Genomic DNA, 72,089 nt, shown 5'->3' with positions numbered 1-72,089 from the left:
GATGATTCGTGGATGACAGCTATGAGCCAGTCATAAAGATATATTTTTTAATTCAGTTGCTTTATTCATTAAAAAAATATGTACTGTAGACCACAAATCCCCACAGATTAGTGTTCAATCATAGAATGATACAGCTCAGAAAGAGGCCATTTTGACCCATTGTACCTGTGCTGCACTTCAATGACAATTGCCATTTTCAACTATCAGACGTATTGAGGAAAAGAACTATTTGAACATATCGAACAATTGGACACAAACCTTTTGGCACTGGAAGATAAAGACTGAAGGCTGCGAAAACCAAAGCAAAATACTGCAGATGGTGGAAAAGTGAAGTTAAAACAGAAAATGCCACGAATACTCAGCAGGTTTGGCAGCATCATCTGTGGGGAGAGAGACAGAGTTAACGTTCAGGTCAACAAACTTTCTTCAGAACTGTCCTGAGCCACCTTCTTGAACCGCTGCAGTTCTTGTGGGTTAAGCACACCCAGACTGCTCTTAGGAAAGGAATTCCAGGATTTTTACACGGCGACAGTGAAAGAACAACGATATATTTCCAAGTGAGGATAGTGTGCAATTTGGAGGGGAACCTGCAGGTGGTGTTTCCATGCATCTGCTGCCCTTGTTCTTCTAGGTGATAGGAACTTGCTGTCAAAGGAGCCTTGGTGAGTTGCACAGTGCATCTTGCAGGTGGTGCACACTGCTGACACTGTGCGTCGGTGGTGGAGGAAGTGAACGCTGGATGGGCTGAATGGCCTGTTCCTGTTCCTATGGTTTGACATTACAACTGAAGGATGGCACCTCTGACAGTGCAGCGCCCCTTCAACACTGCACTGAAATGTCAGCCTAGATTTGCACACATTCAGTGCAGCTCTTGGACCTGCAATGTGGTGACTCAAACAGAAATGAGACACAATTTTACATACAGCCGAAAGTGAAAAGCATCAAGAATCCAAACCACATCAAAATCTAGACTAACATTGTTTCTGAATCAAAGAATGTGATTCAATATTAAGTTCATATTTCTGCTTATTACAAAGACTAACTCTTTTGAGACACACCAAGGAAATTATGTTGAACAAATGATTATCTATCTCTTTCAGAAATATGCAATGCTCAGTGATACACTTATTCTCAGCAATTAAATTAGAAATGATGATTTATTGCAGTGAATCACTTAGAGGAGAGAAGAGGGAAGGCTTTTCCACCTAATTTTCATGTGATATTCTGGAGCTTGAAGGGCAGAATATGGGAGAGGGACCCATTGCAATAAATCTCTGCCCATTCTTATAAGCATACGATTTCCTGGTGGAACTATCAGCTTGAGTATAGACGGGCAAATGAGACCCATCCTGAGACGCATTATTCCCAAGATGCACTGCAGCAACTCACCAAGGCTCCTCCGACAGCATCTTCCAAACTCACGACCACTACCATCTAGAAGGACAAGGGCAGCAGACACATGGGAACACCATCACCTGCAAGTTCCCCTCCAAGGCACACGCCATCCTGACTTGGAAATATATTGCCGTTCCTTCACTGTCGCTGGGTCAAAATCCTGGAACTCCCTCTCTAACAGCGCTGAGGGTGTACCTACACCACAGGGACCGCAGCGGTTCAAGAAGGCAGCTCACCACCAACTTCTCAAGGAAAATTAGCCAGCGACGCCCACATCCCATGAACGAATAAAATAAAATATCTGATACGTCCCCTACCTTGGGGGCCAAATATTAAATTGATTTTTTGGGACAGGGAGATGGAACATGGGCCTGCCCATTCCACTCAAGCATCAACCTGGCATTGCAGTGTCTCCTGGAAAAAGAAAAAACAAGTCATGCCAACGAGGCAGGATGTGTCAATGTACTATCACCCTCTGCAATCAAATTGCAGTGTCCTCATAAAATGTGAGTGTACCCTTTTGAGAATTCAATGAAAACAAGAGTGTTACATTGATATTCCACATGCTATTTTACGACACCATTTATTTTTGTGAACCACATTTCCCTTAACATTTGTTTTAATCAAAGTCATAATTCATAGAGAAACATTAAACAAAGATACATGAATATTACAATTTGAAAATGCTGGCCATGCCAAATCTGCAACAGATTATTTATGACCTTTCCATCTTTACATGTTGGTTTTCTTCCACTACTTCAAGCACAGCTTGCATGGGCTAATTAGCACCATGTTCACATTAAGCAAGGAGTCTATTAAGTCTCCTGGTTCTGTTATTACACCGTGAGTGCTAAACAAAGAAATCTTGATCAATTTTTCTATTAACTACATTTATTTACTGTTCTGAATGATTTTTTCCTTGGCACGAGCTCCATACTTCAGTTAAAGTGCATCATCTATCAAACTGACACAGATGGATTTGACTGATGTGGTGGAACTGATGGAACATTACATTGCTAGAATGAAAAAAAATGCTGCAGAAGGAAAAAAAACACCTAAAACAGTGCAGCATTTTGCAATTTTAGTAAGCCTATGCCACTCATGGGCCCCAGCAGCTGCACGACAACTGTTGGGTCAAACAGAAACACAATGTTATACTTTATTGTAGTTGTCCCGAGACCACAGGGCTGAATCAGTCCCAGCGATCACTACACAATGAATAGGGAATGTGGAATGAACACCCAACATCATCAGCAGTTACCAGACGAACTTGACACCATTTGAGAACTGGTGCAAGGCTTTTCCAATGCAGCCTGGCACTAAAATAACACTGATTACGTCTGTCACCTTCAGTTACCGCCAAGGGCATCAATCTTTCGAGGTGATTTGTCTGTTCTCCATCGCCTGAGCAGAGCCCTAAAGGAACACCTAGTTTTTCATTGCTCACCCACTCCATCCCCCTGGGCAAACCATGTCATTTTTCACAGAATCATAAGGCACAGAAGACGGCCATTTGGTCCATCAGGTCTGTGCTGGTTTGAAACCCAATGTGTCTAACATGCTTGAGAAGGAGACATTTACAGGGCTACAGAGAAAGAGAAGGGGAGTGGAAGTAATTGGATCGCTCTTGGAACCAGCTAAATTGTTCTTGAAGAAAACCGGCACAGGCTCGACAAGCCATGGCCTCCTCCTGTGCTGTAACCATTATATGATTCTAAAGAGCTGGCACAGGCAAGATGGGCTGAATGTTCTTTTTCTGGGCCCAACGATTACGTTGTCAAGGCTTTCAGGGATGCAATGATAGGGCTCAGGGAGCTTCATGTGATTGCGGGCCCCAGTCTGGACACTCCTACCTTACCTGGTGTTCCATTCTGCACTTTCTTTCAGACTGAACTAACATTCACACCCTTAATGAAGGCAAAGGATAACTAAATTTACTTGGATTACACCTCCCGCTGACTTGGAGATAGTAGCAAGTGAACCCGACTGAATACATTTCGAAACAGAAGGCACAAATGGTGAATGCAGCGCACGCTTACCCTGATGTGATGCCTTCCACTGCAAGCTTTCTGCTGAATGAGCGGAAAGTTTTTCAGAATGCTTGCACATGTTCTTTGCTGCCTCTTTTCCAACAATGGCTCAGTGTGTCCCCTCACTGGGAAGCAGCGTGGTAAGGCATTACATTCTTGTCATAAACATGAGTAATAAATGCAAAAGAAGCGAGCTGATAATATATCAGATCCTGTCAGTTTAGGGCAGGAGCTTGCAACAGTCCCATGCAGTTATTTGAAAAAGAGCAGGGGTTGTCAAAGCATCTTGACAAACAAGTTATCCTCAACCAACACCCCAAAAGCAAATCAACAGGTTAATCGTCTCATTATGGGATCTCACGGTGAACAAAAAACTGTTGCTGTGGCTGTCCATACAACAGCAGTCACTTCACAGTAAGTCAGGGCACTTTGGGACATCCTGTGATAAGGACATAAGTACAGGCAGCAATAGGCCATTCAGTCCTTCGAGGCTGCTCTGTTATCGAATAAAATCATGGCTGATCTTCTATCTCAATTCCACCTCCCTACGCATCTTGGATATGCTCAATGACTGAGAATCCATAACCCTCTGGGGCAGTTAATTCAAAAGATCCACAGCCCTTTGAGTGAAGGAATTTCTCAACTCAGTCCCAAATGGCCTATTGAGCTTCTCAATGCCCATTCCGAGAGTGTGACCCCTAGTCCTCCATTCCCCAGTCAGGGGAAACATCAGCCCAGCATCTACCCTGTCAAGTCCCTTATGAATTTTATATGTTTCAATGAGATCACCTCCCATTCTTCTAAACACTCCAGAATGTAGCTGAGTCAACTCAATCTCTCTTCGGAGGACAATCCTCTCATCCCAGCCCAGTGAATCTTCTTTATAAATGACTATACAAGTCCCAGCCTTTCACAGAAAATGGTTACAGCACAGGAGGTCATTCAACCCATCTTCTCCAACTCTCTGCAAAAGCAACTCAGTTAGTCGACACTAAGATTGGAGGAGTTGCAGATAGTGAAGAGAATTGTCAAAGGATACAACGGGATATAGATCGGTTGGAGACTTGGGCGGAGAAATGGCAGATGGGAGTTTAATCCGGACAAATGCGAGGTAATGCATTTTGGAAGGTCTAATACAGGCAGGAATTATACAGTAAATAGCAGAACCCTTAAGTGCATCAACGGGCAGAGGGATCTGGGTGTACAGGTCCACAGGTCACTGAAAGTGGCAACGCAGGTGGATAAGGTAGTCAGGAAGGCATATGGCATGCTTGCCTTCATCGGCAGGGGTATTGAGTATAAAAGCTGGGAAGTCATGCTGCAGCTGTATAGAACCTTGGTTAGGACACACTTGGAATATTGTGTGCAATTCTGGTCACCACATTACCAGAAGGATATGGAGGCGTTGGAGAGGGTGCAGAGGAAGTTTACCAGGATGCTGCCTGGTCTGGAGATTATTAGCTATGAGGAGTGGTTGGAGAAACTCGGATTGTTCTCACTAAAGCGACGGAGATTGAGGGACGACTTGATAGAAGTTTACAAAATTATGAGTGGCATGGACAGAGTAGATAGTCAGAAGCTTTTTCCCAGAGTGGAAGAGTCAATTACTAGGGGACATAGATTTAAGGTGAGAGGAGAAAACTATAGAGGAGATGTGTGGGGAAAGTTTTTTTACGCAGAGGGTAGTGAGTGTGTGGAATTTGCTGTCAGAGGAGGTGGTGGAAGCAGGTATGATAGTGGTGTTTAAGAGGCAGCTTGACAAATACATGAATAGGATGGGAATAGAGGGATACGGACCCCGGAAGTGCAAAATGTTTTAGTTGATGGGCAATACGATTGGCGCAGGCTTGGAGGGCTGAAGGGCCTGTTCCTGTGCTGTACTTTTCTTTGTTCTTTGTAGTCCCACCTTCCTGCCCTTTCCCGAGTCCTGCAAATTACCTGTCCACCCTTCATTCTCATTAGTCAACAGCGCTGCTGCCAATCCTTTCCATTGCTGCAACTTTTCGATGCAATTTTATCAATGCCAGCGCAGGTAGCGCTCAGCGCTACCGTTCGCGATCCATGCAGGACGGGTCCGTGTGAAATCGCAGTGCGGAGCCGATCGTGGGCAGTGGTCAGCTCGGTGACCTCCCGTCGAGCCTGTCCAACGACTGGAAAATCCTGGCCCAGGTCTGTCCAAGGCTGAAATACAGCTCCCGTATCTGGGGACATTGCACTAATTTGTCGTGATATCGTAGCTTGATAACTCTTTTCAACTTTGCCGGTTATGGAGGTGGTGACACACTGGATGAGTAATCCAGAGACCCCAAACTAACACTCCAGAGAGGTGATTTCCAATCCAACCACGGCAGATTTTAAATTTAATTAATTAATTAATTAATCTCCAATAAAATGCTAGTCACATTAATAATGATATTCGCTAATGCCCTTCAGAGCATTTTACCCATTTGGCCTCCATGTGACTCCAGACCCACGCAATGTGGTTGAGTCTTTAACTGCCCTCCGAAAAGGCCTAGCAAGCCAGTTGTTATCAGGGTGCTACAGAAACAAAGCACGGAGAGCAGCGGTGCAAGGACACAGAGGCGGTGGCGCAGTGGTAATGTCACTGGAGCAGTAATAGAGAGGCCCAGACTAATGCTCTGGAGACACAGGTTGAGATTTAAAATTCAATTCATTAATAAAGCTGGAATCGAAAGCTAGTCTCAGTCAAGGTGACCATAACTATTGTCGATTGTCGTAAAAAAATCACCTGGCTCACTAATGTCCTTTAGGGATGGAAATCTGCCTCCTTTAGCTGGTCTGGCCTACATGTAGCTCCAGATGGTTGACTCTAAACCACCAGTCAGTTCAAGGGCAATTAAGAATGGGCAACACATGCTGACCCTAGGCTGGATTTTACAGGGGGGGGGGATCTACTATCTGTGCCTCCCTCCCTCCCCCCGCCACCCCCAAACTAAAAAGTCAATGGGAAAAATATCCAACCCTGCAGCAGTAACACGTCATCGGCTTCAACGAGGACAGCGTGGGGCTTCCTCCCCTCCCTCGGTGGGGTGGGGGCAGAGCTCAGTAGTGGGCGCTACCAGGGTTGCAAACAGGCCCAAGCTGAAGGCCCCTAGTGGATCAGGGACTTGGGTAAGTCAGGGATATCGGGCAGGGAGGGATTGGGGCAACTTGAGAAGGTGGGGGGGGGAAGGTGCTGGCTGGGTGGGTTTTGCAGAGCAGGTGAGAAGGGGTGACCCCCACCCAAAGATAGATACACCCACCCCCTCCCCCCATCCCCCCCAACCTTCCTGCCCTTTAAAAAATGTATTTTTTTGATGGAACGTGCTGCCTGCTCCCGCCTGTCTGCCCACGCCAACCGTGTAATGGCAGAGTCAGCGTAATATTAGGACCAACTGGCCTGTAAACCAGCTCAATTCACCCGGATTTATTTATTTACCTGTGCCAGGTGAGCTGCTGATCACCCACATCCCCGTCTCCCGTTTTGTGGGGGGAAACAGCTCAGAGCTGAGAAAGGTGGTGACTCGCCACCCCTCGTATTTTACATGCACCCCCTCCCCACCCCTACCACCACCAAAATCACGCGGCAGGGGACATAAAATTCAGCTCCCCACCCCGCCCCCCCCCACCATTAACAAATTAAAAAATCCTCCACTCGGGGGGGTCTTTGCCCTTTTACATTGGGTTTCGCAATTGCAAAGAAACCTCAAATGATGATACATGGATTCAGCACCACCTGCTGAAGAGGAAGTAGATGACATCGTATTTCCCAACACAAACTCAAACATTCACAGGTCAATGCTGGTGTTTATACCAGGCAGCTTTAAATAGAGGATTAATACTTGCTTCTGATTTCATTCTCAATTATGCACCACTGTTTTTGCATTGATTTTTTTTTTAAAAACTAAATTAAGTTTTATTTCTACTTGTGCTGCTGTGTGCCAGAACTGATTGTACAAACTCTTACTGCCTCTTAGAAATGAGGATTTGCTCTGATATCTGGACTCCGTGCATTTCTGACGTCACTTTTCGTTATAAAATGAAACAGAATCCACTGGGTCTGCTAACTCTTTGGAACAGTAGCAATTTGCCACCAATAATAAGGTCGGTGCCAATAAATCCAACGGAATTAATTAAGGAGAGATGTCTTTACTCACGAGCTTTCTCTCATCCTCCTTCACCAGGTCCTTCGCACCCCCCCACCCCCCCCTCTCTCTCTCTCTCTCATCCAGCTTCACCTCAAATGCATCGATGTCACTCGCCTCCTCCTCGGTGACAGCTAATTCCAAATTCTAACCGGCCATTGAGTAAAGACATCTCTCCTTAATTAATTCCGTTGGATTTATTGGCACCGACCTTATTATTGGTGGCAAATTGCTACTGTTCCAAAGAGTTAGCAGACCCAGTGGATTCTGTTTCATTTTATAACGAAAAGTGACGTCAGAAATGCACGGAGTCCAGATATCGGAGCAAATCCTCATTTCTAATAGGCATGGTAACCCAATAAGAGTTTGTACAATCAGTTCTGGCACACAGCAGCACAAGTAGAAATAAAACATAATTTAGTTTTTAAAAAAATCAATGCAACAAAATGCTGCATAATTCAGAATGAAATCAGAAGCAAGTATTAATCCTCTATTTAAAGTTGCATGATCGCCGGACACATACACGGTCACTGGTGTTGCACTAATCACAGCATTCGGGGTATAAGCAACAAGTACAATAAGTACAGCCTCAAACAGCAACCACAAGGAGCCAATAGGTGTCACAGGATGGGGCACAACCACCTTGATGGGAATGGGAAGCAGAATTCGACGCATTACCAGCTGTGGTCGGCAGTTGTGGTCAGGGGCGAATCCGTTCCTTCAGCAGTTGGCAATGTCCAGACCACCTCCTGCCACTTTTGCTCGAGGGCAGATCAACAGGATGGATTTTATTTTGAGATTATTTTTCCTACACAAAAAAAAATCTCCGGGCTCCAAAACAGGAACAAGTGTGTGCTTTGGTCAACATGGAGGTAGTTGGTAGGGTTAGAATCCCCACAGGGACATGCACACACATACACATGTACGCGCACACACACACACACACATACACAGAGACACATACATACATACACACAGAGACAGACATATACACAGACACATACATATACACACACAGACATACATACGCATACACACGCACACACAGACGTATATACGCATACACACGCATATACATATGCACACACACACACGCACACATACACACACACACGCACATACATACACACACATGCACACATACACACACACATACATACATACATACACACGCATACGCGCACACACGCACGCATACACACACGCATACACACACACGCATACACACACACACGCATACATACACACACGCATACATACACACACGCATACATATACACACGCATACATACACACACGCATACATACACACACGCATACATACACACACGCATACATACACACACACACGCAGATGGACACAAATACACATTACATGCAGACACATATATACACATTACATCCATATATACAGACAGACAGATGACCACACACACACAAATACAACAAAGGGGCACTGACAGAAAGAGTTCAGTTTACATATAAAAACAGAAAATACTGGAAAACATTCACCAGATTTGGCAGCATCAGTGGGGTGAGAGAGTTGCTGTTGTACGTCAATGACCTTTCACACATTCCAGTTCTGATGGAAAATCATCGACCTGCACCGTTAGCTCGGTTTCTCTCTCCACAGATACTGCCTGGCCTGTTAAGTGTTTCCAGCATTTTCTGTTTTCGTTTCACATTTCCAGCATCCACAGGATTTTCCTTTTGTTCCTAGTTTCTGAACATAATTTTTTAGCTGAAACTGGAGTTGATGGGGATGCAAGATTGTAAAACTATCGGCCAGTGATAGGCTGTATTCAGTTATAAGTCTTGCAATTAGGTTCCTAAATTTGGCTGCAATACAACACGAATAAAAACTTTTTTTTAAAAAAAAGACATTTCATTTCAAGCATCATCATTGTTTTTTTTCTCCCTGTCGGTCAGTTAGTTCATTGGTACACGTCAACTCTGTGAGCTTTGAACACAGATTGTCCCTCTCATTGTCACGTTAAGGGTCAACCAACATTACAACAGTGACTACACTTCAGAAGTACTTCATCGGTTGTAGAGCACTTTGGGACGTCCTGAGGTTGTGAAAGGTGTCAAATAAATGCAGCACCTTTCTTTCGTTACTCCAGAAAAAAATAGTGAACACCTTCAACTCTTTAGGAGAGAAAATTCAGGGAGGGTGTTTGGATCGGTCTGCAGCTCAGACCACAGGATTAGGTTGAAGACAGGTAAGTAATTAGCTGCCATTTAAGCAACTCCAAGTGCTCAGATTTGTTTTTAACAGTTCTGTCAGTGTCTTTTCCCAGGCGTTAACCCGCGGCACGATAGCGCCGTGTCTTTGAAGGTGGCCGAGGGCCAGTGTACGAGAGCAACGGAAAATAAAAGATCCGTCTGCACATTGAGAACCGGCCTGGGCCCTTCGACAGGCTTGACAAGCCCCCGCCTCAATGGCGGAGCTGACGTCAGTGTTCTCGCAGTGTCACTGCGGCGTTACAGCAACAGGAAACCTGGGGCGCCGGGGTAGCCCGAGTTCACGTTCTAGCAGGAGGTCGATGGCGGCCGTTCCCCGCTCCCGATACCGCCCTCCGTGCCCCCCCGGGGAGGGGGTGCAATGGGTTCCTCTGCCGACCTCACTTTTTCTCTTTGGCACTGGCAGGTTTCCCAGGGGTCTCCGGGGCGGGGTCGTCTTCCTTCACCTTCCGCAGCTTGGCTTTCGCTTTGACGGCCGAGAAGGTGAGCGAGGCCTTCTTGAATTCCAGCGGGAAGGTGCCCAGGTCTCCGTCGAAGCGATTCTTCGCCACCTGCAGGTAGCGCTTGCCCTGGCCCGAGACCAGCTTCCTGTCCTGGAGAATGAGCACGTTGTCAGCTTCCTGACTGGCCTGGAAGAGGGGGGAAACAGCGTGAAGTGAGCAAAGGTTTCAGCATCTTCCGTCCCCCCCCTCCCACAAACCAAAGCTTCCAGGCTCTGAATACTCAATAAGGGGAACATTTAACCCCAGTGGAATTAAACGTCAAGGACACCTTCAGAACATCAACCCAGAGTGAAAAGAAAGGCCTCAGGATTCGGAAAATCCTGAGGGGAGGGGGTAGTAAAACCCCCGAGGGGAGGAGGTAGTAAAACCCCCGAGGGGAGGGGGTAGTAAAACCCCCGAGGGGAGGGGGTAGTAAAACCCCCGAGGGGAGGGGGGTAGTAAAACCCCCGAGGGGAGGGGGGTAGTAAAACCCCCGAGGGGAGGGGGGTAGTAAAACCCCCGAGGGGAGGGGGGTAGTAAAACCCCCGAGGGGAGGGGGGTAGTAAAACCCCCGAGGGGAGGGGGGTAGTAAAACCCCCGAGGGGAGGGGGGTAGTAAAACCCCCGAGGGGAGGGGGGTAGTAAAACCCCCGAGGGGAGGGGGTAGTAAAACCCCCGAGGGGAGGGGGTAGTAAAACCCCCGAGGGGAGGGGGTAGTAAAACCCCCGAGGGGAGGGGGTAGTAAAACCCCCGAGGGGAGGGGGGTAGTAAAACCCCCGAGGGGAGGGGGGTAGTAAAACCCCCGAGGGGAGGGGGGTAGTAAAACCCCGAGGGGAGGGGGTAGTAAAACCCCCGAGGGGAGGGGGTAGTAAAACCCCCGAGGGGAGGGGGTAGTAAAACCCCCGAGGGGAGGGGGGTGGTGGTTTTGATGAGGTCAATGGGTGGGGCGATTATTTTCCACTGGCCGGTGATCTGGTAACTAAAGGGCATCGATTTAAGGTCCCATGACCAGAAAAACGAAGGAAGTGTCAGGGAGAATATTTTGTGGTGTTGTTGTTAGGATATGGAATGCCCAACCGGAAATACATTGGCAATAAGAATCCAGAAGAGCTTTTAATGGGGATTAATATCGGACAAAGAAGCATCTTAAAGGCTTCGGGTCAAGAGAAGAGAAATGGGATTATGCGAAATGATCTTTCAAAGGTACGGCACAGATATAACAAACATGTAGGTCAGTGTCAGGAAGAGTACAGAATTTTCTTTGGAAGTGTGAAGAACCCGGTGAAAACCGTGTCTCTTAAACTCCTTTCCAAATTGCAGTGGTATTTTAATCATCTCCACCTTGAGGTTGGCACGGTTGGCACATGAGGAGGCCTCTTTTTCACCTCACCCAGTCGTGATATTAGCTTTGATCAGTCCGAGAGTGGATCGTGGAGCCGGACTGGCAGGTTTGGGGAGACCGCGTTCAGGACGGGAAGTAGCAGCTGCCCAGTCTGAGCAGGTGTCAGCCATTGGGGGTTGCCGGGGAAACGGAGGCCCAGGATGGGCCAGGGGGTGTAAAGGGCTGACCGGAAGCTCTGGCGGGCAAAGTGTGAAAAGGGAGCAGCGGTTTCACAAAGGTAGGGGGAGGGGTCTGAGAAGTGGGGGAGGGGCAGGAGTGGCAGCGGTGAGAGCAGGAGGATCGATCGGAACAGCAACCTGCAAGCACTTTCACACATGAACGGCAGCAAGAGGGCCATTAAGGGCACGGTAGCAGAGCGGTTATGTTACTGGAGTAGTAATCCAAAGGCCTGAACTAATAATCTAGAGGCATGAGTTCAAATCCCACCAGGGGGAGCTGTGGAACTTAGATTGGATTCAATTAAATAAATCTGGGATTAAAAAGCTAGAATCAGTCATGGTGGCCATGGCTGGGAGGGAAATCTGCCATTCTTACCCAGTCTGTCCGACATGTGGCTCCAGATCCCCAGCAATGTGGTCAACCCTTAACTTCTCTCTGAAACGGCCTAGCAAGACTTTCACTTGAATCAAAACATTGTGGAAAAAGCCCAATAAAAATGAAACTGGACAGAGCACTTGATGCTCTGACCCTAAGCAGCAGCGCTGTGGGTGAGCCTGCACCCTACAGACTGCAGCGGTTCAAGAAGGCGGCTCACCATCGCCTTCCCAAGGGCCATTAGGGATGGGCAATAAATGCTGGCCTAGCCAGCAAAGCCCACATCTTACGAACGAAAAACACTGAGATGAAAGTAAAAGGAGGTAGCACTAAATGGGAATATTAGATAGGATTTCGATCAGAGGGTGCATCACACTGTCAGAGTCAGGGCAGTGAGGTGTCACGTAGCAGTTCAACGTGGACAAAAAAATCAGCTACTCACCTGAGGGCCATGTGTGAAACGTTTCAAATTATCTCGCGTGTTATATTAAATATATCAAATTCAAGAACTGCACTGCACAGGGACTGTCCTTTTTACAGTCACTATTCAGGGGTCCCGCTGAGACAAGTTTCATTCTTTTCTTCCTGAACGTGGATCGCCCAGAATTCGTCTAAGGAAGGACTCACAAGCAAAACGTTGACCTATATAATCTCTCTCCCAGACTTCCTACACATGTCCCATGTTGTGTCTCACTTTGCCACCCGCTAAGGAAATTACTGCACAAAGTGCAATTCTTAAAAAAGTAGAACATACAAATCCAGAGACCTATGATGAGAGCAGTGAGACAACCATTGGTCGGACACCACAATCCCCAATAAGGGCCAGGATTGGGAACGCTCCAACATTAGGGCTCCAAGCAGATGCAAGGGATCTGCTCCCCACTTTCCCTCTACCCAGCTCCCCACTTCAATTCTCCTGTAGCAGCAAGCTAAAACAGTTGACCTTTTAATTTTCTCCAGAGTGCTGGGTCAACAATAACCTGCATTTATGTAGCACCTTTCGGACAATAAAACATTAACAGGAGCATAATCAGACAAAGGGTTTGACACCGAGCCAGATTATAGAGCGGCTGATCAATAGTCTAGTCAAAGAGGTTGACTATAAAGAGTGTTTTAAAAGGAGCAGAGAGGGGTGCAGAGTTTTTAGGGAAGGACATTACAGAGCTTTGGGCCCAGGCAGCTGAAGCACAGCTTCCAATGGTGGCCGGGGAGGGGGGTGGGAGGGGAAGGTGGGGGGAGCTAAGTTGTGGGGGGTGGGATGATGGAAGTGGGGGATGAACAGAGTCGGAGGAGCGCAGAGATCTCGGAGTTGCGGGGCTACAGGAGGTTGCGGAGATAGTGGGGCAGGGAGGGAACTGGACACGAGAATGAAAATGTTAAATATTGTGGCACTGCCAGGCCAGGAGCCAGTTTTGGTCAGCGAGTTCGGGGGGGTGGGGTCAGGTAAATGGGACTTGGTGCAAGTCAGAGTAAGGAGAACCACAAGTGATTCACAGCAAATCATCACTGACCTGGCTCATGGCTCTTTTGTAAAATTAAATGACATCCGACTTGCCTTGGCTGTTCCAAAGATAGAAGCTGTCTGCAGCTCCTTAGCATCCTCCTCCTTCCTGGGATGGATGACAAGAGTCACATGGCAATTGTTGTCTGTAGCAAACTTCCTAAACGTTCCAACAACATAATCCTGGGCGGAAAACCTGAGGTGCGGAGATAGCATTTTAGTGTTTTTAAAAGTGGAGCAAAGGGAAACAAAGTCTTCACTTTTCCAATCAGACAGGAAGTCCCCCTCCTCCCTTGGGTATCTGCTTCCACCTGTTGGGGAGGTGGGGGCAGAGTCCAGAACAAGGGGACATGACTTTAAAATAGAGCTAGGGGGTCAAGTCAGGAAGCACTTCTTCACACAAATGCTATTGGATATCTGGAACTCTCTGTCACCACCCCCACCAAAGCTAGGCTGAGGGTCAATTGAAAAATTCAAGGCTGAGATCGATAGCTCCATATTTCTTACCTAAAAAATTAAGACTAAGGAAGTAAAATGGACCTGAGGTACAGGTCAGCTATGATCTAACTGAATGGTAGAACAGGTTTGAGGGGCTGAATGAAGTTCTCCTCTTCCTTTGTTCTTGGGAACGCAGGAAAGGAGGAGTAGGCCATTCGGCCCCTCAAGCCTGCTCTGCCATTCAGCTAGACAATGGATAATGTTCTACCTCAAAATGCCATTTTCCCTCACTATCCCCATATCCCTTGATGTCTTTAATATCTAGAAATCTATCGATCTCAGTCTTGAACATACGCAGTGACTGAGCCTCCACAGCCCTCTGGGGTGGAGAATTCCAAGGATTCACCACCATCTGAGTGAAGAAATTCCTCCTCATCTCAGTCCTAAATGGCCCTTTATTCTGAGACTGTGCCCCCTGGTTCTACACCCCACCCCCAACCAGGGGAAACACCCACCCTACATTAAGCTTCAATTAGATCACCTCTCATTTTCCTGAACTCGAGAGAATATAGGCCCAGTCTCCTGAATCTCTCCTCATTGGACAGTCATGCCATCCCAGGAATCAGTCTGGTCAACCTTCGTTGCCCTCCCTATATGTCAAGTATATCCTTCCTTAGGTAAGGAGACCAAAACCGCACACATTACACTAGGGGCGGTCTCACCAAGGCTCTACGCAATTGCAGCAAGACTTCTTTACCCCTCTATACTCAAATCCTCTTGTGACGAAGGCCAACATACCATTTGCCTTCCTAATTTCTCACTGCACCTGCATGTTAGCTTTCAGTGACTGATCCCAGGACCCTTTCAACATCAACACTTCCCAATCTCTCAATTTAAGAAACACTCTGCCTTTCTGTCTTTCCTTCCAAAGTGGACAACTTCACATTTTCTACATCATATTCCATCTGCCATGTTCTTGCCCATTCACTTGGCCTGTCCAAATCTCCTTGAAGCCTCTTTGCATCCTCCTCACAACTCACATTCCCACCTAGTTTTACATCATCAGCAAACTTGGAAATATTACATTTGGTCCCCATCATCCAAATCGTTGATATAGGTTGTGAACTGCTGGGGCCCCGAGTATTGATCTTTGCGGTACCCCACTAGTCACAGCCTGCCAACCTGACAATGATCTGTTTATCCGTACTCTCTGATTTCTGTCTGTTAACCAATTCTCAATCCATACTAGTATATTACCCCCAATCCCTTGTGCCCTAATTTTGTTTACTAACCTCCTGTGTGGGACCTTATCAAAAGGCTTCTGAAGATCCAAATACACCACATCCACTAGTTGCCCCTTAACTATTTCTGCTAGTTACATCCTCAAAAGACTCTAACAGTTATGTCAAACATGATTCCCCTTTCATAAATCTCTGCCGAATCCTACCATTATTTTCTAAGTGTCCAGTTATCACATCCTTTACTATAGGTTCCAGCATTTTTCCTCTTACCAATGTCAGACTAACAAGTTTGTAGTTCCCCTATTTCTCTATTCCTCCTTTCTAAAGCAGTGGGGTTACATTTGCCACCTTCCAAGCTACAGGAAGCATTCCAATATCTATAGAATTCTGAAAGGTGATCACCGATGCATCCACTATTTCTACAGTTACCTCTTTCAACAGTCTGGGACATAGGTCATCAAGTCCAGAGGATTTATCCACTTTCAATCCCATTAGTTTCTCCAGTACTATATTTTTTTACCAATACTCATTTCTTTCGGTTCCTCATTCTCGTTAGCCCCTTGGTTCTCTAGTGTCCTTGGGTTGTGGGGGAGGTGGGAGGCTGCGGCGGAGAACGACGTGGAGGGTGTTGGACAAATGGGGAGAATGTCAAAGTGGGAAGATGGTGATGTAGTGGCAATGTCACTGGGCCTAGTAATCCAGAGACCAAGGCTAATGCTTTGGGAACATGGGCTCAAATCCCACCACGGCAGCTGGTGGAGTATCAATTCCAGTCCCGGGGATGGTAGCCATGAAGCCATCAGCGATTGTCATAACCAGGGAAGGGAAGCTGCCGCCCTTACCCAGTCTGGCCTACACGTGACTCCAGACCCACAGCAATGCCCTCTGGAATGGCCTAGCGAGCCACTTACTTTAAGGGTAATTAGGTATGGGCAGCAAATGCTGGCCTTGCCAGTGATACCCACATCTTATGAAAAGGATTCATAGGAGCAGCCCTATATTGGGGGGGGTAAGGTGGAAATACAAGAATAAAACAAAGTGAAGGATGCAAGGATTTGGAGGGAGTCTCAGTGATTCAATGGACCAGAGAGGCCAGAGAAAGAGCCTCATGTACCAGGCAACTCCTCCTGATCTCAGTCAGGCTGTGTGTTCTTGATCTGTGGGGGGTGCGACAGGATATAAAGGAAATCAGTGAATTGACCCAGGTCTCTTCCCCCAAAGAGCTGCGGATGCTCAGCTGTTCAGCTTATTCTAGACAGAGATCGGTCCCCTCTTAGGCACTAAGGGAATCAAGGGATATGGGGATCGGGAGATTAAATGGAGGATCAGCCACGATCTGTTTTTTTTATTTTTTCCTGTGATGTGTCACCACTTTGACATGCTCCTCACTTCAACACCACCGCCCCCCCCCTTACCCTCACCCCCACCCCCACCCTCAAGAATACCAGAGAACCGAGGGACTAACGAGAATGAGGGACTGAAAGAAATTAGTATTAGTAAAAATGAACAGACTTGCATCTTTTGCCCATGCCTAATTGCCCTTCAGAAGGTGCTCCTTGAACCGCTGCAGTCCATCTGGTGCAGACACGCCCACGGTGTAACTAGGGAGTGAGTCCCTGGATTTTGACCAGGTTTTACCGAACGGCATAGTAGGGCTGGAGGGGCCGAATGGCCGACTTCAATTTCTATGTCTAGGCTGAATAAGCCCCTCCATGGGGGGACTTGAGAAGGACCTGACTGCAGCCTGAGAATGAACCTGTTTGCTGAACCAATGACTAAGAGGGTACATTTTGAACAGTGACCGGGGGGGGGAATCTTTGGGGTCATTGAGACCCAGGGAAATCGAATAATGGAGCTCCCGCCGGTTTTAGTAGACACGGACATAAAACAGACGGCTCGGAGAATCATGTAGGGCGGGTGTTAAAAGTCCAGTGGCAAGGGCTGTAGAAAGAACAAGATATTGTGGTCACAATTTGGCCCGCGTTTTAGTTAAAAAGGGGAACAATTACTTGTCAACAGAGAGATGTTCATGCCCCATCATGAACTGCAGGTTGTCTATAACGATGTGGCTAATGTCATACATGTACACGGCATGTTGCATTGTGTCGATAACTGACCTGCACAACAAAAGAGAGACCTTGTTAAATTCACACTGATTGTCAGGTTATATAAAGCCATGCCACTTAAGAGATGCAGGCGAGGGCTGGAATGAAAACCATTATAAACGTGAAAATTCCAGTAGGCCCAACACGCTCAACCCCTTTAACTGTTCTCAACTCTGCCGGCCTGCCTTTTCATAGCCCCCATTCCCTTCTCTCAGCACAGACGTGTCTGCAGAGGCTAGAAAAGCCAGGATTGTTCTCCCTGGAGCAGAGAAGGTTAAGGAGGGATTTATTCGAGGCGTTCAAAGTCCTGAAGGGTTTTGTCGGGAGTTTTTAAAAAAAATTCATTCATCCATCCATCCACGGGATGTGGGCGTCGCTGGCTGGACCAGCATTTATTGCCCATCCTTAATCGCCCACAAGGTGGTGGTGGTGGTGAGCTGCCTTCTTGAACCGCTGCAGTCCATGTGGTGTAGGTACACCCACAGTGATGTTAGGAAGGGTGTTCCAGAATTTTGATCCAGCGACAGTGAAGGAACGGCCATATGTTTCCAAGTAAATAAGGAGGTAAGAGCGCCAGTAACCAGTGGACAACAATTTAAGGTAAATGGCAAAAGATCCAAAGGGGAGATAAAGGAGAAATCTTTTTACGCAGCGAGTTGGTGTGATCATCAATGAGCTGTGTGAAAGGGTGATTCAATAGTAACTTTCCAAAGGGAATTATAAATACTTGAAAGAGGAAAAAAATGGCCTATAGGAAGACCAGGGGAATAGGACCAATTAGATGGTTCTTTCAAAGAGCCAGCATAGGGATGAATGGCCTCCTTTTGTGCTCTATGATTCTATGACCCATTCAATTACCTCTTTAAAGTAATTACACCCAAGTATCAGTGACCTTGTTCAGAAGAGTTTGCAATCACAATAATTCTCGGTTACGGGGTTACCATACATTAACACTGCTCAACAGCTAATCCATGGATCGGAAAAGACTGATGTGTTAGTTAAAAGAAGTTTCTTTTCACTCAGGTACTAGGAGGGGATTATTATGATGGCAAGAACTGGGGAGCTGCAGGTTCCAAATCTGCTGAAGAGAGACTGAAGATTATAGGCGCATTAACTCCACATTCAAAGAAAAACTGATATTCCACTAATTCATGGGATCAACCATTGCGGTTGTAGGGGGAGGGGAGAGGGAAGGCCACAATGGAACAATCCTACAAAGACTCGGGATGGCTTGATGGGCTGAATGGCCTTTTCTTGCTCCAGCAGGCCAAGTTCCTACTCTGCCATTGTTGGGTTAGGAGGTACATGTTAGTAGCGTGCATCTCTGCAAATAAAAGCTTATAAACTGTGTAAAGATGGGCTCTAGTTTGATCCTTCACTGCCTGGCTTTCTGTAATACAGCAGCCTGGACTGGATTTAATTTCTTTTTAAAAAGACAGATTCACTCTCCTGATATCCACTCTACTGATTCTGCTCTCTTCCCTTTACTGAAGGAGCCGCAAAAGACAAGTCCAATGTCCCAATCACCAGCACTCTGGCTATCAATCACCCTCTGTGTCATCATCAGAGCTCTCGCTGGTTAAAGGAGGCACTATCGTATACACCCGTGGCAACAATCAAGCCCCTTTTTAAAAAATTAACCTTTTAAGAAAGAAAATACAGTTTTAGAATTGGTATCTCAACAATATTATTTTTGCATGAAAAACTCATTACAGTGTGATAATTTATGATGATAGTTTATTGCACATTGTGTAATCCTGCACAGTTACTGCCGCTTGCTACTCTATGACTTAAACCCCGTATATGTGATGGAGGGGGGAGAATGACAAAGAACCTGTTTGTTTAGCAATAGAATGATACAGCACAGAAGGAGGCCATTCAGCCCTCAGTGCCTGTGCCAGCTCTTTGAAAGAGCAATCCAATTAATGCCATTCCCCACTGCTCTCTCCCCATAGCCCAGTAAATATTTCCTTTTCGAGTATTTATATATTTGAAAGTTACTATTAAATCTACTTCCACCCCTTCAAGCAGTGCGTTCCAGATCACAACTTGGTGTTTTTTTTTAAAAATTGCTCCTCATTTCCCCTCTGGGTTTTTTTTGCCAATCATCTTAAACCTGTGCCTTCTGCCACTGGCAACAGTTTCTCCCTATTCACTCGATGGAAACCCCTCATCATTTTGAACACCCTTATTAATTCCTCCCAATTTCTTCCTTCCTGCTCCAATGGTGCAGGTCCCCATGCTCCATGGGCAGCAACAGCCCGCTGGTTATGCCACAAAGTGGGCCTTCAGCCATAGGCCGAGCCTGGGCAATGAGTGGCGATGGGGTAATTAGCTACGGAAGGAAGTGTGGGTGAATCTCAGGCGGGCAGGATCCTGTCCTTACCCAATGCACAAGGGTGGATACTTCTTCAGCAACTGATAACCCATCAGGAGCCAAGTAGGCCCGAGGCCTATATACACAGGCCAACTCCTTACTACTCACAGCTGGGCTGCGTGCCTCAGAGCCAGGCTGCATGCTGTGTTGAGCCGCTGAGGCAATTAACCGGGGGGGGGTTATGGCAAAAGAAAAAATCAGGAGGTTGCGTCACCCCAAGTGAGATTGACTTTTCCTCGATACGGTTTCAGTTCCACGACCCTGAGATCTGTGCACCCTTCTAATTCTGGCCTCTTGTGCATCCTCAATTTTAATCACTCCACCATCGGCAACCATGCCTTCAGCTGCCTAGGCCGTAAGCTCTGGAATTCCCTCTCCAAAAATCTCTCTACCTCACTCTCCTCTAAGTTGTAATGGTGCGTTCTGTACATAAACCTATTATCAAGAAGCCTAGTTTCACATTTCACCGATTGGCTCGGGACCAAGTTAAATGCACCTCTTTCCTATTCCTAACACCTCCTTACGTGACTCAGTGTAAAATTTTGCTTGATAAACGCTCCTGTGAAGCACCTTGGGATGTTTTACTACGTTAAAGGGGCTACATAAATATAAACTGTTGCTTATTAGGATCACCAAATGCTTTACTTGATGCTGTGCTGCCCGTGAAACGTCATGAAGAAGAGTGGCAGGTTCTCGAACTTGTCGGCCCACTCATCATAGTTCTCCAGCTGATCGTCCAAGCGCTGCATCGCAAACTGAGTCAGCATGATCTTGGCCAGCCGGACGTTGTTGATCTCAAAGCTTCCCCACAGGGTGTTGACCCCTTGGATGCAGAGGTCCAGAGTGAACTCGCTGATGAAGGTCGTCTTCCCGCTGCCTGTAGGACCTATTTGCGAGAGAAAGATGGGTGTTTATGATGAGCCCCGATCACAGCTGGTTGCCACAGGTTACCCCGATCCCCACCACACACAGCTCCCATGGACAAATGCAGCAGTGTACTGATCTCAAACTCAACTTCTAATGTGGGTCAGAAGATTGTGGATTCGAGTCGCACTCCAGAGACTTCAGCACAAAACCTAAGCCAACACTTTCAGTGCAGTACCGACTGAGTGCTGCACTGTCGGAGGTGCTGTCTTTCAGATGAGCCCTTTAGACCAAAGTTCCCAGGGGTCATGGAATCTATCTGAACAGGGAGATGGGGGGCCCTGGTTTAATGCCACATCCAAAAGACAACACCTTTGGCAATTCAGCACCCCCTCAGTCCTGCACTGAAATGTCAGCCTAGATTATGTGCTCAAGTCCCGTAGGAGGCCATGAACCCAGAATCGTCTGACCCTGTAAGGAACATATCTTTTTATTTTCTGTTGGACTGTGAATTAAAATTACAATGGCTGCAGATTGAAAGACATGTCCACTGGAACAGGATGAGATACATATAATGTTGCAATCCAGAAATAGAGTGTGACATGAAAGACAGGATGGTGCCGGAAAGGGGTCCTGGACCAAGGGGGCTGCCAGGCAACAATGTTAGAATTGGCTCCTGACCAGGTGACCAGGTTGTGTGTGAGAGCAGGGCAGCTGAATAGCTCCTAGCCTGGGAGGAACAAGCCCTAAAACCTCGTTTTCCTGTGTGTGGAAGATTCCAGTAATCCTACAGTAGTAGCTAGTTGGCTTTTTCTCCTCATATCTTTATAATCTGCTCTTTCTCTGAAAACTCCTGTCAAGAGGCAAAGGGGAAAATCACTGTTAGAGACATTGAAAGGCAAGGGCTCAACCAGTGAACCAAATAATGAAAGTGATGGAAGGTCACCTTGTATCATCAACAAGAACTGAAAGGAATTTGGAAGACATCGATCAAAATTAACCCATCAAAGCCTGTACTCTGGGGTTGTGGTGCTATCGAACTGTTTTATCCCAGCCTTAAAATCCATGTTTTTGTGTGTCTTACATGTCTTGTATGTGTGTGTATAGGGATTTAAGAAGGGGTAGAGTTTAAGTTATAGGGTTAGCAGTTCATATTTCTTTCTTTTGCCACTGGTTAACAGCAGTTCGTTCAAGAAACAGTTAGTTACTAAGTTTACAAACCTGGTGCTTGTATTCTGTTAACCTCAATTAAACAGTTAGGTAGAATAGGAGCCATCTGGTCGTTTGGTCAAACTTTTCCCATTTGTCACTGCTCTGGGAAGAGTGGGGCTTGGTATTACAGCGCACTAACCCAGTGAGTGACAACCCCAAGATAATTGTGTTAGTCACTGGGGCAAAACAGAAGCTTATGTGGTGGGGGAGGGGATGGGGAAAAGAGAAGCCGTACTATTTGCTTAGACTAACTGCTACTGAAGGTGGGGGGCTGTGAATGATTGTCGCCCGCTATTATTTAGACAATTGTTAACAGAAAAAAACAGGGATTCAACTTTAATCTTGCCCAAAATCTGAGAGAAGTTCCCAAATTTCAAAATACTTGTGCCAAACTGACTCCAACTCCAGGGTAGGCTTTTGAGGTCGTAAACTCTCTTTCAGCTAAACCCTGCTCTTGCTCCAAGACCTCCTAACTCAGCACGGGACCAGGAACAAACCTGAGCCCACCCTGGTCCACACAGCTCATTAAGATTTCCACCATGACTCAGTGGTAGCTCTCTCACACCTCGGGGTCAGAAGGCTGAAGGTTTTAGAGCAGATCGTCTAGGCTGGCACTCCAGTGCTGTACTGAGTGAGTGCCGCACTGTCAGAGGTGCCACCTTTCAGGTGAAACTTTAAACCCAGGCTCCGTCTGTCCTCTCAGGTGAACGTAAAGCATTCCCCTCCCCCAGGCACTATTTCAAAGGAGAGCAGGGGAGTCCTGGCCAATATTAATCCCTCAATCGACATCACTAAAAACAGATTATCCGGTCATTATCACTTTGCTGTTCGTGGGAGCTTGCTGTGCGCAAATTGGCTGCCCCGCTTCCTAAACGACAGCAGCGACCGCACGTCAAAATTTACTTCGTCGGCTGTAAAGTGCTTCGGGACGTCCCAAGGTTGTGACAAGTCGGCACGTTAGGGGTCGTTAAGCTCATTACCAAACTGACAGGTGCAGTTGTCCCGTTTGTGGCCACCGGAGGAGCTGTAACCGAGATCCGGGGGGGGGGGGTTGCGTCCAGGACGTTGACCAAACTTACCTGTGAAAACGGTGAGCTCCCCTTTACGATGCCCTTTGAGGAGCTTGTTCAAATCGGGAAAACGCCGCCACTTGATCCCGGAGACCTGATCGACGTTGGCCAGCTCTCCAAACACGTCGTCCCGCAGCTGGCGGAAGGAGACGATGGACTTGTGACTGGCAGGAATGGCACTCTTCACGATCTTGCCCAGGTTGAGGCCCATCGCCAGGGCCTCCCGGGGGCAGGGCTGCTGGTCGCCTGGCCGCACCAGGAAGCAGCGCTTCACGTTGAGCTTGCGGGCGAAGATCTTGGAGGCCTCCCAGGAGAGGAGGTCGCTGCCCAGCCACAGGGTGATCTTCTTGAACTGCTCCAGGTACGGGAGGAGCAGAGGGGGCAGGCAGCTCACCCCCCGGGGCAGGCAGACACAGGGCAGGCCGGTGGCAGTGGTCACCGCAAGGCAGTCCGTTTCCTTCCCAGTCAGGACCAGCGCCGTGTCTTTCCTGGTTAGCACGTGGAGGCCGAAGAGGTTGTGGTAGCCACTGGGCTTGGGCAGGGTCGTTGCCACGTAGTTGACCTGGCGGCCATCTTGCTCGGCCGAAAGCAGCTTTAACCCTTTCAAGCTCGAATCCCTCCAACTGAACCAGGGGAACACCAGACTTTTAGTGGGCTTGAAGTACTTCACACTCAGCTTCTTCAGAGTCAGGCTGGGGACCTTTGTGATCCCGAACATGGCTTTGACCAGACGCGTCTCCTCTTCCTCCACGTCTGCGAAGGCCATCGCCTTGTTCCAGATCTGCTGGACCTCCTTCAGGTCCATCTCCTGCTCACTCCGCTCCCAGTCGCTTTCCGGAACCTTCAGCAGCACGTCGGGGCCCAGGTTTTCCCGGCCTTCCTTCTGCATCACCTCCACGCAGTCTTGGAAATCCTCCCAGCTCCCCTCCAGCAGGGTCTCCTTGCACAGGAACTGGCCGGTGGTCTTGTCAATGAAGAGGGTGAAGGTCTCCTTCTCCGCCTTGCCCGTGTCGAACACCTTCCCCACAAACAAGCTGGGCACGTGGAGGCAGCTGTACCCATCGTGGAACGGAATGACCTTCGACCGGAGGTACTGCCGAATTTCCGTCACCGTGACCGGCGAGATGGTGGACAGGAGGTCGGCTTTTAAGTCCTTGCTTTTAACGCTCCCCTTGATGCAAAAGCAGAGTGAGGGTGTGGTGCTGAGGGGCGCCGAGGGTGGTGGGCCTCTCCACCATGCCAACGTTGTACTGGGCTTCCCCCTTCCGGGGTTAACTGGCGGCGCAGTCCGTCGCTTGCGGGCGAGGTCCGCGATGCTGTACCATCTTCGTGACCGGTTTGACCCCTGCAGGATCCCACTGAGCGCTCTGCAGCCACAATCAAACAAACAAAGCATGTTCTCTGTAGAGAGGGGGGGGGGGAGAAAAGAAAAACACAGCTGAAAGAATAACAGCAACAAACTGCATTTCCATAGCGCTTTTAAAAAGAAATGAAAATGCCCCCCCACCCCCCCCGGGTCGCTTCACAGGACCGTGGGTCAGGCAAGGTTTTGACATCAGGTCACATTAGCCGTGTTAAGGCAGGTATCCAAAAGCATGGTCAAAGAGGTGGGTTTTAAGGAGTGTCTTAAAGAGAGAGCGAGGTATAGGGAGAGAGTGCCAGAGCTTTAAGGTCTAGACAGCTGAAGGCGGGGCTGCCAACAGTACAGTAAAGAAAATGGGAGGTGTACAAAAGCCCATCGGGGGAGCAAAGCAGAGACCTCCGAGGTCTGACGGACTGGAGGACATTACAGAGGTCAGGTGGGTGCGGGCAAGGTCAGGGAGGAATTTGAACATGAGGCTGAGAATTTAAAAAGTGATCCTCTGCCCTCTCGCCTCAGTTCACCCGAAGCAGACCTCTTGGTCCTGGCTCCTGGGATGCAACGCTCCAGAGGATGCGCCTAACAAATGGCTGCGTTCTCTCCCTCTCTCTCTGCAGTCTGCTACAACAACGTTTGACTGCATCATCTCCCTGACTCCTTCCTTTCTCAGAGCCTCAAAAACCCAACAAAATAAACTTCCATTCAGTCTCCCTACCCTCGGACGACCTGTAAACTCTCATAGAACCAAGTCTACCGCTGCCCAACCATCCCTTGTCAAATTCTGTCATCATCCTCTGTTCCAGTGACGTCCAAACTAAGGTCAAAGTTCCTGAGAACAAAAGCAAAATACCGCAGATGCCGGAAGTCTGAAATAAGAAAAACACAAAGTGCTGGAAGATCTCAGCAGGTCTGGCACTGTCTGTGGGGAGAGAAACAGAGTTAACGTTTCGAGTCCAATATGGGCTCTGAAAGGAGAGTCATATTGGACTCGAGAATGTTGGCTCTTTTTCTCCCCCTACCCCATGGATGCGGCCAGACCTGCTGAGGTTTTCCAGCATTTTCTGTTTTTATTCCAAAGTACAACCATTCCAGATCCCAAAGCCCAGGCTGTTCAGTGCTATCTGCACCTAGATTTTTTTTATATATATATATATTGCTGGTTCGTCCTGTTTTTGACTTTACAAACCTGGAGGTTTAGTTTAGCAGTCGGAACAAGAGGAGGCTATTCAGCCCCTCAAGCCTCAACTGCCATTAAGTTAGATCACAGCTCAATACTTACTCTGGATAAACCTCAAACCAGAAATCCAAAACCTGAATTTGTGATACATGAAGATTAAGGAAAGATGGGTTTAAGCTTCTTACACATGGCCCCAGGCTCCTTGGTTTAGTCCCAGGCAGCCCATGGGGATCCCACTGTTTGGAAGGTAAGGGGTGGGGCAAGGATTCTACTCCTTGTTGACAATCAGTTTAGCGTCAAGCATCTGACTCAGAAGGTTCTGGTTTCAAGTCTCAATCTAGATCACACACAAAAAAAATCAAGGCTGACGCTCCAGTGCAGCACTGAGGGAGTGCTGCATTACTGGAGAGGCAGTCTTTCAGATGAGAAGTTAAACCAAGACCCCCAACTGCCTGCCCCAGAGATTGTAAAAGATCCCACGACACTATTAGGGGAGTTCTCCCTGGTGTCCAGGCCAATATTTACCCCTCAATCCATGGAACCATTGTCGATTGTTGTAAAAGCCCATCTAGTTCATTAATGGCCTTTAGGGAAGGAAATCTGCCGTCCTTACCTGGTCTGGCCTACATGTGACCCCAGACCCCACAGCAATGTGCTTGACTCTTAAATGCTCTTTGAAATGGCCTAGCAAGCCGCTCAGCTGTATCAAACCACTACAAAGTCAGACTGTGGGTGTACCTACACCACAGGGACTGCAGTGGTCCAAGAAGGCAGCTCAGCACCACCTTCTCAAGGGCAATTAGGCATGGGCAATAAACGCTGGCCCAGCCAGCGAAGCACACATCCCGTGAATGAATTTTTAAAAAAAAATCAACATCACACAAGCAGGCTGACTGATCATTGTCACATTACTGTTTGTGGGAGCTTGCTGTGCGCAAATTGGCTGCTGCATTTCCAACAGCGACTACACTTCAAAAAGCACTTCATTGGCTCCACAGCGCTTTGTGACGTCTGGTGGTCATGAAAGGTACTACATAAATGCAGGTCTGTTTGTCGGTGGAAATGTAAGCTTCATCCCCACTCTGGGACACCCTGGAAAGGGAGGAATGTCTCAGGGTTAAAAGCCAGAATTCTGTGTTAGGAAATGGATGCATTTAAGACTACATCTCCTCTCTACTAAAACTGCCAAATGAGACTTTTTAAATAGGCATCTGCAGTGACTAACTGTAGGAATAAAGTACCAAAAATGTACTTTCCGTCAAAGTTTACCCTGAACCGAGCCACAATCTGAATCTGTGACACATGAAGATTGATGGGAAGATGGGTTTAAGCTTTTAACTGAGGGGAGTGTAGTTTGTGCAACATTCTGGGATGTTCCCGTGCATTTTAACGGGAGGTTTTGCACCGTTTCTACATCAAACCACCCCTGCCTGTTACATCAACCTCACTGCTTAGGGCGGAATGTTGCGAATCGAATTCAATGTAAATAAAAGCAAAACACTGCGGATGTTGTAAATCACATTGGCCTCGAAATGTTAACCCTTGTTTCTCCCGCCACGGATGCTGCCGGACCCGCTGAGCTTTTCCAGCAATTCTGTTTTGGCTTCTACTTTTATGCAAATCTTTGCTAACTGCAACAAGACCTTTGCGAGATTATCGATTAAGGAGGACAAGCAGCAAACGCGCAGTCTTAATGCACGAATGCACAATTCAAACCGATCACGTTCGCATCGCTTCGCGTAGTTTGGAGCAGAGATTGGGGGGGGGGGTCGGTCCGCCCACCTTACCTAGCGGCGACCAGGTTTGCAACGCTGAGGCTATTCCTTCAAAAAGTCACTGGCCGCGATCTCCAGCTTCAAACTGAAGCATTGCAACTCCTAACATTAGGCACTGGTTTATGCAACCCGGGAACTAAGAGAGCCCCGTTATACAACTACACACACACACATACACATTCACAGCCCGCATGCATTCACAGCGGCTCTCTTCACGTGTGTAGCAAAGGACGAACCTTGTGTAACAAGGAGGAGGTCCGGCCGAGGGCGCGTGCATCGCTTTAGAATCTTGTCCCGGGCGTTTGGAACCCTGGCCCGGGGATTTAGAATCTTGTCCCGGGGTTTGGAACCCTGGCCCGGGGATTTAGAATCTTGTCCCGGGGATTTAGAATCTTGTCCCAGGGATTTGGAACCCTGGCCCGGGGATTTAGAATCTTGTCCCGGGGATTTGGAACCCTGGCCCGGGGATTAAGTTGCCTCGCGCTGCCAGGCAAGGTAACGAGTGAATGCCTTGGCCCGCTGTGTGTCTGGCAGGCCTGCTTCCCTCTCCCTCCCTCTCTCTCTGTGTGTGTGCAGCCCCACTGCAACCACCCGCTCTCCCCTCTATTATTATCTGCACTATTATCTTCCGCAATATTTACCACCCTTTTTATTTCTTTAATTTGCATTGAAAAATTTGCAGCGCGATACACTTTTTAAAAAAATATAACTTTGCTTCCAATGTGTAGCTTCCTGCACCCTGAAGGTAAAGGGGGGTGGGGTGGAGGGGAAATGCCTATCGGAGGAGTTTGAGTGCTGCACAAATAAATTGCTTCCTGTGGCACTGTGTTGTCTGTGGTGTGTGACAGGGAGGCATGACGGCCAGAGGGACTGCTAGCCGCTTCCTGCAGAGTGTCTTGCAGAATGGAGTGGGCAGGTACATCTGCCAGCTGAAGAGGCTCAGCCTGGTGTTCAGTAAAGATGCTCCCAGCAGCAGAGGGGTCAGGTTAGTACCAACCCTCCATTCCCCCCTTCCCTTCCCCTTCCCCTTCTCCTAATCCTGCAGGTACTAACCCATTAAAGGCAATGTGTCTTGGAAAATGAGCTGGAAAAGATGCAGAGCTGTGAAGATGATGAAGAGAGGCACGGGCAGTGGTTGGAGAATCCGGTGACCTGCACCTTTTCCCTTTGGGGATAAGGCTGAGGGAAAGGGGGGAATTTTTTTCCATTCGTTCCCAGGGTGCGAGCCTCACTGGCAAGGCCAGCATTTATTGCCCATCCCTTATTGCCCCTGAGACAGGTGAGCTGCCTTCTTGAATACAACGGAGGGGCTCGCTCGGCCAATTCAGAGGGCAGCTAAGAGTCAGCCACATGGCTGTGGGGTCTGGAGTCATGTGTAGGCCAGACCAGGCGAGGAGAGGCAGATTTCCTTCCCTAAAGGACATTATTGAACCAGATGGATTTTTACAACAATTGCTGATAGCTTCACAGTCGCCATTACTGAGACTAGCTTTATATTCCAGATTTAATTTTCCCCCCATCTGCCTTGATGGGATTTGAACTCCCATCTCTGGATTTTTAGTCCAAGTTTCTGGATTACCGATCTCATAACATAATCGCCGTGCTACCATACACACTAGAGCTGTGGCATTTAGATTGAGAAGGTTTAGATTAGGAGGAGCAGTCAGAAATAAAAACAGAAAGTGCCGGAAAAACTCAGCAGGTCTGGCAGCGTCCGTGGAGAGAGAAAAACAGAGTTAACGTTTCGAGTCCGATATGACTCTTCTTTGGAATTGAAGACGTTCTAAAGAAGAGTCACATTGGACTTGAAACATTAACTCTTGTTTCTCTCTCCACAGACGCTGCCAGACCTGCTGAGTTTTTCCAGCACTTTCTGTTTTTATTTCAGGCCTCCAGAATCTGCAGTATTTTGCTTTCATGTTAGGATCAGTTGGATTTTCGTATTGACTAGAGACAGCAAAACAAGGGATTGTGAGTTTTAAGGTAGATTGGGATGCGATTTAGGGATATGTTCCTTAGAATGTGGTTGGTTCTTGGGGTAGATTAACTTGCTGTGATTCAGGTACTGGGCAAACACATTGGAAGTGAAGCACAGCATCGTAGATGATTGATTTTTTAAAAAAACTTGCACTTTATATAGCACCACTAGCAGCCTCAGGGCATCCCAAACCAATAAAGTACTTTTGAATTGTAGGAAATGGAGGAGCCAATTTGTGCACAGCAAGCTCCCACAAACAGCAGTGTAATAATGACCAGGTTTGCTTTTGTGATAAAAAACAAAAACAGAATTACCTGGAAAAACTCAGCAGGTTTGGCAGCATCGGCGGAGAAGAAAAGAGTCGACGTTTCGAGTCCTCATGACCCTTCAACAGAACTGAGTAATATTAGGAGAGGGGTGAAATATAAGCTGGTTTAAGGTGGGGGGGGTGGGGGGAGAAGTGGGGGAGGGTGTGGTTGTAGGGACAAGCAAGCAGTGATAGGAGCAGATAATCAAAAGATGTCACAGACAAAGGATCAAAGAGGTGTTGAAGGTGGTGATATCTAAACGAATGTGCTAATTAAGAATGGATGGCAGGACACTCAAGGTACAGCTCTAGTGGGGGTGGGGTGGAAAGACTGACAGGGCATTACAGGTATAGATTTAAAAATAATGGAAATAGGTGGGAAAAGAAAAATCTATATAAATTATTGGAAGAACAAAAGGGAGAGGGAAGAAACAGAAAGGGGGTGAGGATGGAGGAGAGAGTTCAAGATCTAAAGTTGTTGAATTCAATATTCAGTCCGGAAGGCTGTAAAGTGCCTAGTCAGAAGATGAGGTGCTGTTCCTCCAGTTTGCGTTGAGCTTCACTGGAACAATGCAGCAAGCCAAGGACAGACATGTGGGCATGAGAGCAGGGTGGAGTGTTAAAATGGCAAGCGACAGGGAGGTTTGGGTCTTTCTTGCGGACAGACCGCAGGTGTTCTGCAAAGCGGTGGCCCAGTTTGCGTTTGGTCTCTCCAATGTAGAGGAGACCGCATTGGGAGCAACGAATGCAGTAGACTAAGTTGGGGGAAATGCAAGTGAAATGCTGCTTCACTTGAAAGGAGTGTTTGGGCCCTTGGACGGTGAGGAGAGAGGAAGTGAAGGGGCAGGTGTTGCATCTTCTGCGTGGGCATGGGGAGGTGCCGTAGGTGGGGGTTGAGGTGTAGGGGGTGATGGAGGAGTGGACCAGGGTGTCCCGGAGGGAACGATCCCTACGGAATGCCGCCAGGGGGGTGAAGGGAAGATGTGTTTGGTGGTGGCATCATGCTGGAGTTGGCGGAAATGGCGGAGGAAGATCCTTTGAATGCGGAGGCTGGTGGAGTGATAAGTGAGGACAAGGGGGACCCTATCATGTTTCTGGGAAGGAGGAGAAGGCGTGAGGGCGGATGCACGGGAGATGGGCCGGACACGGTTGAGGGCCCTGTCAACGACCGTGGGTGGAAAACCTCGGTTAAGGAAGAAGGAGGACATGTCAGAGGAGCTGTTTTTGAAGGTAGCATCATCAGAACAGATGTGACGGAGGCAAAGGAACTGAGAGAATGGGATGGAGTCCTTACAGGAAGCGGGGTGTGAGGAGCTGTAGTCGAGGTAGCTGTGGGAGTCGGTAGGCTTGTAATGGATATTGATGGATAGTCTATCACCAGAAATTGAGACAGAGAGGTCAAGGAAGGGAAGGGAAGTGTCAGAGATGGACCATGTGAAAATGATGGAGGGGTGGAGATTGGAAGCAAAATTAATAAATTTTTCCAGGTCCCGACGAGAGCATGAAGCAGCACCGAAGTAATCATCGATGTACCGGAGAAAGAGTTGTGGGAGGGGTCTGGAGTAGGACTGGAACAAGGAATGTTCCACATACCCCATAAAGAGACAGGCATAGCTGGGGCCCATGCGGGTACCCATAGCCACACCTTTTATTTGGAGGAAGTGAGAGGAGTTTAAGGAGAAATTGTTCAGTGTGAGAACAAGTTCAGCCAGATGGAGGAGAGTAGTGGTGGATGGGGATTGTTCGGGCCTCTGCTCAAGGAAGAAGCGGAGAGCCCTCAGACCATCCTGGTGGGGGATGGAGGTGTAGAGGGATTGGACGTCCATGGTGAAGAGGAGGCAGTTGGGGCCAGGGAACTGGAAATTGTTGATGTGACGTAAGGTGTCAGAGGAATCACGGATGTAGGAGGGAAGGGACTGGACAAGGGGAGAGAGAAGGGAGTCAAGATAGCGAGAAATGAGTTCCGTGGGGCAGGAATAGGCTGACACGATCGGTCTGCCGGGACAGTTCTGTTTGTGGATTTTGGGTAGGAGGTAGAAGCGGGCCGTCCGAGGTTGGGAGACTATCAGGTTGGAAGCTGTGGGAGGAAGATCTCCAGAGGAGATGAGGTCAGTGACAGTCCTGGAAACAATGGCTTGATGTTCAGTGATGGGGTCATGGTCCAGGGGGAGGTAGGAGGAAGTGTCTGTGAGTTGACGCTCAGCCTCCGCGAGGTAGAGGTCAGTACGCCAGACAACAACAGCACCACCCTTGTCAGCGAGTTTGATGACAATGTCAGGGTTGGACCTGAGAGAACGGAGTGCAGTAAGTTCAGAGAGAGACAGGTTAGAATGGGTGAGAGGAGCAGAGAAATTGAGACGACTAATGTCACGCTGACAGTTCCCAATGAAAAGATCAAGAGAAGGTAAGAATCCAGAGGGAGGGGTCCAAGTGGAGGGAGAATATTGGAGGTGGGTAAAAGGATCCGTTGAACGGGGAGAGGACTCCTGCCCAAAGAAGTGAGCACGGAGACGAAGACGGTGGAAGAAGAGTTCAGCATCGTGCCGAGCCCGAAATTCATTGAGATGAGGGCGTAAGGGTATGAAACTAAGTCCTTTGTTGAGCACTGAACATTCAGCGTCGGAGAGGGGAAGGTCAGGGGGTATAGTGAATACGCGGCTGGGGCTGGGATTGGAAAATGGGGTGGGGACGGAGGGACAAGCAGGGGTGGAGGGTCCCAGATGGGTGTTGGTGTCGATGAGTTGTTGGAGCTTGCGTTCCTTAGCACTTGAGAGAAAGAGAAAAAGTTTCTTGTTGAGGCGTCGGATGAGACGAAGAATAAAATGAAACTGGGGGCACGCGCAGCTTTGAAAAAGGGTGCGGCGGTGCTGTTGGAGGGAGAGGTCGAGTGTGTTCATATGGCGGCGCATGGCACTGAGTGTGGATCTCAGAATGCGACGGGAACAGCAGTCCGAGAAACGCTTTATGTCCCGGAGATACCTTGTTGATTGAGGGATAAATATTGGCCAGGACACTGGGGAGAACTCCCCTGTTGTCCTTCGAGATAGTGATGTTTGGCATTCATTTTGAAAGCCAAGAGCTGACAGACTGGGTGTGAAGGATAGACCAAATAACTAAAGGCCAGTCAGTCTGAATCCGATGGTGGGCAAATTTTTAGAATCAATCCTGAGACACAGGATAAACCGAAACTTAGAAAGGCAAGGATTAATCGGGGATAGTCAGCATGGTTTTGTTAGGGGAAGGTCGCGTCTCATTAATTTAAGCAAATGTTTTGAGGAAGTAACGAGGAGGATTGATGAGGGTAGTGCAGTGGACGTTGTCTATGTGGATTTTAGTAAGGCATTTGACACATGGCAGATTGGTCAGGAAAGTAAAAGCCCATGGGATACAGGGGAATGTGGTGAGTTGGATTCAAAATTGGCTCAGTGACAGGAAACTAAGGGTAATGGTTGATGGATGTTTTTGTGAATGGAAAACGGTTTCCAGTGGTGTTCCACAGGGCTCAGTGTTGGGGCTCTTGCTGTTTGTTGTATATATTAATGATTTGGATTTAAATGTGGGTGGAATGATTGGGATATTTGCAGGTGATACAAAAATTGGCCGTGTGGTTGCTAGTGAAGGGGATAACTGTTATCTCCAGAATGATATCAATGGTTTGGTTGAGTGGGTGAAAAACTGGCAAATGGAATTCAATACAGGGAAATGTGAGGTAATGCATTGGGGGAGGGCAAACAGAACTAGGGAATACACAATAAATGGGAGGATATTAGGAGGAGTGGAGGAAGTGAGAGACCTTGGGGTGCATGTCCACAGGTCCCTGGGGTGGCAGGACAGGTGGATAAGGTGGTAAATTAAGCATATGGAATCTTTCCTTTATTGGACATGGTATTGAATACAAAAACAGGGATGTAATGATGAAACTGTATAAAACGCTGGTCAGGCCACAGCTGGAATTTTGTGTATAATTCTGGTCACCAACATAATTGCTCTGGAGAGAGTACAGAGGAGATTTACAAGAATGTTGCCAGGGCTGGAAAATTGCAGCTATGAGGAAAGATTGGATAGGCTGGGGCTGTTTTCCTTGGAACCGAGGAGGCTGAGGGGTGACTTGATTGAGGTGTACGAGGCTGAGGGGCCTGGGTAGAGTAGACAGGGATGTCCTGTTTCCCCAGCGAAGAGGTCAGTAACCAGGGGGCACAGATTTAAGGTGATTGGTAGGAGGATTAGAGGGGACATGAGGAGAAACGTCTTCACCCAGAGGGTGGTGGGTGTTTGGAATTCGCTGCCTGGTTTGGTGGTGAAGGCAGAAACCCTCAACTCATTTAAAAGGTACCTGGATCTGCACCTGATCTGCTGTAACCTGTAAGGATACAGACCAGGTGCTGGAAGGTGGGATTGAAATGGTCAGCTAGTTTTCTTTTGTTCGGCTAGCGCAGACACAATGGGCTGAAGGGCCTCTTTCTGTGCTGTAACTTTTCCATGGTTTTATGGTTCTGTTGTTGACGACTGCCATCCCTGAGGTTTCATGTCTCTGCATCACTCAAACCAACATGTGCTTTTCAGCTGGGGTCTTTGAGTAGTAAACAGGGTTGGGAAGGCAGCCTGTATTTATTGCTCAGGAAAGATTGGACGGGCTGGGGAGCTTATCGCTAGAGAATAGGAGACTGAGGAGTGACCTGAGAGAGGTCAACAAGGCTACAAAGCGGTTTGGTACAGTAGACTGTGAACATGTTTTCACTTATGACTGAGACCAGGACTCGGAGCCATAAATATAAGATAGTCACTGATAAATCCAAAAGGGAATTCGGGAGAACCTTCTTTACCCAGAAAAGGGTTAGAATGTGGACCTCGCTACCACAGCCTTGAACTCATCTTTCTTTCGTTTCTCTCCACCTCCCCCCTCTCCTCATGCTCTTTCTCAGATCATCTCGTCCATGAGACCCACCTCATGTTCCCTCGAATCAATTCCCACAAAACTGCCCATCCTCAGCTCCCCTTTGCTGCCCTCGTCTTTGGTGATATAGCAAATAGGTCTCTACTCTGAGGCACTGTTTTCACACCCCGAGCCCCCACCACACCCTTTAAATCTGCTGCTATCACCCTTCCACCCACAAAATCCCCACCCTTCTGTCCTGACAAATTATCACCCTATCTCCAAACTCCCTTTTGTCTCCAAACACCTTGACTGTGGGATTGCGCCCCAGCTTTCCGGGGGAGGTGATGGCACAGTGGTATTATCACTCAACTAGTATTCCAGAGACCAGGGGTAATGCTCTAGGGACCTGGGTTCAAATCCCACCACGGCAGATTGTGAAATTTGAATTTAAAAACAAGCCTGATGATGACCACAAAACCATCTGGTTCACTAATGTCCTTTAGGGAAGGAAATTCTGCCATCCTTAAGGTAGTCAGGAAGGCATATGGCATGCTTGCCTTCATCGGCAGGGTATTGAGTATAAAAGCTGGGAAGTCATGCTGCAGCTGTATAGAACCTTGGTTAGGCCACATTTGGAATATTGTGTGCAATTCTGGTCGCCACATTACCAGAAGGATATGGAGGCGTTGGAGAGGGTGCAGAGGAGGTTTACCAGGATGCTGCCTGGTCTGGAGGTTATTAGCTATGAGGAGAGGTTGGAGAAACTCGGATTGTTCTCACTAGAGCAACGGAGATTGAGGGGCGACTTGATAGAAGTTTACAAAATTATGAGTGGCATGGACAGAGTAGATAGTCAGAAGCTTTTTCCCAGAGTGGAAGAGTCAATTACTAGGGGACATAGATTTAAGGTGAGAGGAGAAAACTATAGAGGAGATGTGCGGGGCAAGTTTTTTACACAGAGGGTAGTGAGTGTGTGGAATTTGCTGTCAGAGGAGGTGGTGGAAGCAGGTATGATAGTGGTGTTTAAGAGGCAGCTTGACAAATACATGGATAGGATGGGAATAGAGGGATACGGACCCCGGAAGTGCAAAATGTTTTAGTTGATGGGCAATATGATCGGCGCAGGCTTGGAGGGCCGAAGGGCCTGTTCCTGTGCTGTACTTTTCTTTGTTCTTTACCTGGTCTGGCCTACATGTGACTCCATGTGGTCGACTCTTAAATGCCCTCTGAATGAGGGCAATTAGGGATGGGCAATAGACACTGGCCTAGCCAGCGATGCCCACAGCCCATGAACGAATGTAGCACACAAACAGTCCTTATCAGAGTCTGTCTTAGCCGTCAGAGACATGATGGGTCGAATGGCTCCCTGTGCTGCAGATGTTGTTTCTAACATCCCTATGCGATTGTGACCCTGGCTATTCTCTGCCTCTGTCTGCACGGTTTGCCTCACCATCCTCCTCCAATGCCTCTCTTCAGTGCCCGAGTTGGGTGGGATGCCTCTCACCATTCAATATTCCAGATCCAGTCATGAACAGAAGATTCCCTACAGTTACATCTCTTGCCCCTTTGGCCCCCTCCTATCTCTCATCTTCATCTGGCAACATCAGCTGAGGGCACAGCATCAGTTCGGCGTGTATACTGGTGACACCCGAGTTTCTCTCCCCGCCACCACCACCACCATTCCCGACTCCTCCTCTGCCTCTGATTTGTCGGACCGTTTGCCTGACATCCGGTATTGGATGAGCAGAATTTTTTTTTTCTAACCAAATATTGGGAAGACTGAAGCCGTCATTTTCGATTCCTGCCACAATCTCTGTCCCTTAGCCAATTGTCTGGGGACCATTTGCAACTTTGGTATCATAATTGGCCCTTGAGATGATCAACTGATCCCATATCCTCTCCATCACCAAGACCGTCCACTTCCACCTCCTTAACATCACCCAATTGCACCCATGTCTCTGTTCATCTGCTGAATTTGGTTATTCCAATTCTTTCCTGGCCGAATCCCATTTTTTTTTCATTTATTTGTGGGAATGTGGGCGTTGTTGGCTAGGACATCCTTTATTGCCCTTGTTCAGAGGGCACTTAAGAGTCAACCACATTGCTATGGGTCTGGAGTCACATGTAGGCCAGACCAGGTAAGGACAGCAGATTTCCTTCCCTAAAGGGCATTAGTGAACCAGATGGGTTTTTATAACAATCGGCAATGGATTCATGGTCATCATTAGACTTTTAATTCATTCAAATTTCACCAGTCATGGTGGGATTTGAACCCGGATCTCTAGAGCATTACCCTGGGACTCTGGATTTCTAATCAGTGACTGTGCCACTACCTCCCTTTTCCACCCACCATAAACTTGAGCTCATCCAAAGTCCTGCTGCCCAATCCCAACTCGCACCAAGTCCCATTCACTCACACTTCCTGGCCAACCTGGACTCCCAATCCGGCAGCCTCTTAAAAAAATTCTCATCCTTATTTTCAAGTCCCTCCATGCCATCCATATCTCTATAACGTCCTCCAGCTCTACCACCCTCTCAGATTTCGGCGCTCCTCCTGTTCTGACCTCATGTGCACTCCAACTCCCCTCGCTCCACCATTGGTGGCCGTGCCTTCAGCTGCCTGGGCCCTCAGCTCTGGAATTCCTTCCCTAAACCTCTCCGCCGTCTCTCCTCCTTGAAGATGTTCCTTAAAGTCTACCGCATTGACCAAGCTTTTCTGAGCTAAAGGGCCTGACCTTCCGCGGAGTGACAATCAGAGTTAGATCGCCACTCCAGTCCTACTTTTTTTTTTACCTGTAAACCTTCTCGATCCTGCCTTCTGATTCAGGGCGGGTGAGAACTGGGCGTGGGCACTGCCCTCCTGAGGCCTTCGGTCAAGCGCTGCAGGTTCAAATGGGAGGGGAGGCCACACCCCCTTTTTTTAGGGTACTGGCTGCTGTAAATCAATGTGGGTTTAAGGGTCCCGCCCACTCCAGGCCAGAGAGAAGGTAGGTTTGTCAGGTAAGTGGTTAGAATTTTGGTAGGGTGGGGGTAGAGGTGGACGGGCAGTCGGGGGCGGGGTGGAGTCGGACAGCCTGGGGAGTGGTTGGGGGGAGGAGGCTCCAGCGGTTAGCGGGATAGGTGGGGGGGGTATTGTTGGGGGGTAGTCCCTTGGGAGGTTGGGGGGAATTCGGGTGTGGGGGCAGTGCCCTGGGGAGTCAGTGGGGTGAGGGGAGTCCCGTCGGGGTGGGGTGTCAGTGTGGCTCTGTACAATGGTTTCCCAGAAATTAGAAGTGGTTTTAATTCTTCTAACTATAGCTGTATGACAGTCACACTTGCATGCGCGCACACACATAAACACTAGCACGCACACAAATGCACACTAGCACGCACTCACACACACATGCACACTAGCAAGCACACTCATGCACCTGCACACTAGCAAGCACACTCATGCACCTGCACACTAGCAAGCACTCTCATGCACATGCACACTAGCATGCACACACACGCACATGCACACTAGCACGCACACACATGCACACTAGCACGCACACACACGCACATGCACACTAGCATGCACTCACATGCACGCACATGCACACTAGCATGCACACACATGCACATGCACACTAGCACGCGCATACTTGCACATGCACACTAGCACACACTCACATGCACACTAGCACGCACTCACACGCACATGCACATTAGCACACGCACATGCACATGCTCACTAGCACGCACTCACATGCACACACACGCACATGCACACCAGCACGCACTCACACGCGCATGCACACTAGCACGCACTCACACGCACATGCACACTAGCACGCACTCACACGCACATGTACACTAGCACGCACTCACACGCACATGCACACTAGCACGCACTCACATGCACACTAGCACGCACTCACACGCACATGCACTCACACGCACACTAGCAAGCACTCACACACACATGCACACTAGCACACGCACGCGCTCACACGCACATTCACACTAGCACGCACTCACATGCACATACACACTAGCACGCACTCACATGCACATGCACACTAGCACGCACTCTCATGCACATGCACGCTAGCATGCACTCTCATGCACATGCACACTAGCACGCACTCTCATGCACATGCACACCAGCACGCACTCTCATGCACATGCACACCAGCACGCACTCTCATGCACATGCACACCAGCACGCACTCTCATGCACACTAGCACGCACATGCACACTAGCACGCACTCACATGCACACTAGTACGCACCCACATGCATACTAGCACACACACACACGCACATGCACACTAGCACGCACATGCACACTAGCACGCACATGCACACTAGCACGCACATGCACACTAGCACATACTCACATGCACACTAGCACGCACTCACATGCACACTAGCACGCACTCACATGCACACTAGCACGCACTCACATGCACACTAGCACGCACTCACATGCACACTAGCATGCACATACATGCACATGCACACTAGCACGCACACACACGCACATGCACACTAGCACGCACTCACATGCACACTAGCACGCACTCACATGCATACTAGCACACACACACGCACATGCACACTAGCACGCAAATGCACACTAGCACGCACATGCACACTAGCACGCACTCACATGCACACTAGCACGCACTCACATACACACTAGCATGCACATACATGCACATGCACACTAGCACGCACTCACATGCACACTAGCATGCACACACACGCACATGCACACTAGCACGCACTCACATGCACACTAGCACGCACTCACATGCACACTAGCACGCACTCACATGCACACTAGCACGCACTCACATGCACACTAGCACGCACTCACATGCACACTAGCACGCACTCACATGCACACTAGCACGCACTCACATGCATACTAGCACACACACACGCACATGCACACTAGCACGCAAATGCACACTAGCACGCACATGCACACCAGCACGCACTCACATGCACACTAGCACGCACTCACATGCACACTAGCACGCACTCACATACACACTAGCATGCACATACATGCACATGCACACTAGCACGCACTCACATGCACACTAGCATGCACACACACGCACATGCACACTAGCACGCACTCACATGCACACTAGCACGCACTCACATGCACACTAGCACGCACTCACATGCACACTAGCACGCACTCACATGCACACTAGCACGCACTCACATGCACACTAGCACACACACATGCACACTAGCACACACACATGCACACTAGCACGCACTCACATGCACACTAGCACGCACTCACATGCACACTAGCACGCACTCACATGCACGCTAGCACGCCCTCACATGCACGCTAGCACGCACTCACATGCACGCTAGCACGCACTCACATGCACGCTAGCACGCACTCACATGCACGCTAGCACGCACTCACATGCACGCTAGCACGCACTCACATGCACGCTAGCACGCACTCACATGCACGCTAGCACGCACTCACATGCACGCTAGCACGCACTCACATGCACGCTAGCACGCACTCACATGCACGCTAGCACGCACTCACATGCACGCTAGCACGCACTCACATGCACACTAGCACGCACTCACATGCACACTAGCACGCACATACATGCACATGCACACTAGCACGCACTCACATGCACACTAGCATGCACACACACGCACATGCACACTAGCATGCACTCACATGCACACTAGCACGCACTCACATGCACATGCACATTAGCACACACACATGCACATGCTCACTAGCACGCACTCACATGCACACACACATGCACATTAGCACACACACACGTACATGCACATTAGCACACACACACGTACATGCACACTAGCACACACTCACACGCGCATGCACACTAGCACGCACTCACACGCACATGCACACTAGCACGCACTCACATGCACATGCACATTAGCACACACACATGCACATGCACACTAGCACGCACTCTCACGCGCATGCACACTAGCACGCACTCACACGCACATGCACACTAGCACGCACTCACACGCACATGCACACTAGCACGCACTCACATGCACACACACATGCACATTAGCACACACACACGCACATGCACACTAGCACGCACTCACACGCGCATGCACACTGGCACGCACTCACACGCGCATGCGCACTAGCACGCACTCACACGCACATGCACACTAGCACGCACTCACATGCACACTAGCATGCACATGCACACTAGCACGCACTCACATACACACTAGCACGCACTCACATGCAGACTAGCACGCACTCACATGCAGACTAGCACGCACTCACATGCAGACTAGCACGCACTCACATGCACACTAGCACGCACTCACATGCACACTAGCACGCCCTCACATGCACACTAGCACGCCCTCACATGCACACTAGCACGCCCTCACATGCACACTAGCACGCACTCACATGCACACTAGCACGCACTCACATGCACACTAGCACGCACTCACATGCACACTAGCACGCACTCACATGCACACTAGCACGCACTCACATGCACACTAGCACGCACTCACATGCACACTAGCACGCACTCACATGCACACTAGCACGCACTCACATGCACACTAGCACGCACTCACATGCACACTAGCACGCCCTCACATGCACACTAGCACGCCCTCACATGCACACTAGCACGCACTCACATGCACACTAGCACGCACTCACATGCACACTAGCACGCACTCACATGCACACTAGCACGCACTCACATGCACACTAGCACGCACTCACATGCACACTAGCACGCACTCACATGCACACTAGCACGCACTCACATGCACACTAGCACGCACTCACACGCACATGCACACTAGCACGCACTCACACGCACATGCACACTAGCACGCACTCACACGCACACGTACACTAGCACACACACACACGCACATGCACACTAGCACGCACATGCACACTAGCACGCACTCACACGCACATGCACACTAGCACGCACTCACGCACTTACACGCACACGTACACTAGCACACACACGCACATGCACACTAGCACGCACATGCACACTAGCACGCACATGCACACTAGCACGCACTCACATGCACACTAGCACGCACTCACATGCACACTAGCACGCACTCACATGCACACTAGCACGCACTCACATGCACACTAGCATGCACATACATGCACATGCATGCTAGCACGCACTCACATGCACACTAGCATGCACACACACGCACATGCACACTAGCACGCACTCACGTGCACACTAGCATGCACTCACATGCATACTAGCACACACACACACATGCACACTAGCACGCACTCACATGCACACTAGCACGCACTCACATGCACACTAGCATGCACATACATGCACACTAGCACGCACTCACATGCACACTAGCATGCACACACACGCACATGCACACTAGCACGCACTCACATGCACACTAGCACGCACTCACACGCACATGCACATTAGCACACACACATGCACATGCTCACTAGCACACTCTCACATGCACACACACGCGCATGCACACTAGCACGCACTCAGACGCGCATGCACACTAGCACGCACTCACACGCACATGCACACTAGCACGCACTCACATGCACGTGCACACTAACACGCACTCACATGCACCTGTACACTAGCACGCACTCACGCACATGCACACTAGCACGTACTCACACATACATACATTCACACGCTCGCTCGCTATCTCTCTCTCTCTCTCTGTCACACACACACAAACACAAAAGAGACACCCACTCTCATGCACACACACACCCATAGACACAGAAACACACACACACGTATACACACACACACTGTCAGCGCATCTTTTGGTACACCCCAGGTACACTGTCTTGGAGCTCGGAAGTTATGGCCCAATATCTCTTCAGTAGCGTGGTGTCAAACCTTGTTTGATAATGCTCCTGCGAAGCACCTTGGGAACATCAAAGATGCTTTTTAAATGCAAGTTGTTGTTATTCGAAATTTTGTCCTGTTTAAATTAGGAAAAGGCTATTTTTAAGTAATCGCGTCTAAATGGGTAAATCTTAAATAACAACTAAAATTAGCTAGTATAGGCCAATTAAAAAAAAAGCAATTCAAAGATTTAAACTTTACCTGGCCTCCTCAGGCGTTCTAATGTGTGCACCCACGAGGGTCACTGAAAAAAGGATCAGGCACTCCGACTATAAACATCCAATATTTCAAACCCTGCCTTGCACTGAATTGTTTGGTGATTAGCCTATTAAAGAATTTGCATTGTGCAGGAAGGTATCTATGTGTGTGTAAATTTACTGGCCTCAGCTCAGGCCTGCACCTCAATGGACTGCGCTTAGCATTGCAATCACACTGAGCTTTGGTGCAATCGCTTCACGCCAGTGCTAACCTTTGGACTGAGATGTTGGGGCCTGAGCTGTCTCCCGATTGAGACTCCCTTCCCCAGCGACTCTGCTTTCTTCTGGTGTCAGGTCAGGCCCTGGTTCTGGAGTCACCCAGCGTTTTGCTGAGGATGATTTGTAACGTGAACATAATCTGAGAGCGCTCGCTAATTAGTCCTTGGGATGTGGGTGTCGCTGGCTGGGCCCAGCATTTATTGCCCATCCCTAATTGCCCTTGAGAAGGTGGTGGTGAGCTGCCTTCTCGAACCACTGCAGTCCATGTGGTGTAGGTACACCCACAGTGCTGTTAGGGAGGGGGTTCCAGGATTTTGACCCAGCGACAGTGAAGGGACGGCCGATATATTTCCAAGTCAGGATGGTGAGTGGCTTGGAGGGGAACTTCCAGGTGGTGGTGTCCCCATGTGTCTGCTGCCCTTGTCCTTTAAGGTGGTAGAGGCTGTGGATTTGGAAGATGTTATGCGGGATCTTGTAGATGGTACACACCGCAGCCACAGCGTGCCTGTGCTGGAGGGAGTGAACGTTTAATGTGGGGGGGTGAACTGCGGTGGACGCATTAAGGAGCAGAAAAGTGACGGAATATGAAATCTTATACGTCTAATGTATCTTTTTGTGATGTTCTTCCGTCTCCAGAGAGTTCATTGAAGAAGGCGTGGTAGACTTTGCAAAGCAGAATCCTGGGATTGTGGTGTATGTCACAGCAAAGCGGTGTAACGTTCCGAAGCTGGTCGGGGAATACCGTGAGTATCAGGAGCACTGCTCGCCCTCCCGGGAAACTCGGGACAGCAAGTTTGTTCTGTCCAGGAAAATCAGGAGGAAAATCCGATTCCCGTCACAGCTCATACATTGATTATTAACCCTTCCCTTCGTTTTGCTGCCTCTTTACTCAGAGTTTCACATCCTTTTACCCTTTTAATCGGCTCTCGTGTCCGACTTAGGGCCTTTCATGGAATTATACTCGCTGAGGGAGGCCACTCAGCCCACGGTGGCTTCTGCTGGCCCCTTTGTAAGAGCTATGCAGTGAATTCCATTCCCCTGCCTTTCCATCCACAGCCCTTCAGACTTTTCCGTTTTGATTCTTTAGTAAATTTCGAAAGGGGATCAGGTAAGGAATCTGCATTCCTGATTGTCAATGCGCTGCGTAAAATAAAAAACACATCTACCCTCTGATCCTTCGGCTATTTATGGTAAATGTGCGTCCTCCTGCCAATGGTGGGACTGACCGTGTGTCACAGTTCTCACTCCGAGAGTCTGAGTTGCTGTGCAGCCACACTCCTCCACGTGCAAGTTGTCGTCTATGGATAAGGACGGAAGAGGCTCCGACTTTCTTCCCGTTGTTACCGGATGGCCAGGAATCCCTCCCGTGCTTACAGCCGGCCACTGGTGCGTTTCGGAAGGATTTTACAGGCCGACACTCCAGGTTTGGCTGCGCTCTGACCTCACCTTCCTCGGCCATCCAGCCCTGGAGTGAGACACAGGCCTGGTGCTTCTGGCTCGGAGACCAGGGGCGCTACCCACTGGGGGTCACAGGGACCTCCAATCCTCCTGCCGGTACAAATAATCAAACTAAACGGACTTCGTCTGAAAGTGAGGGAGGCAGCAGTGGCCAAAGCGGGAATGTGGAGTAACTAGGAAGGGCGTTGTCTGTCAGCAGGAGGCGCTGTCACCGAAACTCATTTGGCTATAGGAGGAAACGTGTGTTAATCTTGTTACCAGCCAAACACAGTTAGTGGCTGAGATCAAGGCTGATATGTTAGCTTCAACTAGTCAAAATGCCGGTTTAAGGAACGTAGTAAGGGCAGGCTCCTGTTCAGCATTCCCATCTATCAACACGGTTAAGGATCCTCCTGCTAAGAGATATCTCGACGAGCGTGATGGAGGGAAGTCAAAACTCTCGCCCCTTTCTCTCTGTCTCTTTCTATCTGCTTCACGCTGACTTTATTCCTCCTCCAGTCAAAATCTGAGTGGGTAACGTTAATTTGGGCCTCCCCCAGAGCCCGTGTTGTGCACTTGCCGCCTGGCTCTAGCAAGTGAGCCGACACGATGGGCTGAATGGCCTTCCGTGCCACAATCGGCTATTGTTTCTCCACCAGATTACAAATATCGATGAAACCCTGACCAGAGATTTTTATTTTCTAAATTGTCGTATAGAGGGTGTGATTTTAAATGTTGAGCGTCGGGAGTATTTTGTGATTGGTGTAGTGCAGCCTTGGGCCACTAGATGGTGCCCCAGACCTGCAGGTTGGTTAATGGTAAAACTTGGGACTTTTGAGTTTGCTTAACACAGAAACAGAAAATAGGAGCAGGAGTAGGACATTTGTACTTCCAGACTGTTCCATCATTCAATATGATCATGGCTGATCCTCCATCGCGACGCCATACTCCCGCTCTCTCTCCATACCCCTTGACCCTTTTACAGTCCAGAAATCTATCTATTTCCTTCTTAAATATATTCTGTGACGTGGCCTCCATAGCCATCTGAGGTAGAGAATTCCACAGGTTCACAACCCCCTAGGTGAAGAGATTTCTCCTCATCTCAGTCCTAAATGGCCTACCCTGTATCCTGAGATTGAGACTCCTTGTTCTAGACCCCCCCAGCCAGAGGAAATATCATCCCTGCATCCAGTCTGTCCATCCCTGTCAGAATTTTATATGTTTCAATGAGATCCTCTCTCATTCTTCTAAACTCCAGTGAATAAAGGCCTGGTCAGCCTAATCTCTCCTCGTACAACAATCCTGTCATCCCAGGAATCAGTCTGGTGAACCTTTGCTGCACTCACTCTATGGCAAGTATATCCTTTCTTAGGTAAGGAGACCAAAACTGCACACAATACTCTAGGTGTGGTCTCAACAAGGCCCTGTACAGCTGCAGTAAGACATCCTTGCTCCTGTATTCAAGCGCTCTTGCAATGAAGGCCAACACACCATTTGCCTTCTTAACTGTGTGCTGCACCTGCGTGCTTGCTTTCAGTGACTGGTGTACAAGGACACCCAGGTCCCTTTGTACATCAACATTGCCCAATCTATCACCATTTAAATAATACTCTACCATTCTGTTTTTCCTACCAAAGTGGATAACTTCATACTTATCCACGTTATACGGCATCTGCCATGTATTTTCCCACCCCTCAACCTGTCTGAATCGCCTCGAAGCCTCTTAACATCCTCCTCATCGCTCACATTCCCACCAAGTTTTGTGTCGTCAGCAAATTTGGAAATATTACACTTGGTTCCCTCATCCAAATCATTGATATATATTGTGAATAGCTGGGGCCCCGAGCACTGATCCCTGCGGTACCCCACTAGTCACCACCTACCACTCCGAAAAAGACCCATTTATTCCTACTCTCGGTTTCCTGTCTGCTAACCAATTCATGGAATTACAACATGACCAACCCAACCAATTCTGGCATTTATCACCCACATGAGCAGTCCTCTTAAATCCAGATGCCCTTCCCTGCTTTCATATTGCTCCATCCCCCCCCTTTTTATTCACCTACTTTTCTGATCTCTTCAATGTGGGCATGTTTACCGACTTCTGTAGCGTATCCCACAGCCTTGGCAGCTCTCTGTGTGGTAAGATCTCTCCTCTTTCCTGTCGTAAATCTCTGATTTCTTTTCTTTTATTATTGATGTTCCCTCATTCTGGGTTCCTTAAACACTGGAAATTGCCCGTCCCTATCCGCCATTGGACCAGGAGGAGGCCATTCAGCCCCTTGGGGCTACCCTGCCATTCAGACAGATCAGGGCTGATCTGCACCTTAACTCCATTTGCCTGTTATGGCTCCGTATCCCTCGACCCCCTTACCGAATTAAAAATCCATTGTCCTCAGTCTTGAAAGCTCCAACTGTCCGCCAGTGTCTAGAGCCACCTTTTTCTTTTTTGAAATGGAAATATAATTCCAGATTTCCTGTTCAACCCTCTAGACCAAATTGCCTCACCATCTATCCCAATGAAAATAGTCCCAATTTCTCCAGCCTTTCTTTTGTAATTGTATTTCTTCACTCTTGTCACAACCTCTGCAGAGACCAGTAGCTTTTAAAGAGAAATTTGAACTATCTGTTATTAACTGAAAGGATGACATGTCAAGATTTCACGTTTTTAAAAAAAACTTTTACTGTATCAAATGACTAAAAGCACTATTGACTCAACATCATTTTCTCGTGTGGGCAACGTTTCTTGTTACCTATCACTCTCCTCAGAATTACAAGTCTCATTGCAAACAGTTCACAGTTGCTCCCGGCTTCTGTGCCAACATGAAGTAAAAATGATGGGTTTCAGCACCACCGTTTTACAAGTTGATATCAATACCACCTTTCTGGGACTTTGGGAGACACGGGGACTCCCCATTGTAGATTTAGGAAGAGCTGTCAATGTCCCCAAGTGTCTGTAGCTTGTAATTCCCTCTCAATAAACCAATCTGAGGCTTCTCCTCATCTCTTAACAATTAAATCACCCAGGCTGACTGTCAGACTCCAGCACATGTCACATGTCCCTTTCATTTAGGTAGGAAGTTAATTGGCTGTGAGGGACTGTAGGCAGCTCTCTCTATTGGAGAGAAACAATTGGTTATATAGCTTGAGAAGCTCCTGTCCACATTGAGCATGGAACAGGAGAGGAGGCAAGTCCCAGGTCTACCTCAGCTGGAACGAGAATTGAACCTGCTCTTTTGGCATTGCTCTGAGCTACACACTGGCCATCTAACCAACTGAGCTACCCGCCCCTCGCTTTCAGTTACCCTAAGTTTAACAATACGATCTCAAATTACAGCACTCTTTTAAAAAAAACCAAAAGATATGGTCCTTCGAAACCTAACAATTGTAACACCCTGAGCAGCCAGTGACTCTGCATTGCACTCACGTTATGGTCTCTACATCCTTGCTGTAGCATGGAGCCCAAAGCGGCACACATCATCCAAATGTTAGACCCTCTTGCTGTAAAACGCAGTGTTCCATTAGACGTATCCACTTAATGATGCTGCTTTTAATCGCCAGTGAATTGCACTCCTCCCAAATTTCTTCATGCATTCGGAAAGCCCAATCATCTCCCACTCGATTACTTAGACCACCTAACGTTTACCGGCATTGAGTTTCATCCATCCGTTCCCCCAGGTCGTCAACATCATCTCTGGTCCTCGGGGGTCACTCACTTTGTCTCCTGTTTCCGTGTCACTTCCGAATCTAAACTCCGACCCTGTTTTGCTGATTCACGTTAACCTCAGCCTCCTCGACTTGGTCCCAAGAAGCTATTGTAAACTACAATACGCAACAGTTTGCTATTATATAGTAATCCAGTTTATTACCCCGCAAAACACTCGGCAAGCGAAGGTACAGAGGCAATTTGATAGCGGGCCTCAAATCTCGGAGAGATTTTAATAGTGTAAAGAAGGAGAAACTGTTCCCATTGGTTGAAAGGCCAGTCACTAAACGGCACAGATTTACTTGGCGATAGTAGCAGAGGGGGTGAGTTATGATATAGGATGCACCATCTGAAAGGGTGATGGTAGAAAAGGGCAATTGGAGAACTACTCGAAAAGAAAAGGAAAGAACAGGGGCATTTCTACCATCACCCTTTTAGACGGTGCATCCTATATCATAACTCACCCCCTCTGCTACGATCGCCAAGTAAATCTGTGCGTTTAGTGACTGGCCTTTCCTCCAGTGGAAACAGTGGGACTCATTGAGGAGAGGACACTCCCAAATCAGGGTGGCTTGATGGTTTTTGTAGCTTAATCATTGAGATAGACAGTGAATCGAGCAGTCCCCGAATAGAACCCTGTGGTACACGGTTAACCACCTCCAAACACTTTGAGTAACTATCCTTCAAATCTTGCGCTCCATTTTTGCCCCATCTGACTAGCTATTTATCCAATTTATTGTCCTTCTCATTGATACCATTGATACCATACTCCCTAATCTTCTCCATCACTCTCCAGTGAGGCACCTGCTCAAAGGCATTTGGAAAGTCCAGGTAGCCCCGGCCACTGCATCTCCCCCATCTTCCTGCATCTGGTACCTCACCAACAGACATCATACCGGGTTAGTTAACCACAGACATCATACCGGGTTAGTTAACCACAGACATCATACCGGGTTAGTTAACCACAGACATCATACCGGGTTAGTTAACCACAGACATCATACCGGGTTAGTTAACCAACAGATGTCATACCGGGTTAGTTAACCACAGACATCATACCGGGTTAGTTAACCACAGACGTCATACCGGGTTAGTTAACCAACAGACGTCATACCGGGTTAGTTAACCAACAGACGTCATACCGGGTTAGTTAACCAACAGACGTCATACCGGGTTAGTTAACCACAGACGTCGTACCGGGTTAGTTAACCACAGACGTCGTACCGGGTTAGTTAACCACAGACGTCGTACCGGGTTAGTTAACCACAGACGTCGTACCGGGTTAGTTAACCACAGACGTCGTACCGGGTTAGTTAACCACAGACGTCGTACCGGGTTAGTTAACCACAGACGTCATACCGGGTTAGTTAACCAGACGTCATACCGGGTTAGTTAACCACAGACGTCATACCGGGTTAGTTAACCACAGACGTCATACCGGGTTAGTTAACCAGACGTCGTACCGGGTTAGTTAACCACGGCCTTCCTTTAAGAGAGCAAATCACCGCAGACGTTGGAGGTTTGAACCGAAAGCAGAAAGTGCTAGAAACACTCAGCAAGCCAGGCAGCATCTGTGGAGAGAAACAGAGATCACATTGGATGAAATCGCTGTTTCGTCATCTCTTTTGAAATCTGTTTGTGCTGCTTCTAATCACTTTCTCAGCATTTACTAGGATTCAAAAAATATCCCACAAAAAATCCCATACAGACAGACAGACAGGCAATGTAATGGTGATACTGTAACAGAGACAGGAATGCAGTGTAATGGTGATGCTGTAACAGAGACAGGAATGCAGTGTAATGGTGATGCTGTAACAGAGACAGGAATGCAGTGTAATGGTGATGCTGTAACAGAGACAGACAGGCATTGTAATGGTGATACTGTAACAGAGACAGGCATGCAGTGTAATGGTGATGCTGTAACAGAGACAGACAGACAATGTAATGGGGATACTGTAACAGGCAGACAGAAAGGCAGTATAAGGGTGAAGTAACAGAGGCAGGCACTGTAATGGTGATGATGTAACAGACAGGCAGTGTAATGGTGATGCTGTAACAGAGGCAGGCAGTGTAACGGTGATGCTGTAACAGAGACAGGCAGTATAATGGTGATGCTGTAACAGAGGCAGGCAGTGTAATGGTGATGCAACAGGGAGACAGGCAGGCAGTGTAATGGTGATGCTGTAACAGAGGCAGGCAGTGTACTGGTGATGGTGTAACAGGGAGACAGGCAGGCAGTGTAATGGTGATGATGTAACAGGAAGACAGGCAGGCAGTGTAATGGTGATGATGTAACAGGGAGACAGGCAGGGGGTGTAATGGTGATGGTGTAACAGGCAGGCAGGTAGCGTAATGGTGATGATATAACAGACAGGCAGGGAGTGTAATGGTGATGCTGTAACAGAGGCAGGCAGTGTAATGGTGATGCAACTGGGAGACAGGCAGGCAGTATAATGGTGATGCTGTAACAGAGACAGGCAGGGAGTGTAATGGTGATGCTGTAACAGGGACAGACAGACAATGTAATGGTGATGCTGTAACAGAGACAGACAGGAAGGCAGTATAAGGGTGAAGTAACAGAGGCAGGCACTGTAATGGTGATGATGTAACAGACAGGCAGTGTAATGGTGATGCTGTAACAGAGACAGGCAGTGTAACGGTGATGCTGTAACAGAGACAGGCAGCATACTGATGATGCTGTAACAGAGGCAGGCAGTGTAATGGTGATGCAACAGGGAGACAGGCAGGCAGTGTAATGGTGATGCTGTAACAGAGGCAGGCAGTGTACTGGTGATGATGTAACAGGGAGACAGGCAGGCCGTGTAATGGTGATGATGTAACAGGGAGACAGGCAGTGTAATGGTGATGCTGTAACAGAGGTAGGCAGTGTACTGGTGATGATGTAACAGGGAGACAGGCAGGCAGTGAAATGGTGATGATGTAACAGGGAGACAAGCAGGGAGTGTAATGGTGATGTAACAGGGAGACAGACAGGCAGTGTAATGGTGATGCTGTAACAGAGGCAGGCAGGGAGTGTAATGGTGATGTTGTAACAGAGAGGCATGCAGTGTAATGGTGATGCTGTAACAGACAGTCAGGAAGGCAGTGTAATGGTGATGCTGTAACAGACAGGTAGGAAGGCAGTGTAATGGTGATGATGTAACAGGGCGACAGGCAGATAGTGTACTGTTGATGCTGTATCAGACAGGAAAACAGGAAGGCAGTGTAATGGTAATGTTGTAACAGGGACAGGAAGGCAGTGTAATGGTGATGCTGTAAAAGAGACAGGAAGGCAGTGTAATGGTGATGCTGTAACAGAGACAGGCAGGCAGTATAATGGTGATGCTGTAACAGAGGCAGGCAGTGTAATGGTGATGCAACTGGGAGACAGGCAGGCAGTGTAATGGTGATGCTGTAACAGAGACAGGCAGGCAGCATACTGGTGATGCTGTAACAGAGGCAGGCAGTGTAATGGTGATGCAACTGGGAGACAGGCAGGCAGTGTAATGGTGATGCAAAAGGGAGACAGGCAGACAGTGTAATGGTGATGATGTAACAGGGAGACAGGCAGGCAGTGTAATGGTGATGCTGTAACAGGGAGACAGGTAGGAAAGCAGTGTAATGGTGATGCTGTAACAGAGACAGGCAGGCAGTGTAATGGTGATGCTGTAACAGAGACAGATAGGAAAGCAGTGTAATGGTGATGCTGTAACAGAGACAGGCAGGCAGTGTAATGGTGATGCTGTAACAGAGACAGGCAGGCAGTGTAATGGTGATACTGTAACAGAGACAGGCATGCAGTGTAATGGTGATACTGTAACAGAGACAGGCATGCAGTGTAATGGTGATGCTGTAAGAGAGACAGACAGGCATTGTAATGGTGATACTGTAACAGAGACAGGCAGGCAATGTAATGGTGATGTGACAGAGACAGGCATGCAGTGTAATAGTGATGCTGTAACAGAGACAGACAGACAATGTAATGGGGATACTGTAACAGGCAGACAGAAAGGCAGTACAAGGGTGAAGTAACAGAGGCAGGCACTGTAATGGTGATGATGTAACAGACAGGCAGTGTAATGGTGATGCTGTAACAGAGACAGGCAGTGTAACGGTGATGCTGTAACAGAGACAGGCAGTATAATGGTGATGCTGTAACAGAGGCAGGCAGTGTAATGGTGATGCAACAGGGAGACAGGCAGGCAGTGTAATGGTGATGCTGTAACAGAGGCAGGCAGTGTACTGGTGATGATGTAACAGGGAGACAGGCAGGCAGTGTAATGGTGATGATGTAACAGGAAGACAGGCAGGCCGTGTAATGGTGATGATGTAACAGGGAGACAGGCAGGGAGTGTAATGGTGATGGTGTAACAGAGGCAGGCAGGCAGTGTAATGGTGATGATATAACAGACAGGCAGGGAGTGTAATGGTGATGCTGTAACAGAGGCAGGCAGTGTAATGGTGATGCAACTGGGAGACAGGTAGGCAGTGTAATTGTGATGCTGTAACAGAGACAGATAGCAAAGCAGTGTAATGGTGATGCTGTAACAGAAACAGGCAGGCAGTGTAATGGTGATGCTGTAACAGAGACAGATAGCAAAGCAGTGTAATGGTGATGCTGTAACAGAGACAGGCAGGCAGTGTAATGGTGATGCTGTAACAGAGACAGGCAGGCAGTGTAATGGTGGTGCTGTAACAGAGACAGGCAGGCAGTGTAATGGTGATGCTGTAACAGAGACAGGCAGGCAGTGTAATGTTGATGCTGTAACAGAGGCAGGCAGTGTAATGGTGATGCTGTAACAGGGACAGACAGACAATGTAATGGTGATGCCGTAACAGAGACAGACAGGAAGGCAGTATAAGGGTGAAGTAACAGAGGCAGGCACTGTAATGGTGATGATGTAACAGACAGGCAGTGTAATGGTGATGCTGTAACAGAGACAGGCAGTGTAACGGTGATGCTGTAACAGAGACAGGCAGCATACTGATGATGCCGTAACAGAGGCAGGCAGTGTAATGGTGATGCAACAGGGAGACAGGCAGGCAGTGTAATGGTGATGCTGTAACAGAGGCAGGCAGTGTACTGGTGATGATGTAACAGGGAGACAGGCAGGCAGTGAAATGGTGATGATGTAACAGGAAGACAGGCAGGCTGTGTAACGGTGATGCTGTAACAGAGACAGGCAGTATAATGGTGATGCTGTAACAGAGGCAGGCAGTGTAATGGTGATGCAACAGGGAGACAGGCAGGCAGTGTAATGGTGATGCTGTAACAGAGGCAGGCAGTGTACTGGTGATGGTGTAACAGGGAGACAGGCAGGCAGTGTAATGGTGATGATGTAACAGGAAGACAGGCAGGCAGTGTAATGGTGATGATGTAACAGGGAGACAGGCAGGGGGTGTAATGGTGATGGTGTAACAGGCAGGCAGGTAGCGTAATGGTGATGATATAACAGACAGGCAGGGAGTGTAATGGTGATGCTGTAACAGAGGCAGGCAGTGTAATGGTGATGCAACTGGGAGACAGGCAGGCAGTATAATGGTGATGCTGTAACAGAGACAGGCAGGGAGTGTAATGGTGATGCTGTAACAGGGACAGACAGACAATGTAATGGTGATGCTGTAACAGAGACAGACAGGAAGGCAGTATAAGGGTGAAGTAACAGAGGCAGGCACTGTAATGGTGATGATGTAACAGACAGGCAGTGTAATGGTGATGCTGTAACAGAGACAGGCAGTGTAACGGTGATGCTGTAACAGAGACAGGCAGCATACTGATGATGCTGTAACAGAGGCAGGCAGTGTAATGGTGATGCAACAGGGAGACAGGCAGGCAGTGTAATGGTGATGCTGTAACAGAGGCAGGCAGTGTACTGGTGATGATGTAACAGGGAGACAGGCAGGCCGTGTAATGGTGATGATGTAACAGGGAGACAGGCAGTGTAATGGTGATGCTGTAACAGAGGTAGGCAGTGTACTGGTGATGATGTAACAGGGAGACAGGCAGGCAGTGAAATGGTGATGATGTAACAGGGAGACAAGCAGGGAGTGTAATGGTGATGTAACAGGGAGACAGACAGGCAGTGTAATGGTGATGCTGTAACAGAGGCAGGCAGGGAGTGTAATGGTGATGTTGTAACAGAGAGGCATGCAGTGTAATGGTGATGCTGTAACAGACAGTCAGGAAGGCAGTGTAATGGTGATGCTGTAACAGACAGGTAGGAAGGCAGTGTAATGGTGATGATGTAACAGGGCGACAGGCAGATAGTGTACTGTTGATGCTGTATCAGACAGGAAAACAGGAAGGCAGTGTAATGGTAATGTTGTAACAGGGACAGGAAGGCAGTGTAATGGTGATGCTGTAAAAGAGACAGGAAGGCAGTGTAATGGTGATGCTGTAACAGAGACAGGCAGGCAGTATAATGGTGATGCTGTAACAGAGGCAGGCAGTGTAATGGTGATGCAACTGGGAGACAGGCAGGCAGTGTAATGGTGATGCTGTAACAGAGACAGGCAGGCAGCATACTGGTGATGCTGTAACAGAGGCAGGCAGTGTAATGGTGATGCAACTGGGAGACAGGCAGGCAGTGTAATGGTGATGCAAAAGGGAGACAGGCAGACAGTGTAATGGTGATGATGTAACAGGGAGACAGGCAGGCAGTGTAATGGTGATGCTGTAACAGGGAGACAGGTAGGAAAGCAGTGTAATGGTGATGCTGTAACAGAGACAGGCAGGCAGTGTAATGGTGATGCTGTAACAGAGACAGATAGGAAAGCAGTGTAATGGTGATGCTGTAACAGAGACAGGCAGGCAGTGTAATGGTGATGCTGTAACAGAGACAGGCAGGCAGTGTAATGGTGATACTGTAACAGAGACAGGCATGCAGTGTAATGGTGATACTGTAACAGAGACAGGCATGCAGTGTAATGGTGATGCTGTAAGAGAGACAGACAGGCATTGTAATGGTGATACTGTAACAGAGACAGGCAGGCAATGTAATGGTGATGTGACAGAGACAGGCATGCAGTGTAATAGTGATGCTGTAACAGAGACAGACAGACAATGTAATGGGGATACTGTAACAGGCAGACAGAAAGGCAGTATAAGGGTGAAGTAACAGAGGCAGGCACTGTAATGGTGATGATGTAACAGACAGGCAGTGTAATGGTGATGCTGTAACAGAGACAGGCAGTGTAACGGTGATGCTGTAACAGAGACAGGCAGTATAATGGTGATGCTGTAACAGAGGCAGGCAGTGTAATGGTGATGCAACAGGGAGACAGGCAGGCAGTGTAATGGTGATGCTGTAACAGAGGCAGGCAGTGTACTGGTGATGATGTAACAGGGAGACAGGCAGGCAGTGTAATGGTGATGATGTAACAGGAAGACAGGCAGGCCGTGTAATGGTGATGATGTAACAGGGAGACAGGCAGGGAGTGTAATGGTGATGGTGTAACAGAGGCAGGCAGGCAGTGTAATGGTGATGATATAACAGACAGGCAGGGAGTGTAATGGTGATGCTGTAACAGAGGCAGGCAGTGTAATGGTGATGCAACTGGGAGACAGGTAGGCAGTGTAATTGTGATGCTGTAACAGAGACAGATAGCAAAGCAGTGTAATGGTGATGCTGTAACAGAAACAGGCAGGCAGTGTAATGGTGATGCTGTAACAGAGACAGATAGCAAAGCAGTGTAATGGTGATGCTGTAACAGAGACAGGCAGGCAGTGTAATGGTGATGCTGTAACAGAGACAGGCAGGCAGTGTAATGGTGGTGCTGTAACAGAGACAGGCAGGCAGTGTAATGGTGATGCTGTAACAGAGACAGGCAGGCAGTGTAATGTTGATGCTGTAACAGAGGCAGGCAGTGTAATGGTGATGCTGTAACAGGGACAGACAGACAATGTAATGGTGATGCCGTAACAGAGACAGACAGGAAGGCAGTATAAGGGTGAAGTAACAGAGGCAGGCACTGTAATGGTGATGATGTAACAGACAGGCAGTGTAATGGTGATGCTGTAACAGAGACAGGCAGTGTAACGGTGATGCTGTAACAGAGACAGGCAGCATACTGATGATGCCGTAACAGAGGCAGGCAGTGTAATGGTGATGCAACAGGGAGACAGGCAGGCAGTGTAATGGTGATGCTGTAACAGAGGCAGGCAGTGTACTGGTGATGATGTAACAGGGAGACAGGCAGGCAGTGAAATGGTGATGATGTAACAGGAAGACAGGCAGGCTGTGTAATGGTGATGATGTAACAGGGAGACAGGCAGTGTAATGGTGATGCTGTAACAGAGGCAGGCAGTGTACTGGTGATGATGTAACAGGGAGACAGGCAGGCAGTGTAATGGTGATGATGTAACAGGGAGACAAGCAGGGAGTGTAATGATGATGATATAACAGAGACAGGCAGGGAGTGTAATGGTGATGCAACAGGGAGACAGACAGGCAGTGTAATGGTGATGCTGTAACAGAGGCAGGCAGTGTACTGGTGATGATGTGACAGGCAGGCATTGTAATGGTGATGATATAACAGAGACAGGCAGGGAGTGTAATGGTGATGTTGTAACAGAGAGGCATGCAGTGTAATGGTGATGCTGTAACAGACAGTTAGGAAGGCAGTGTAATGGTGATGCTGTAACAGACAGGTAGGAAGGCAGTGTAACGGTGATGATGTAACAGGGCGACAGGCAGATAGTGTACTGTTGATGCTGTATCAGAGACAGGCAAACAGGAAGGCAGTGTAATGGTAATGTTGTAACAGGGACAGGAAGGCAGTGTAATGGTGATGCTGTAACAGAGACAGATAGAAAAGCAGTGTAATGGGTGATGCTGTAAAAGAGACAGGAAGGCAGTGTGATGGTGATGCTGTAACAGAGACAGGCAGGCAGTATAATGGTGATGCTGTAACAGAGGCAGGCAGTGTAATGGTGATGCAACTGGGAGACAGGCATGCAGTGTAATGGTGATGATGTAACAGGGAGACAGGTAGGAAAGCAGTGTAATGGTGATGCTGTAACAGAGACAGGCAGGCAGTGTAATGGTGATGCTGTAACAGAGACAGGCATGCAGTGTAATGGTGGTGCTGTAAGAGAGACAGACAGGCATTGTAATGGTGATACTGTAACAGAGACAGACAGGCAATGTAATGTTGATGCTGTAACAGAGTCAGGCAGGCAGTGTAATGGTGATGCTGTAACAGAGACCGACAGGCATTGTAATGGTGATACTCTAACAGAGACAGGCATGTAGTGTAATGGTGAAGCTGTAACAGAGACAGATAGGCAATGTAATGGTGATACTGTAACAGAGACACGCATGCAGTGTAATGGTGATGCTGTAACAGTCAGGCAGGCATTGTAATGGTGATGCTGTAACAGAGACAGGCAGGCAATGTAATGGTGATACTGTAACAGAGACAGTCATGCAGTGTAATCATGGTGCTGTAACAGTCAGGCAGGCATTGTAATGGTGATGCTGTAACAGAGACAGGCAGGCAATGTAATGGTGATGTGACAGAGACAGGCAAGCAGTGTAATGGTGATGCTGTAACAGAGACAGACAGACAATGTAATGGGGATACTGTAACAGGCAGACAGAAAGGCAGTATAAGGGTGAAGTAACAGAGGCAGGCACTATAATGGTGATGATGTAACAGACAGGCAGTGTAATGGTGATGCTGTAACAGAGACAAGCAGTGTAACGGTGATTCTGTAACAGAGACAGGCAGCATACTAATGATGCTGTAACAGAGGCAGGCAGTGTAATGCTGATGATATAACAGAGACAGGCAGGGAGTGTAATGGTGATGCTGTATCAGAGACAGGCAAACAGGAAGGCAGTGTAATGGTAATGTTGTAACAGAGACAGGCAGGCGGTGTAATGGTGATGCTGTAACAGGCGGAACTTTTACACTGGATGGGACGAGAAAAGTAAGAAAGATTTGCATTTTTAATAGCACTTTTTACATCTCCAGGGTGTCCCAAAGTGCTTTCCTGCCAATGATGTACGTTAGAAATGTAATTGCTGTTGTAACATTGAAAAGTACAGCAGCCAATTTACACACAGCAAGATCCCATGTGCAGAAATTAGATAAATAACCTGTCAGTTGAGGGATAACTTTTGGCCAGGACACCAGGAAAAACTTTCCTAATTTTCTTTAAAATCAAATCCTTTATGCTTTCCTCAAAGGGCAGACAGGCCTCCATTTAATGTCTCAGCCAAAGACAGCGCCTCTGACAGTGCAGCACCACCTCGGTACTGCGCTGGAGTGTCTGTCTCGATCATGTACTCAAGTCTCCGGAGTTGGGCTTGAACCCACATCCTGAAGGCAAGAACCTGCCACTGAAACAAGGCTGGATGAACCGGGGAGAGACCGAGACAGGTGGGATAGGCCTGAAGCAGAGTGTGTGTGAGGGACGCTGCAACAGAGAGAAAGCCTGTGTGACTGAGGAAAACTGAATAATGCACCCACTTGTATTATTGTTAGACTTTTCTGTTGATTTAAGAACAATTGTTTTTGATTTCGAACAAAACAGATCACAAGTGTTAGCAAAGCCCCACCCCCACCCCCAACCCCCACACCCATACCCACACCCACACCCAACCCCCACACCCACACCCAACCCCCACACCCATCCCCGCCCCACCCCCACACCCAACCCCCACCCCCACACCCAACCCCCACCCCCACACCCATTCCCGCCCCATCCCCACACCCAACCCCCACACCCATCCCCGCCCCACCCCCACACCCAACCCCCACCCCCACACCCATTCCCGCCCCATCCCCACACCCAACCCCCACACCCATCCCCGCCCCCATACCCACACCCACCCCCACACCCAACCCCCACCCCCACACCCACACCCATCCCCGCCCCACACCCACACCCATCCCCCACCCCCACCCCCACACCCATCCCCGCTCCACCCCCACACCCAACCCCCACCCCCACACCCATCCCCGCCCCCACCCCCACACCCAACCCCCACCCCCACCCCCACACCCAACCCCCACCCCCACACCCATCCCCGCCCCACCCCCACACCCACCCCCACACCCAACCCCCACCCCCACACCCATCCCCACACCCAACCCCCACCCCCACACCCAATCCCCATCCCCACCCCCAACCCCCACACCCACACCCATCCCCAACCCCCACCCCCACACCCACACCCATCCCCACCCCCACTCCCATCCCCACACCCACCCCCACCCCCACTCCCATCCCCACCCCCACACCCATCCCCGCCCCACCCCCACACCCATCCCCACACCCAACCTCCACCCCCACACCCATCCCCACACCCAACCCCCACCCCCACCCCCACCCCCACACCCATCCCCACACCCAACCCCCACCCCCACACCCATCCCCACACCCAACCCCCACCCCCACCTCCACACCCATCCCCGCTCCACCCCCACACCCAATCCCCATCCCCACCCCCACACCCAACCCCCACCCCCACTCCCAACCCCCACACCCACACCCATCCCCACCCCCACCCCCACTCCCATCCCCACACCCACCCCCACCCCCACTCCCATCCCCACCCCCACACCCATCCCCGCCCCACCCCCACACCCATCCCCACACCCAACCCCCACCCCCACACCCATCCCCACACCCAACCCCCACCCCCACACCCATCCCCGCTCCACCCCCACACCCAATCCCCATCCCCACGCCCACACCCAACCCCCACCCCCACTCCCATCCCCACCCCCACACCCATCCCCGCCCCACCCCCACACCCATCCCCACACCCAACCCCCATCCCCACACCCATCCCCACACCCAACCCCCACACCCATCCCCACCCCCACCCCCACACCCAACCCCCACCCCCACCCCCACCCCCACACCCATCCCCACCCCCACCCCCACACCCCCCCCCACACCCATCCCCACACCCACCCCCACACCCATTCCCTGCCCCCACCCCCACACCCATCCCCACACCCATCCCCACCCCCACACCCATTCCCTGCCCCCACCCTCTGTATCCCTCTTTCCTCTTTTTGGAAAGGTTAAACATCAGTGAGGTTGCAACACTGACGGCGAAAATGTACTTCATGTGAGGGCGTATCTTTGGTGTTTAATCTTCCCGCCTCCTAACCCCATCCCTGACCCCTCTCCGGACTCCACCTCCCCCTCCCCCTCCAACAGCATAAAAACCCATCACATTTCTGCCCCTCTTCAGTTCTGAAGAAGAGCTGTACGGATTTGACGCATTAACTCTCTCTCTCTCTCTCTCTCTCTCTCCCCACAGAGGCTGCCAGACCGGCTGAGTTTTTCCAGCACTTTCTGTTTTTATTAGCATGACAGGTTTGGTCAGTGAGTTGCATTCTAAGTGTGGACACAGCAGCTTTTATAATGGGAAACAAATAAGCGCTAATGCAGTCAGACATGGGGTTTTTAATGTGTTTTTGAGACCGAGATGGGTAGACCTGGATTAGTAATGGATGCGCTGTGCAGTTTGAGACTAGTTTTGATGCAATGAATTTCTATGGCTCTGGGCCTTTGTTAATTTATCCAGAGGCACTGACGAGCAGAGAGCCCAGGCTGCAGTTGTAATGGCAAATCTGCACCATTGTGCGGAAGGTTTGAACTTGCCCTCTTCTCTAAATACCTGGACCGCGTCGCCTGTAGCAACCGGAGCGATCCCGCTTCCCACGGCCCCGTGTTTTAATCCAAGGTTAAAACCTCACCGCTCGATGTCCCCGAGCCGCTGACTCCAGCCAAGGTGTCGCTCTCCAAACCGATTGGATCGCCAGTGCTGGGTTTAACGATGAAGGTTTTTGCATCACCCAGCTCCTTTCGCAATCCCAGGTCACCTCGAAGCGCTTTTACTGCCAAATGAAGTGGAGTCACTGCCGAAATGCAGCAAACGCGGAAGCCAGCGTGTGCGTGCACAGCAAGCTCCCACAAGCAGAAATGCAATCACAAAGACCTTCCTCGTGACCCACGCCTTTGACCAAGCTTTTGCTCATCTGTCCTGATATCTCCTTATGTGACTCGGTGTCCAACTTTTGTTTGTTAATCGCCCCTGTGGAGCACCTTGGGTCATTTCATTCTGTTAAAGGTGCTATTATGCCAATGTTATATGAATCTATTTGCAGTTTCACCGCATTGCCACAAGGTGTCCTCTGTGAGCCATCTGCCGAGTGCCATTGAGGAGGAATAGTTTTCAGCTAAGTTATGATTAAAGGACTGAAAGGGGTAAGACCATAAGACATAGGAGCAGAAATTAGGCCATTCGGCCCATCGAGTCTGCTCCGCCATTCAATCATGGCTGATAAGTTTCTCAACCCCATTCTCCCACCTTCTCCCCATAACCTTTGATCCCCTTACCAATCAAGAACCTATCTATCTCGGTCTTAAATACACTCAATGACCTGGCCTCCACAGCCTTCTGTGGTTAAAAACAAATCAATAGCACTTTCAGCAAATGGTGCCCATAATCTCGCAGTCTGGAGTTGGAAGAATTTTGTTTGAACATATATTGTTTCAATTTGGTGTTCGTGAAGAATGTGATGTATTACAGACTACACAGATTACTCACGGTGCAGTGTATTCTGGACACTAGTACACAGATTACTCATGGTGCAGTGTATTCTGGACACTAGTACACAGATTACTCATGGTGCAGGGTATTCTGGACACTAGTACACAGATGGTGCCGTGTATTCTGTGAGCTGTAAGACATTTAAGCCAATCAGCTCCTAGCATGATTTATAACTGGACATGAAGTGTGACACCTCCAGTGTGATAGAAACGCCCGTTAAAAAGCAGGACTTTACTATCGAGAGATTCTAATCATGCCCCAACTTTACTACTGAAGTGTTAAAAAATTCTTTGCATTATATTGCACATTATCCCAGTTACTATTTAACTCTCAACCGATGTCACTGAAGCGGACACTCTGGCCATTATCGCATTGCCGCTTGTGGGAATTTGCTGTGCGCAAATCGGCCACCACATTTCCTAATTTGCACCGAGTGACTACATTTCAAAAAGAGGTTATGTCGGCTGTAATGTGCTTTGGGAACGTCCTGAGGCCGTTGATAGGCGCTATATAAATGCAAGTCTATTCTAGCCTTGCTGTCAGAGCCCCCCCGAAGAGCCCATGTTACTTTTTGGGACGCAGTGAGAGTTATTACGTGGCCCCGAACACTTGAAGCGATTAAATAGGGACCTTCCCAAGGCCTGCGGAGGAAGCTGCTCGCTTTTTCCTCCAAACATTCAATTGCCTTATCCTCCTCTCGTGTAGGCCGGGCCGCAATGCAACCTCCGAACTGCCTTCGGGTTGTGGGGAGAGGCGATGGCGGGATCGCTGCTTCAAGATGGCATGAGTCAGAATCGCCCCTCACCATCCCCACCCCCATCCACCTCTTTAGCAGGCTTTTGAATGGGGGTGGTGAGGGGGTGGTGGGATGGGGTAGGTGTCTGTCTGTGCCCGGCGCGCAGTCACGTGAAGAGCAAGGAGACGTCCTCAATTTTCCTCTTCCTGACACTCGCTATTTGGCGGGTGGGCCACAGAACTGGAACAAAGATCACTCACTGGCGTTCCCTCTTTTAGAAATTGGCTCCGACCGGTGGCTTCTCAAGAGCTTTGAGAGGCAGCGAACACTTAGTTCAGAGCAGCCACTTATCCGGCACTCTTTTATCGATGAGGGTTGCGTTCAAAATTAGCACCTGGTGGATATTTCTTGTTAAAAGTATTGGCGGCAGGAGATTACAAAAGGAGGCGTCCACTCAGGAGGGTTGTTAGGCTGATGATGATAAAGACAAGAAGCCAGGAGCCGCTGGCTGTTGTGGTTGTTTAACGGTGAAGTCTCAATGGGCAGCCAGGAGTTTCCTGGTGCCTGAGTTTAACCTTCACCCACCCAGTCACTGCGATTATATTTTCTGGATCCATTATTATAATAATATCATATATTTTTAACATGGTAATTATTAATTGCATAGGCATTACTAATGAATTATTAATGTAGCATTATTATTATGCCTCAAAATGATGTGCCCACCATCCAGATCCAATTCGATCAAAACGCAGCCTTTTGACTCTGATTTTTGTTGTGTTTTTAGACACATGTGGTTAAAATTGAGAGCCGCATTATTCCTCTGTTGAAACCTTGGGGCTTTTTCTTTTGTAGCTGGGCAGCTGCGGCCGTACCGCACAGGAGGAGGCCATTCGGCCCATCATGCCATTGCTAGCCCTTTCAAAGGCCTATCCATTCAGTCCTCCTCCCCTGCCCTTACCCGGCACGATGTTTTCCCCTTTCGGTATTTATCCCACTTGTGTTTTGAAAGTTAATATTCGATCTGCTCTCGGCAGCACGTTCGAGATCACGACTCACTGTGAATTTGGAAAAAAAAGATTTCCCCTTCTCCGCTTATTTCTTGCCGATTACCTTAAACAACGGTAGAAATTTTAATTTTGATCAGGTTTTATGTTTGCGTAACTCGTCCTAGCCTCTGGTAAACAGAGACTGATTACCATGGACCGCACAATGACCCAGATTGGAATTGGGCCTCCACCTCTTGGTTATCTCCTAGACTCTGTACCAGCTGAGCCGCGCGCTCTCCCCGCTCCAGTACAACGTGACCGTGTGGGCCTCGAAAGCCCACCCCAGCTCCCGAGTCCGGGGTGCTTAACGGGATCTGTGTGCAGCGAAACCCGCAGTGGTGCTGAACAAACGCAGCAGTTACCCAGGGCCAGCGGGATTGAGGGCAGCCACCCTGCCCAGGGAGGGGCTGCAGTGTTGTGTCGTACTGAAGCAGATGGGGGCCAGTGCAGGGTCTTACAGGCCTAACGTCTAGACTAGTGCAGCGCAGGAGGAGGCCATTCAGCCCATTGAGTCCCAGCAGGCTTTCTCGAAGAGCAGTCTAATTAGTCCCACGGCCCCGCTCTTATCCCTTATACCCCTGCACTTCATGTTTCTCCTGCAAGTATTTAGCCAGATTCCTTCTCAAGGCTACAACTGATTCTGTATCCACCACCTTATCGGGCAATGCGTTCCAAATCCTAAAAATCCATGTTTAAAAACGCTTCCTCATCCCATCGGCCCAGCATTCCCAAAAACTCTCGCCCTTATCTCGCTGAACCGAATGTGTCTGCCTCGGGTTTACAATAGAGCGAGGGTGTAAGGTGCTTGTGTGTGGAAGTTTTTATGTCAGCTGTGGCTCAGTGTTTGGCACTCTCTCTCCTCCTTCATCGGACGGTCATGAGTTCAAGTCCCACTTCAGAGACCTGAGCATAAAACCCATGCTGACATTCCCAGTGCAGTACTGAGGGAAGTGCTGCATTGTTGCAGGCACCATCATTCAGGGTGAGACATTCAACTGAAGCCCCACCTGCCCTGTCAGGTGGGTAGAAAAGCTCCTGTGGCCACTATTTAAAGAAGAGCAGGGGAGTTCTCCCCCGATGTCCCGGCCAATATTTCCCTCCTTAACTAACATCGCAGGAACAGATTATCTGGCTATTAACATACTTCTGTTTGTGGGAGCTTGCTGTGTGCAAATTGGCTGCTGTGTTTTCAATGTTACAACAGTGGCTACACTTCCAAAGTACTCCATTGTGCTGCGGAGCGCTTTGGGACGCCCTGAAGTTGTGAAAGGTGCTATATAAATGTAAGTCTGTTCTCCGAATGTAGAAATACAACAAAACCTTCATCGTTGCCCAACATTCCACCCTCCCCACCCCACCCACAACCCTGAATAGTGGGAATCGCTGGATAATCGAATCTCCACGTTTCGAGGCTGTGCCAAGTGAACGAGGACACGTCCGATAGAAATGGCATGAATGGAATTTAATTGCTCCTGGACTTTGCAGTTGATTTAATGTCAGAAAGGGCGAGGTTGTCGATACTGAGTTGCGCAACGAGGTGAAGTCTCACTAAAGGCTTTTGTCTCTCGAAATCCTGGCAGATAAACAGATAGCAATAAGTTCCAGCGTAATAAAGCTGGGTTTGCCTCATTGTTATCAGTTCCTTGTGGGCTGGTTTGAAATGTGTACACGATGTCGAGTTTCTTTTAATTCCGCCCCTCCCAGTGCTACAGTTTGCGATTGAGACAACCTGCCCGCCCACCAGCCATGTAGAGGGTGTCCCACCCATACTCCTGACCCCTCTCGATGCAACTTTGCCAGTGCATGTAAGAGGACGATTTGTGAACTATAGAGCGCCGAGCTACTCCTGTATCCCAAATAATTATTAAGGAAATGGGTGCACGGTGGTCATGTACCACTGGACTAGTAATCCAGAGGCCTGGACAAATGCTTTAGAGACATGGGTTCAAATCCCACCATAGCCGCTGGGGGAATTTAAATTCAATTAGTAAACCTGGGGAAAAAATGTCAGCCTCATTAATAACGATCATGAACCTACCAGATTGTCACTCAAAAACCCACCCGGTTGACCAATGCCTTCAGGAGAGGAGATCTGCCTATCCTGGCCTGTCTGACCTACATTTGACTCCAACGTAGTTGACTCTCAATGGCCCCCCCGCCTCAGCCATACTAAACCCCCACAGAATAAAGCACATTGACCCACACCACACTGGCTGCAGCAGCTCAAGAAGGCAGCTCACCATCAATTAAGGATGGTTTTGTGAAAGGAAAATATTAAGCAATTTATTGGAGTTGGTTTTTTTTTGAAGGAGCAACATGCGCAGTGGATAAAGGGGAGTCTGTAGACGTGCTGTACTTGGGTTACCAGAAGGCATTTGATAAGGTGCCGCATCAAAGGTTATTACGGAAAATAAAAGCTCATGGTGTAGTGGGTAACATATTAGCATGGTTAGAAGATTGGCTGGCTGGCTGGCAGAATACAGAGATGCTGCATAAATGGGTCTTTTTCTGATTGACAGGATGTGACGAGTGGAGTCCCACAGGGGTCTGCGCTGGGGCCTCAACTGTTTACGATTTACGTTAATGACTTAGATGAGGGGAGTGAAGACATGGTGGCTAAATTTGCAGATGAGACACAGATAGGTAAGAAAGTATGTTGTGAAGAGGATATGAGGTTACAGATGGATTTAGATGGGATGAGCAAGTGGACAAAGATCTGGCAAATGGAGTTTAATGTGGGAACGTGTGAAGTTGTTCACTTTAACAGAACAAAAAAGCAGAGTATTACTTAAATGGAGAACAGCTGCATAATTCTGAGGTGCAGAGGGATCTGGGTGTTCTGGTATGAGTCACAAAATGTTAGTATGCAGGTACAGCAAGTAATTAAGAAAGCTAATGGAATGTTATCCTGTATTACGAGAGGGATTGAACGTAAAAATAAGGATGTTATGCTTCAGTTATACAGGGCATTGGTGAGACCACACCTCGAATACTGTGTGCGGTTTTGGTCTCTTTATTTAAAGAAGGATGTAAACACATTGGAGGCGGTTCAGAGGAGGTTTACTAGATTGATACCTGGAATGAGCGGGTTGTCTTATGAGGAAAGGTTAGACAGACTGGGCTTGTTTCCACTGGAGTTTAGAAGAGTGAGGGATGATTTGATTGAAGTCTATAAGATCCTGAGCAGCCTTGACAAGGTGGACATGGAAAGGATGTTTCCCCTTGTGGGTGAGTCCAGAACTAGGGGGCACTGGTTTAAAATTAGGGGTCACCCTTTTAGGTCAGAGATGAGGAGAATTTTTTTCTGTCAGAGGGTTGAGCGACTTTGGAATTCTCTGCCTCAGAAGGTGGTGGAGGCGGGGTCATTGAATATTTTTAAGGCAGAGGTAGATAGATTCTTGTTAGGCAAGGGAATCAAAGGTTATCGGGGTTAGATGGGAATGTGGAAGTTGAAACACAAGAAGATCAGTCATGATCTTACTGAATGGCGGAGCAGGCTCGAGGGGCCAAATGGTCTCCTCCTGTTCCTATTTCTTTTGTTCTTATAAATGAATCACCAGAATTGTTATGATGCAGAATCAGGCCACTTGCCCCATCGTATCTGCACCTGCTCTCCGAATGAGCATTATAACTTAGTGCCATTCTCCTGCCTTTTCCCTGTACCCCTGCACATTGTTTCTATTCAAATCATCATCCAATGCCCTCTTGAATGCCTCTATTGAACCTGCCTCCACCACACTTCCAAACAGTGCATCCCAGACCCGAGCCACTCGCTGTGTAGGAAAGTTTTTTTCTCTGGCCTTGACAGAGAGAGACCTTCGCATCCCAAGAATGAGGTTTTATTTAAATCTAGCTTTGCTTTATTTACTTCTTTGTGGGCAGCTCTGTCTTTATCAGTGACTGCTGGCGATGACTACTGTTTATTAATTGCCTTGTATTTTACTCCCCTCGTGGCCTGACATTATCCTGTCCCCAACCTCTTACAACCCCTCCCCTAATCACAAGCACCCACCCTTGGACTCTAGCTTCTCGTCCAACCCTCTGTGTCTTGCGCTGTAAAAATACCTTGTAATACAGGGTAGGCTGGCAATTATCCATCTAACTCTACCCATCTTTCTGACTCAGTCATCACTGGTTCTGCAGGAACTGACAGACTTGGGCAGCTCTACAGCTCCTGGCAGCACTCCATGCTGCTCATCGGTTCAAACTTTGCAAGGGAGATAAATGAACCGAGAGCATCTCCATTCTACTGCTTTACACGTCAGCACCGGCAGCCCCCGCCAACTCCTGAAGCAGCAGAATAGCAAACTCCATCCCGTTTCTAAAAAAAAAACTTTTTGACAGACCAAACTGAAATCAAAGTCTGTGAGTCACCAGGCGGGTAATATATCAAAGTAGATCCATGAGCCTGTTCCAGCCAGCATGTTTCTGCAGCACACGTCTGCTAATTGATATTTGAGATTTGTCTGGCTTATGGGAAGCAAATTCGAACAAGTTTCTTTATTCCAACGTTGATACGAGATATTTTAACATTTTGAGTGCAAACTGACAACGATAATGGTACGTCATAGTATGTGCAAAGATTTCTGGGGCAAGGTGAGGATGATTTATGGGGCATGTATTTCTCTCCAGGAGCAAGCTCCATGTGAGCAGATATCTCAGTAGAAAAATCGGACACACTTTTACTTAATGTTGCTCCTTTCCTGAACGATGGGAATCTGATGGCGTCGACCGATTTGACAGCCTAAGCACATAGTTGGGGCAGCTGAGCAACACCCACACGGGGGTCAAAGTTTCCTGGATTATTTATTATGCACAAACTGGCAGCAACTTCAGATGAGGGACTATGTACGGTTAAATGCGCAGATCATAAGTTGCTGCCTGAGATGCACCCCTCCACCCTAGGCTTTGTAAAGACAGCATCTCTCAGTCAGGTTCTACATTGAAATGTATTGAAACACCCTGAAGTTGCTGCACTAACGCTCTAGGTACAAACTAAATAAAGTTAGGGTTTGTCCATTCTAGTCTAAGTACCCTTTTAACAATGTGGCGAGGGTTAATTTCTGCCAAACAGCCTCTCCAGCCCTGCAAATTAACATTTACAAATGTGGGGTCTCATTCCTTCAGATTTTAATTGATTAAAAGAAACCCGAAATAACAATGCAAACTATTTTTTCCCATCTTTCTTTTCTCTCTCTCTCGCAATTCAATCTTCACTTTCTTTCTCTTTCTGAATCTGATTTGACAGTGAATGGAAAAGGGCAATTTGAGATGGGCACAAATGCTGACCTTTGCCAGCGATGCCCACATCCCGTGAACGAATTTTAAAAATAACTCACCACTCTTTAATTTACCGGTTCAGACTCTTCACAATCCTTAAGCCTAATTGGTTGAAGAGGTGCACAGTTGCTTGCCCTGTTGTTACGACCCTGAACCAGACCCCCAAATTTTGGCACGACCCAGTTGGGGACCAGTAACTTTTTGTTCAAAGTAGCCAAGAGTTTGAGAACTTACCAAGAGAATAAAGCCTCAAGATTCCATGGCCTTTAAACAAACCAAAATAAATATTACTATACAAAGTCAGAAAAGTAAAATAATTTACGCTATCTATCTTTTACTCTAACATTCGGAATTAACATGAGGTAAATATGAATTAACAGGGGTAAACTGTGGCCAAACACACCGCGCTGCACAATAAATGGCAGATGCGACCAAGACAGATCCCACGAATTTCTCAGCAGCCCAGCCAGACGTCATTGTCCACTGTGAGTTAACACAATCTCATTAAAACTGTCCACCTCGAGAGGGATTTCAAGTCTTCACTTTCGAAGATCTAGCCTTTGAATTACCTCAAAAGTTGCTCTGACTCGCACTTGCCCAGTGACTGCTCACCTCCTGATGGTTTAACCTCTTCTCCTGAGACTGTGTTCCACGGGCTTCCCAAGGCTGCACTCGGGCACCAATTTTCTCTCTCTCTCTCTCTCTCTCTCGCACGTACTCTCTCTCCCACCCCTTCTCCATGGGAACAGAGGTTGGGTTTTCAGTAACATGTAAACAAAGACCCCGTTAATAATACTGCCTTCCACCGTGTCCCAAAGCACCCAGCAGCCAATGGAAGTGCTCCCCTTCAGATTAGTCTGACCTCTGTCCCATCAGCAAGCGTTTCACTCTTGCACAGCTCAGGTCGCTCACTCTGAATACAGGCCACGCTTAGTAGGACTAAACCCAGAATTGTATAACTTCCAATCAATTAAAACCCGAGGATGCTGGAAACGCCCAGCAGGCCAGGCAGCGTCTGTGGGGAGAGAAACCGAGTTAACGTTTCAGGAACAGTGAGGAATTAAGAGTTTACCGGTTAACAAGCAAGGACACGTGTTGGGGGGGAAAAGGGGGCTGGGAGGGAAGGAAGGGATAAATGGGAAGGTTTGCGATGGGGTGGAGAGCGGGAGTGATTAAGGGAGTTCTGTGGACAGGGATCAGGAATTCAACACCCTACGGTTAGTGCTTTTCTGATGGGCCAGTGTCACCTCCAGATTTCTTTTTAAATATATTGTTTCCTCTCCTGTCTTGTAGTGAACGGAGCAGTGAAGGAAGAGGCCCTAAACGGCAAGACAGCGGAGGAGGTGGGCCAGCTGCTTCAGAAGACGGTCAGTCAGTCAGGACTGGACATAATCCGCATTCGCAAACCATTTCATACAGACAACCCGAGCGTACAGGGCCAGTGGCATCCATTTACTAACAAAGCCAGCATCCTGAATGTACAAGACTTCAAAAAAAGAGAGGGGCCAGCGGACAGCCTCTGAAGCAAAGTGATGGATTTCACCAGGCCTGGGTGAATGGACTGAGTTACATAAACCTAAATGTTCTTTATTTAAATAAAACAAAACTCCCAAACGCGCTGAGCAGTCAAGTAATGAATTGCGAACGGCTTCTAATAACACGAGGCACGAGGAGTATCCGCACCTTGAACTTTGGGCATGGAAACCTTAACAAAGATACAGAAGAAATTAACATTCTTTGACCCTCCCTTCGCCTCGGAGCTGAAACTCACCATCTCTTAGCCACACGGGGCAAGGGATTCCCAGGGTCAAACTCTAGTTTGCTGAGCTGGGAGTGGCGACGGTTCCAGATTAGGGAACGGATAAGCTGCCCCGGCCACAACCCTGCTACCTACCTCTCTGCAGGATTCGGGCGGGTCTGTGATGCTGCACCTAGTCGAGTAGCTCTTCACGTGATTCAGGCTCACACATCAGAAATGGCTACTTGGCTGAGCTAATGAACAATAAAGGGGGCCACAATGGAGGAAATAAAACAGGGGGTGGATATTGCATTGGGATTTGAGGCTGGTAATTTATAGCGTGTTTACCTAGGGTGAGAAACGGAGCCACACAGACTGGGATTAGTTTTCTGGTCTGTAGTTAGTGAATTTCCGGTTCCACGTTAATGCCCCTCCTGGTCGAACAGCCCGCCAATACTTGCCGTCAATGCCAACGTAAGAATTGTGGACACTAGGACCGGGTGAGAGGACAGCCCCAGCCCAAGGAAGCTGGCCAGTGCCCGGGCATTACTGTCTTCAGGAAGGGGGAATGAAGAATGATTGGCAAAAAAAAAAACCCCACTTGATTCTAGTTAAACTGAGGAGCCCCCTCACCCCTTCCCCTCCCCTCGCCCCCTCCCCTCGCCAGGTCACCGCGTTCTTGACTTGCTGGTGATCACAATCAGTCCATCGCCTCAGTAAACATCCTTCCCTGAAACTCTGGCTTCCTCTCGCATTAAAAAATAACAAGCGGACAGAGAACCCGGTGCCCATTCCTGTTTTCATCTGCCTGTGAGGATCGAGCTCCTGGAGTCACCTCTAAACCGTTCGTCAGCCCCACGAGTATCCTCCCCCCCATCAAACATGGCGAGTCTGTTCAAAACGTGACCCTGTTTTTAAAAAGGAGAGTTCTGCCCAAAGTCGTTGATTTTTTTTCCTGAATATTCAGTGCTGATTATAAGAACTACAGAAGCAGTGATGGGCTGACCTGTTACTGCCGGCAAGAAAGCTCGTGTACCTTTTAAAACAAGAACTGGACCCTTTTTGCCCTACGCTGTAATTTGTGTATTTCTCCTGCTCGGAATGCCTCATCCAAACTTGCCAGTCAGGGTCTGTGGGTTGGGGACCTCTGTGTGGGTGGGTGCTTATGGTGGCAGGTTAATAATATTAATATGTTTCATCCTGAACTCCTTCGCACAGTGAGCAGATTTCGGGAGGCCCGTTTCACTGAAGCTGGTTTGCCGTTGCTCTTTTTTGTAAACCAGAGAGCAATCGTGTTTCTAGTGAAGCTGCAAATTTCAAACTTCGTTTGAGTAGATCCCTTTTTGTCCCCTGCCTCCCTCTCCCTTCTACTCTACAGCCCTTGGTGCTGATCATTTGCCTTCCTCGTGCCTTTTTTTAAAAGAGGCTGGAAGGTTGGTCCGTGTATCGGTCAGAATTTCTTTTTGCCTCTTTCAAGTTTAAGAAGAACGAATCCGTTCCCAGTTATTAAACCTCATCAGCAGCTTCAAGACAAAAAAGCTTAGACGAAATGTCTTTTTTTCCAGCAATACTCCAATTCTGTACTACCGAACGACTATTCGAAATCCTGTTCCTCTCTATTGCTGGGAGTTTAACATCGCTTCCTCC

At 48.6% G+C, this 72,089-nt stretch overlaps 2 protein-coding genes across 5 annotated transcripts; one reads left to right on the top strand and one right to left on the bottom strand.

Annotated features, from left to right (window-relative positions):
- Nucleotides 1–9,311: 9,311 nt before the first annotated feature.
- On the bottom strand, nt 9,312–25,187 carry twnk (twinkle mtDNA helicase). Of its 4 annotated transcripts, none has more exons than XM_078565149.1 (6): nt 25,115–25,187; nt 23,049–24,440; nt 20,539–20,779; nt 17,421–17,528; nt 13,787–13,928; nt 9,312–10,443 (listed from the first exon to the last, which is right to left on the bottom strand). In XM_078565149.1, the coding sequence occupies exons 1-6, from the start codon at nt 25,185–25,187 to the stop codon at nt 10,195–10,197; spliced, it is 2,205 nt and encodes a 734-aa protein (XP_078421275.1). In that variant the 3' UTR covers nt 9,312–10,194. The 4 variants fall into 4 exon arrangements, with proteins under 4 accessions (XP_078421275.1, XP_078421276.1, XP_078421279.1 ...); XM_078565153.1 differs by having other exon boundaries at nt 10,322–10,443; nt 13,743–13,841; nt 25,115–25,174; XM_078565151.1 differs by having other exon boundaries at nt 10,322–10,443; nt 13,743–13,928; nt 25,115–25,173.
- A 2,687-nt stretch (nt 25,188–27,874) lies between these two features.
- On the top strand, nt 27,875–70,319 carry mrpl43 (mitochondrial ribosomal protein L43). The gene is made up of 3 exons (XM_078565154.1): nt 27,875–28,336; nt 43,553–43,659; nt 69,998–70,319. The coding sequence occupies exons 1-3, from the start codon at nt 28,206–28,208 to the stop codon at nt 70,225–70,227; spliced, it is 468 nt and encodes a 155-aa protein (XP_078421280.1). The 5' UTR covers nt 27,875–28,205; the 3' UTR covers nt 70,228–70,319.
- The last annotated feature ends 1,770 nt before the right edge of the window (nt 70,320–72,089 follow it).

The sequence above is a fragment of the Cetorhinus maximus genome, chromosome 20 (genome assembly GCF_964194155.1).
Source record: "Cetorhinus maximus chromosome 20, sCetMax3.hap1.1, whole genome shotgun sequence".
NCBI lineage: Eukaryota > Metazoa > Chordata > Chondrichthyes > Lamniformes > Cetorhinidae > Cetorhinus > Cetorhinus maximus.
The sequence above is the reverse complement of the archived record's forward strand: the minus strand, read 5'-3'. Positions and strand labels throughout refer to the sequence as shown.

Bases quoted from the DNA above. Each gene is read 5' to 3' on its own strand.
- twnk (XM_078565149.1), bottom strand. From the start codon at position 25,187: ATGACAGAATTTGACAAGGGATGGTTGGGCAGCGGTAGACTTGGTTCT. The intron at 24,441-25,114 runs GTAGGGAGACTG...CCCTCTCTACAG, and splicing joins AGTTTACAGGTCGTCCGAGG to AGAACATGCTTTGTTTGTTT. The intron at 13,929-17,420 runs GTAATTGTTCCC...TCCGCACCTCAG, and splicing joins GAACATCTCTCTGTTGACAA to GTTTTCCGCCCAGGATTATG.
- mrpl43 (XM_078565154.1), top strand. From the start codon at position 28,206: ATGACGGCCAGAGGGACTGCTAGCCGCTTCCTGCAGAGTGTCTTGCAG. The intron at 28,337-43,552 runs GTTAGTACCAAC...TTCCGTCTCCAG, and splicing joins CCCAGCAGCAGAGGGGTCAG to AGAGTTCATTGAAGAAGGCG. The intron at 43,660-69,997 runs GTGAGTATCAGG...CCTGTCTTGTAG, and splicing joins GAAGCTGGTCGGGGAATACC to TGAACGGAGCAGTGAAGGAA.